This window comes from Mauremys mutica, chromosome 1 (assembly GCF_020497125.1).
Source record: "Mauremys mutica isolate MM-2020 ecotype Southern chromosome 1, ASM2049712v1, whole genome shotgun sequence".
Lineage (NCBI taxonomy): Eukaryota > Metazoa > Chordata > Testudines > Geoemydidae > Mauremys > Mauremys mutica.
The window spans coordinates 38,429,910-38,501,998 of NC_059072.1; the positions used below are offsets into that span (position 1 = coordinate 38,429,910).

General features: G+C 42.1%; 1 long non-coding RNA gene across 1 annotated transcript; it reads right to left on the reverse strand.

Moving 5' to 3' along the window:
* Positions 1–12,019: 12,019 nt before the first annotated feature.
* LOC123362287 lies at positions 12,020–46,206 on the reverse strand. The gene is made up of 4 exons (XR_006576399.1): positions 46,132–46,206; positions 24,819–24,891; positions 13,041–13,080; positions 12,020–12,199 (listed from the first exon to the last, which is right to left on the reverse strand). It is a non-coding gene; the product is annotated as an uncharacterized LOC123362287 (long non-coding RNA).
* Between the last annotated feature and the right edge of the window lie 25,883 nt (positions 46,207–72,089).

Here is a 72,089-nt window from a genome sequence, read left to right on the forward strand (position 1 = left end):
TTCACTTCATCTCCAAAGCCAGAGTAATTGTGAGTGAAGTGCAGAGTGAAAATCCAGCACCAGAGTTTTAGATTGCAGCATAACCTTCCCCACTCTGCTGCTGCTGCTCTAGACAAAATGCTGGAATAGCAGCGGCAACCCAGCTGCACCACTTGCATGTGGTGTTACAACTACAAGATGCAGGTACACGTTTCCTGTGGCCCTCTCCTTTGAACCACGGTACACTGAGAGTGTAGAAATGGCATTGTCTGGCAGCTCCATATCAGGCTTTTTGCAGGGTGAGTCGGAGTGTGAAACTGGTTGTGCAAGGAGACTGGAACTATGAATGACGGTGGGGAGTCGGGAGGGCTGGGAGTGGCTGAGTAAGGAGACTAGGAACCGGGGGTGGGGGAGGCTGGGTCTAGTAGCAGATTGGTAAAGAGGGAAACACAGATTATATGAGGAGCTGAAATCTAGTCCTTTGGATCTTATCAGAAAAATGTGTCTTCCATGCTCATTTCCAATGTGGGCTTGATAAATGAGTGTGTATCATTTGATCTCAGTGAATAATTACTCCTGTTCTCAACTAGCTGACTTGTTGAGCAGTAATTGAGTGAATTTCTTTTCATGCATTTAAATAGATCTTGATGCTGATGCAATTTATGTTTATTCTCAATGTTTAATCATCCAGAACTCTCATACATAACACAGTGATGCATTCCAGAGTGGCACTGCAATGTAAACGAATGTGATCTATCATAGAGAACTTTCAATCCCCTGCAGCTGTGATTTCATTTCATTTTGATAAATGACATCCCCATAATCTAATATTGGCACTGTAGTTATAGTTGTGACACTAGCTGTTCTCTGGCAGGCAGGGTAAGATATGCCATGTTTGAACACAGTCAACCAGGTTTTATATGTACTTAGATTGTGTTTTGAGGCATTGATGTGTTTAGCATTTTTATGGACAATTCATTGACACTGTACTTCAATCACAATATATGGCCTACATTTTCAAGCGTAAAGCCAAAGAAATAAATGATCATCATCCTCCCTACTCTTGGTAACAATCTCTCCTCCATTTCCACACACAAAAAACTCTGTAACTGAGTAAGAGAAAAGTTAGACCCCAATCCAGCAAAACACATGGATAACGTTGAGCACTTCAGTGGCACTTCTTATGTGCTTAATTACTCATCTGTTTAAATGTATTTCTGAATCAGGGTCTTAGTATGCTGAAACTGTCTGGTTTTCATGCCCTCCCTGGTGTATAAAAAGATATGGTCCTAAAATATTTGTCACTTCAGTTAGCATGTTATTATCGTTAGTGAAACACCAAAGCTTACTGGCAACATCTGTAAAAAAAAAAAAACAAAAACAAAAACCAAAAAACAGCAAGAACCCGGTAATGGCTATTAAGCAAGTTGACCGAATACAGTATTTAGGTGTCTACTCTCCCATTAATGTGGGAAGGATTTAGGTACTACTCTGAATGATGGGGGAAACACACAGCACAGGCTGTAGAAGCCTACCCAGAACCCTGGGTATCTAGTTATCCCACACCAGGGTCCATGCCACTGTGTTCTCACTGCTATTTTTTAGCTGGGCTAGCTAGATTAACGCTAGCTCTGGTATGCCTGCATGTGCTGCAATCACAGCTCTGACTGCAGTCTAGACATACACTTAGTGTTCTTTATAGCCTAATGGATAGAATAGACATTTCAGGTCAGACATTAGGATACTATATACATTGAAATAGACTATAGCACGTCACATCTCTGACAATCCATGGGGAAAGTGGAAAGGAATGGGATTAAAATACAAGACCAAAATTATATTGTTCTTTGTACACTATTAGTGAAAATTATCTGGCAGATTTAAAGTATTAAAGAAGAAAGCACTATATGTCTCAAACTGTTTGCCAAATTCTGTTGAGGAGGGAATATTTACTATGATAAAATTAACACTGATTATCTCACCTTATAATGGGACCTTTGTGTGTCAATACTACAATGTCCATTTTAGCAGATCCTCAAGAAACAGGTACCAACTGTCAGAGGTGACTGACTAGGCTGAGGAGAGGTAGGGTGTGTATGGACCAGGGAAGGGCAGGGTAAGGAAGGGAAGGAAAAAGAAGGGTTCAATAAGTGGGTAAGCCTGGGTAGGATTGAGGTGGAGCCAGATGCAGGACAGCTTCTGAACGGGAACATAAAAGGCCACGATCCACAAAGAAATTTAGGCATTGGGACACTGACTTTTAGGCACCTAGAAAAATCACAGGAATATTGAGATCCACAAAGCCTGAGTTAGGGGCCTGGGCCCCATATAAAATGCATGGAGATAGGCCCCTTACAGTGGGATCCACAAAAGCCAGCATGCTAGCTGAGGATGATCCTAATCTTGCCAATGGGAGATGCTAATGAGAAGGATGTATCTGAAACCCCCCCACACCCATACACAGTTAGGTGAGTGCTCTAACTACTGTGCTAAAAATTAGGAGACCACCTCCTCTGACCAGGTTTTGAACAGAACCCAATGCAGTAGGCAGTCTCTGAGCATGCCTACCAGATCAGGCCCTGCAGGTGGAACAGGTACTTTTCCACCTATCTTCTTCCAGTTTGTAGATTGCTCTGGGGTTTAAGCAGGAGATAGGCATCCAGATACCTAGAGTGAGACAGCACTGGACATGCCCAGTTGCAGAAACTTAGGTGTCTAGGGAACTTTTATAGCAAAAATGTAGTTGCTAAATGAGTTTAGGCAACTTCAGAGTTAGGGTGGCAGCTGTGAACAGGTTTTGGGGATCATAGTGGTGCCTAAGTACAGTTGTAGATCTGGGCCAAAGCTTCACTCATGGATTTTAGATTTAGGTTGAGTCCAAAACCTAGAAGAATCAACTAAAATTCAGGGGTGTTTTGATTTGGAGTCTGGATTTGGGATAATCTCTAATATAAAGCTTTAATTCCCTAAAATCCATTATACTGAAGGCAAATTAGTAAAATTCATACATTTAAGGAAGTACAAATGCTTGAGACTGACATTGGCTCCAAGCGGTCAAAGGATTCCCCAAGGCTTCTAAACTCAAACATGCAGAACTCCTACTTTTGCAGTGCCAGAACTAAGCTTCATTCATTAGTTGCACTAAACTTTCAGTTTATTAAGTAAATCATTTTCATAATAGAGGTGGAGGAACCTCATTCACTTGCTTTTGAACCCCTGTTCAAACTCATATTTACAGAGGTAAACAGCCAGTACTGTCCCCATTCTAAATGCATGGCAAGAGTTGGCTTAAATCAGCTTAAATCAGTGTTGTTCACGGAAGTCAAAGGAGCTACACCAATTTACACCAGCTCACGATTTGGTCTAGTATATAAATACAAATATTTTCACACTTGAGTCTATTGCTATTGAAGGTTTATTACTGTTTGAGTAAAGAACAAATCCAACCAAAGAAAACTACTATATATACTCGTTCATTATCCCATTTGTTTATAAGTCGACCACCCCAGGATGGTTAGGTAAAAATATCAAAAACTGCATGACCCTTTCATAAGCCAACTCTATATTTCAGGGGTTGGCAAACTTTGGCTCCTGGCCCATTAGGGTAAGCTGCAAGTGGGCCTGGATGTTTTGTTTACCTGGAGCGTTCAAAGGCACGAAGCCCCTCAGCTCCCACTGTCCGCGGTTTGCCGTTCCCAGACAATGGGAGCTCCATTAATACTAGCCTGATTTACTTTTCCTATTGTCTGGGAACGGCAAACCATGGACACAGGGAGCTGAGGGGCTCTATGCCTGCAAACACTCAAGGTAAACAAAATGACAATGTATTAGATATTCAATTTAATGATTCCATAGAGTTTAAAATAATCAAATTTTGGTGTAGACCCGTTTATAAGCCGACCCCCGCTCTTTGATGCGTCACTTTTTTATCAAAAATATTCAGCTTATGAATGAGTATATACGGTAAATTGATTTGGGATTAACTGAGTACATAGAAATCTAAAACAAACAAGCTCTGATGAATTTCATACTGTCCTCCTCATCGTTTAAAGCTCTCTCACTAAAGATGGTTTTACTTTAATAGTCTAAAAACATGGCTTTTAAAATATTGGTGATTTTTGCAATCTGACACAGAAATTTCCTTGAATCCTTCTGAGAATTTCTAAGTGTATCTAAAGGTAAAAGTGTGGTGTTTTGTCATTTAACACTAATATTGCCATTTCTTTAGTATCTGTCATCCAAGGATCTGAAACCACTTTACAAAAATTACTCAGTAAGCCTCAAAATATTGCATGCAAGATACCAAGTATAATCTTTTTACATGCATTTTACAAAGGGTAGGTACCTGTTTTTGTTTACAGTGAAAATACTAGCCTCAGGTGGAAAACACACTTTTATTAAAAGATACTTGTGTAAATCCCATAAGTGATTTTGATATTTTTCAGAAAATATTCACTACTTAGTGACAAAGAATGTCAGCTTCTTATCTACAAACACTGTCAGTAATTTTTGTTGCGAAGAACAAAATGTTTGAGACAAAACAAGGGGAAAATATGATTTCACAAAAGTACACTCTGGTAGTCCAATATTATTAGGCAATTTCTTTTGCAGGTCTTGGTTGTATTATAATTTTGAAACACACTTTCCTGTAAATTAGACCATCAGAAGAGACCATTGTCACTTCATAAACGATTGTATTACGAATCATGGTGTATAGAGTAGGACCGGACAAGCAGTTCACTTACAGTCTGCAATACATGTGATATTTGCTTTTTAGAGTGCATTAATAATTTATCATGCTGCTTCCCAAAGAGATCTTAGAATTTGTCTGCTTCCAGAAGCACATTCCCTAGCTTCTTATACTCAATGGGCCAGATCCTCAGCAGATGGAAACGGGTGCAGCTTATATATTTATACCACAAGGGACTCTGGCCCTATGTCTCTCAAGTGTCTCTATTACTCATTGTTTTTTGTGCTATTGTACACTAATTTAATATTTTGATTTTTAAATATAGTATTTAAAATCTTTTTTTTTAATTGTGAACAAATTTTATGTTCCTTAGTGATATTCTGTTAAGACTGGCTTGTACCAGATTTAGGTTTGGCTGATAAAGTGCATGTGTTCCCATGGAGGTCTGTCCATGCATTTGATTACTGAATTGCATGACTCCTGCTATTTCCATCTGTCAAAGAAGGCAAGCCTTCTGGATTTGACTCATCATTTTGTGCTTTGCATTAATGGAGGGAGACCTGAGAGCATCAAAACAATCTAGGATTTGATCTCTGCTTTTTAGAAGTGCAACACCAGAAAATTGCCTATAACGATACCTACACTCTTGTTCTTTCATTTGGAAATATATGTAATATATTAAATACTAGCCTGATTTACTTTTCCTTTTCAGACTGAAGCTCTCTATAATGAATGGTTCCCTAAGCAATGAAAGAAAATATACTGCTTCTGCAGCACTTACTGAAGGAATTAACTCAATTTGTCTGCTCATCCCAAATTAACTAATGTGCTGAAATACTACATTGCTATCAAAGAAAATTTATTATACTGTACTTTTGGCAATGGCACTTTCTACTTAATGACTGCACACTTATTGCCTGGATGAAGATCACTAGATTTGAACCCAAAAGAGGTGGCATGGCATTCATTTATGCACTTCATTCAACAGGAGGGAAAAGTAATTATTAAACTAACAACAGTGTTTGTTGGTGAAAAATTTCCTCCACTATTAAGCCCGAGGCAGGAAATGGTTCTATTTGTCATATGGGACAATAATGGGAGTTCTAGGCTGCAACTGTGGACTAAGCTGTGATGTGACATGTTTAGAGATTACTTCTCTCAAAAGCCAAGCACATCCTAAGTGACCATGAGTGAAACATTTTGGATAAAATGAAATAAAGTCTCAGCATGAATCTTTGTACAAACTTGAACCAGATAATTCCTGAGGGTTAAAAAAAAAAAGTTTTGATAACTTTTGAAAAGTTAATTCTCTTTGTTTTTCTTTCCCCTTCTTCTCCTCCCTCTCCACTAACCCCCACCACAAAACGTACCCTCCTCTGCATTTCCTCATTCTGACTCTAGCCAAAAATAGCACAAGAACCATGGCCCAGATCTACAAAGGGGCTTAGGTGTTACAACACCTAACTTTTAGGCTCCTAGCCACCCAGTAGAAAACTCCCATTCATCTAGTTCGAGGATTGTTCTGGGGCTCAGCCATTTACATGCCTGTGTGAAGCAGCAGTGTGTGCACAGAGAGGCAGAAACTTAGGCAGCTAGGGGACTTTTACCTCAAAAATGTAAGCATCAAGGGATTTTAGGCAGCTACAGGACTCGGTGGCAGCTGAGCAGGGGTTTTGAGGATCTCAGTGGCACCTAAACTTTGGACTTCAGGACCTAACATAGGAGTTATGTGCCCAAGTCCTTTTGTGTATCTGGGCTTATGACAATAACTTTATTTCAGTCTGGGACCTGGATGCTGTGGTGCTTTACCAAAGTAAATCCTGAAATCTTTTAAGGTTCACCCTCACTGATAATAATGAATATTATTTTAAACATACTCCCATTCTTAAAATTGTATGGGTGTGTCTCTAGACTTGTACAAAGATTTACACATGTGCTTAGCATTACTCTCTGTGAGTGGTATGTTGGAGGTACTCACAGTGCATAAAGTTTAGAATGTGTCAACCTTCACAGGCTGCATAAGTATGTAGCAATGCAGCTCCTATTGCAGAATGTGTGACTAAAATGTAGTAATGGAAAAAGTACAATAAATAGAAACAGACTGAAATTGGTGTCTAGAATCTTTAGGATCTGTACATGCTTATTACATGCTCAAAGATAAGTAAGCTTAGCTATATTTTGTTTTATTTCTCTGAACTATTCAATGGATATGAACAGTTACAACATCAGTCTGAATATTATGGTGGGTCCTATGCATGGAACAACCTAAATTCCAGTTCACCAGGCCACTGTCCTCTCCTCATTCACATCCCTCATAAAATCATACTTCTTCTGCAATGCCCATAAGCAGAATCTCTAACTCATGATTATTTTAGAATTTTGACAACAGGGAAGCATATTGAAAAACATCACAGAGCGATTTGAAAAATCAGCTTGCATTTCTTCTCACTGCTTTCCATTCCTTTAGCTTGTGAGTGAAGGATTAGAAGATTCACTAAATGCTGGCAAAAGTATCTGGTCCCTTTTATGATTCTAGTGGTAACAATTTATTGTTGGACAAAAACCAGGAGGAAAAACGTTGCAAAAGTTTGGACATTTTTTCCCATCAAAATTATAAAATTCAGAAAACTTTGACCAGCTCTACACCAATGAGTTTCAGGCCCCTTCAGCTTCTTCTTTGCTACATTATTTTACCTGCCCCATTTTTTTCAGGCTGCAATTTACTCATTGAAGTTATCTGAAGAGGCATAGGTGGCACATAATGGAGGCTGGGGGAGGCTAAGCCTCCCCAGACCTTGCACCACTGGATGGGGGGGCTGTGGCAGATTTGGGACTCCGGGAAAAAATCTCCTGCTGTCACAGCCCCGGGGCTGCAGGAGCTCTTGCTTGGGAGCACAGAGCTTTTCTAGTGTGGGGCTGCAGTGGGGGGGGAGGGGGAGGAGTGAACGGGGGGGTCGGGGCCTCAGGGAGGAAGAGGCAGAGTGGGAGCAGGGCTGCGGGGGAAAGGGCAGAATGGGGTGGGGCCATGGGCAGGGCCTTAGGCTCTCAGTCCCTGACTGAGCTCTTAGCTCAGGGGCCATGAGGGGGCTGAGAGCAGCGAGAGAGGGCATGGCCTTGGCCAGAAGAGGTGGGGTAGGGAGCTAGCCTCCCCAAGGGGAAGCTTCACCCACCACCCATGTTAAGAGGTTTGTTTTGTTTTTAGATTAAAACTAATTCCATAATGTATGTTTCTCACCAATCAGTGACTTTTCCAAATCCAATACAGTTCTGGCAGTTTTTCAAGCAATTTTCTTATTTATAACCAAACATGAAAAAAAAATCAAGTGAGAATTTTTTAGATGTGCCTATATCCCTGTTCTTGGTACTAAAGTAATTCTTGTAATTTGTAAGTTTAGGCAATGAACATTTTGGTTGAGTAGCCATCTCCTGAAGCCATCTAGGAGACATCTTTCATTCATTTTAATAGAAGATGTTACAGAATTCCCTGCATGGTTTTTAAAATTCAAACCTTTATAACTTTTTTATTCCTGAAGTATATTTGTCCAAATATTGACATTTTAATACATGAAAAGGCAGTCGAGAAGTACCAAAATACATACACCATTAAGCCTTTCCAGAGATGAGGCTTGCAGGATGTAAGTAGGTTTCAAGAGCCCTTATGATTATTTGGAGATGAGTTCACTGCATTTGAAGTGACGGATAACTCCTGTTCCACACTTGATAAACTAACATCAATGAGTAAATATAAATCCAGTGTACTCTGCCTTTAGAAATTAAAGAAAAGGATGAAGAAAAATGAGAAAGGTATCAATTTTTTTTACTGCATAGAATTATATGTTTAATGTGCAATGTTAAATACAATTCTGTTAGCAACTATGGGTTTCATCCTGCACCATGAGAACTGGTAGGAATGATGGCATTGACTTGGATGGAAGTAGGATCAGATCCCAAAATTCAGGGATTCAATTTAAGCATATTTCTAGAGATGCTCAAAATGTGTTTATTTTTCAAACGGTGGGGACTTATAATTGCATATTTCACCTTGATCAATCGGTCCTTCAGCCCTCATATAGATTGTGCCGATCACAACACGCATATTTGCCAATGGGAATATGCAGAGGCACATTGGATAAATGGGCTTCTACTCTCCCCATAGCCACTCCAAAAAGTCACCTGTACAGTCCTTTTTTTCTTGTGTCATATGCAGGATTCTATAACAGCACCAGGCTGTAATCCTAATAACTATTATTATTTCCAAATGATCCCCTTTGCTCGTGGTTCCAAGGCTCTGATAATATATTCAATATACACAAAGTTGGTCTGCCACAGAAATACATGCTTTCTGCCAGCGTAGTAATGCCTGAGACTTCACTTCTACAAACACTTTACATATGAGGTCTCCCACTTAACCCATGTATGTAAATGTTTGCAGGATGGGGTCCTAAACATGTAATCAAAAGCTACTATGACTTCCTAGAGCAGTAGTCTAAAGTACTACAGCTTCCAAAGTTGTTACTAATGTTTTTAAAATGTTATGATTATTCAATACTCTAATATTTGTGTTTAAAAGCCAGTTGCTTCACTGGCAGAAAATGGATATTTCACTGGCAGAGCATCTTTACTTGTGTAGCGGGGGAAACAGTCTGATAGACTATATATATATATTTTCAATAGTATCAGAATTTTAGGACCAAAACTGAGAGGTCTCATCAGGGAATAATAATACTAAATACTTTTCAGTATATATTAAACTGCAGCATTCTTGCTATTTTCTAACTTGAAATCCAACAAAAATGTTTCATTCCTATGATTTTGTTGAAATGAAGCAGCTCCTGAAAAAGGAATAAAACATCTTATTTTATGCTAATTTTACCCTTAAAAAAATTCTGTTTAACAATATTTGTCAAGCTAGCTTCTCTCCCTTCCATTGGCAGGGACAAGTAGAACCTCAGAGTTATGGACACTCATTAATGGAGGTTGTCTGTAACTCTGAAATGTTCCGTAACTCTGAAGAAGGGGTTATGGACTTCAGCCACATGGGGGTTTGGGCTGCAGCCATAGGGGTCATTCAGGGCTCTGGGTGGGGAAGGGAGTTGGAGCATCTAACCCTTGGGGCATGGGGCTCAGGGCTTCCGTCCCACAGCAGCACCAGGGCTCAGAGCTTTAGACCTGGGGAACTGCTGGGGCTCGTGACTTGAGCCCCATGGCTCTGCTCCTGGTATCAGCCTTGCAGGAGGTGCCGGGGCTTGGGGCTTCAGCCCCACAGCTGTTTACAGCTTCAACCCAACAGGCGGTCAGGGCCGGTGCAAGGAAGTTTCGCGCCCTAGGCAAAACTTCCACCTTGCGCCCCCCCAGCCCTGCAGCAGCTCCCCGCCCCCCCTCCCCGCCCTGAGGTGCCTCCCCCCTACGGCAGCTCCCTCCTTGCCGGTGAGGCGCACTCCCACCCCCTGGCCCGGGGAGCCGTGAGGTACCTCCCAACCCCAGCTCACCTCTGCTCCGCGTCCTCCCCGAGCACGCTGTTCCCGCTCTAATTCTCCTCCCAGGCTTGCGGCGCCAAACAGCTGATTGGCCCCGCAAGCCTGAGAGGCAGGAGAAGCGAAGCAGTGACTGCGCGGTGGAACCCTCGGGCTGCCGGTGGCGGCTCAGATTCCCTCTCCCTCCCAGCGCAGCGGCCACTGAAATGCTTTAAAAATTTTTTTGGGGGGTGCCACTTTTTGGCGCTCCCAAATCTTGGCGCCTTAGGCAACCACCTAGTTGGCCTAAATGTAGCACCGGTCCTGCAGGCTCGGGGCTCCCCACAGCTCCACTACTGGCTTTAGCTGTGTGTGTGTGTGGCAGGGGGGAGAGGGGCGGGGGGTAGAGCTCAAGGCTTTAGCTACTGGGGGAGGGGCTGAAATCAGAGCTCCCCTCATAGCTAAAGCCCCGAGCCCCAGCACCCCCTGTGGGGCTGAAGCCAAGCACAGAGCCATGGGGCTGAAGCCCTGAGTCCCAGTGCCCCCTGCAAGGCTGACCCTGGGAGCTAAATCTCTGAGTCTGGTGCTCCTGAGAGTCAGAAGCCATGACCACCCCTCCCATGCCTGCAGCCCTGACTCCCCCTCCCCCGCAGCTGCAGCCCCAACCTCCCTGAAGCCCTCAGCCTGGGGGCTAAAGGCAGTAGAGTATTTGCGTTTATATTTTTTTGTCTGCACTGCTGCCTGATTAAGGACTTCTCATTCCACAGGGTGTCTGGTTGACCAGCAAGTCCGTAACTCTGGTGTTCGGATCTTTGAAGTTCTATTGTATTGAAAATGCCTGTGCACACTAATGTGTTATATAGAATGTTTTTTAAAATGATTCAGCCTGCTTATTTTATAAAGATTTTCTAGATTCATTCAGCACTGTCCATCCTAGAAGCTAGACAGCCTTCAAGACTATCCCTTACAGCTATCCAAATTTCATCCAAGCTGTCAAGTATGCATTATCTGAAGAAAAAAAAATACGATTGAATGCTGTAAATTTTAAGTGGGTAGGATTTTCTAAAGAGTGCAATAGCACCACAGACAGGGACTGTTTTAAGTGTGTGTGTGTGGGGGGGCAATCAGGGCAGTTTCCTTGGGCACCAACTTCCAGGGGTACCAAATCAACATCTGGAGGTGCCACATTGCTCAACAAAAAATAGAAAATGTACATAAAATAACAACACAAGACAAGCACAATTGAATCAAAGACTGTCTACAGGCCTATGTCACCAGAATTAAGGAAGCAAAGAGATCTCTCTCTTCCATCATCACAGCTGCAGATTCACAGCTAACAAAGCTATTCTGAATAGGGAAGTAGATAGTCAACTCAGGCTGCTTTGGCCAAATATGGAGCCCAAGGATCATCAACAGCTAAGAACCCGCCTTCTGATTCACAGCTATCACACAAAACATGAAGTGGCAAAAGGCAGAAATCTCTAACCCAGACCAGATGGCATTTAGTAACGACTCTATCAAACATGACAGAATTGGCTCTTGCATATGTTGGCAGTGGCAGAGAAATTGACCACTACTGTGTGTGATGGCCTTTCAGAAAACTTGCCAGAAACAGACAGGAGTGGAGGAGCTTCATCCCTGCCCAAAATGTCAGAGGCGTAATGGGAACATGAATGGATGGATAAATTGAAGCTCATGAAGCCCTGAGAAACAGTTCAAGCCACCATCTATGGAATAACTATGCCCAATGCAAACGATGATTATACTTCCTTCAGAGAAATGAACCTACCATCCTCACCTCAAATTGGTAAATTTGTGTGTGTGTGGGGGGGGGTTATATAATCTGACTGACATCTGTCACACAGGCTAATGTCTTTGAGTTGGACAGTACCTTTGAAAGTATTCCCAGTCTAATAGACAAAAAGGACACAGACACATCCACGATAAATCCTCAATGGATGCACCCTCTCTGCATCCCATGACATGATTTCCTTGAGCTTGACTACCTTGCAGGGCAATAGGGTTGAACAGGTGTCAGTAGAAGAAAGCTGTCTTATGCAGTCATGCAGATTGGCTCCTGCAAGGAGGAAGTATCCCTTTGAGAAAGGGAATGATCACAGGTTCTGATCCAGAAAACATGCATCTGTACACACATGCATAACATTTCATACATGATTAATCCTGTGTAATTAACTGAACTACTTCAAGTTAAATACATGCAGAAGTATCCATATGACTTAAGCAATGCCATGGACTTTGGGTAGAGTAATAGCCCAATCCAACACCAATTGAAGTGAATGAAAAGATTCCCATTGACTTCAGTGGTGCTGAATTAATCTCCAAGAGTGAGATTGAGATTTTAAAAGTATTTAGGCACATAAAGGGCAGATAGGCAGCTGGTGAAATTTTCAAAAGTGCCCAGGTCCCATTCAAGCATGTAATGACCCCTTTTTTTGTGTTTTTTTTTAAGAGTTATCAGTTCCATGTAAGTACTTACAATATATATTTTCAGTATAAATTTCAGTAAGGAGAAGTATTCACAAACTAGAGTATCTGCAGTATGACTTATCTGGCCACAACAGAAAAAAGCATAGGAGAAAAAAAATCATGAAAATATTACATTTTTAATCTATTTTCAAATTAATATTTTCAACTTGATATTTTGTACTCGCACCTTTGTCTGTCTTTTCTTGCACAAAGGAATTTGCCGTATTGTAAATCATCTGTTACTGCTGCTGTTTCTATGTGTAATATTTCTTATCTCCATTATTTTTTTTAATGAACAATTGAACAGAGGAACAAATTATCAGTTTTCCACCAAAACCAGTGCTGTTTGACAGTTGCTAATTGAACATAATGATTTTATTAGTGTATTTGACTAGAATTTAATCAGGGCATGTTATTGTTAGAATAATTACCTTTCTTTGATGGTTCTGCCTTTTCTTTCAGCTGTATAGTCTTGAAGGAAGAAAAACAAAGAGAAAAAAGCAGATTTACTTTGTATTTGTTGTTCAGTAGCTTAATTCCTCTACTTATTAATTCAGGATCAATTCAATTTGACAGAGGGTCACACACAAAACCAGACTTGTAGTACTAAGTAAAAGATGTGAAGAGCTATTAAATATGCATTGACTGATACTCTATCTGGAAGAGGACCTTTTCAAAACAGCATACTAAAAATTTTCAAAGTAATTTGATTCAGAGTTGTTGTTTTTTAAAAAATGAATGTAATAACCCCCCCAACTTTTGGTAGATATTAACACTAACAGGCAGAGACACAAAACATAAGACCGTGGGCTATTTTATGAAAACCCTTTTCTAAAGATTCAATAGTTTACTAAAAGGCTATTTAAATGGTCTTGCCCATAAGAAAAAAGAATATATGCAAAGGGTGCAGAGGGAATCCCTATCTCTCTCCCTTGCAAGACCACATATGATCTAAAAAAGGCAGTGGCACTTCATCTGCCCTCTCATTTCACTGAGCGGGGAGAAGCAGTCATGGACATATATTAAGTGAGACTCCATGCCCTCTGCTTGCTGTTCTCCTTAGCATCTATCTCAGGGCTTGTCTACACTGCACATGGTTTGCTGGCATAGCCATAGCAGTACACCCCATGCTGGCAAAGTCCCTTGGTGGAGACACAGGTTATACCAACAGGAGATATTTTACTAGCACCACTACCCGAACAACCTAAGCTATGCCAACAAAAGGACTGTTTTGCCGGTATAACTGCATTGACACTAGGGCTTTTGCCAACAAAGCTGTCAGTCGGGAGTGTCATTTTTCACACTCCTAGCCAGCATAGCTATGCCAACAAACCATAGTAGCATAGACTAAGCCTCAATAAGAACCTCACAGCAATGAACCACCTGTTCTATTTTGCCTTGTACTATTCTCAGATACAGTAACATGAGGACGAGAGCATCGTAAATATAAAGTAGGTGGCAGCAGCACAAAGGTGGGTCTCTAGGAGCTTTGGGTGAAGAAAAAGAGTGAAGCAGGCCACCATAGTTGCACCCCAGATGCTGAAGTAGTGGTACTGAGAAGACTGCATGGGTGTTCCAAAGACTGCAGAAGGATCTATTCCCCCAGAGTATGTCACTATCACAGAGCCTATTTACTGAAAGTTTCACCAGAAGATGACAATTTACCCATTAATCCTTACAGAATTTCTATTAACAGTTTTTATTTCCATTTTATGGCTAATTTTACTATTTATGTGCCTTTAAAATCTATTTAAATTACTATTTAAATATCAACTTTTTCTTTACAGACCCAAAAGTGAGAGCTAATTGATATTGGTAAGTTGCTTGTTTTAACAGAGCACACATTCTATTTTCATAATACTTGGAAACTTACTTTTGAAAATTATATTTATAAAATTAAATCCAGTATGTATCTCAGTTCCTAAGTCCCTTTTTGTTTGATTATTTTTACTTATACACCATACAACTATATAATGGTCACATGTAGCAAGTGCTGTTCATCTGGAATAAATTGCCTAGGGAGGTTGTGGAATCCCCATCATTGGGAATTTTTAAGTGCAGGTTGGACAAACACCTGTCAGGAATGGTTTAGATAATACTTAGTCCTGTCTTGAGTGCAGGGGACTAGACTAGATGACCTCTCGAGGTCCCTTCCAATTCTATGATTCTATGATATCACTTGATACACATGCAGGAGGTGCTCAGAGTCTGTGTTGATGAGGGTGGTATAAGAACCCTGAATAGTTTGAATTTTTGTATGGGGTGTGGATTAAAAAAAATATCCTGGGATAGACTCTAATATATTAAGTTATGGCCCAAAACACAATTTTATGACAAAATTATTTAATACCTAAAAAAAGCAGTTTAAAACTGAAAATTGAACAGACCCTTAATTACCCTTAATTCATGCATCTGCAGGTACATTTTATTAGTTATCGGACATAGCAAACACATGTAACAAAGCTAGTTGTGAATGCTGAAGATGCCGCACTTTTCTTGATTATTCTACCGTTGTCTAATAATAGCTCCACATAACAGAATTTGTTTTATAATTTTTCTTAAAAAAAAATGCCCCTAGGAAATTCCATTGACAAAATATTATATAAGAATGTTAAGATTGCAACACGAAGACAGGAAACGCCAGTTAAAGTTGTCCTGCAACCTTAATTCTGACCCAATATTTAGTTATAACATAACATACTATTTTTCCAGAGGACTTCAGTCTCATTCAGTGTACACAATGGATGGAGAATGCAGGAAGAGTGTCCAACTTACCAAAAGGAAGCTGTGGTCTTGTGAGGAAAACAGTATGTAATTATGTAGTTAAAGACTGTATTGTAATGCATATACAAAAAAGGATAGAGTTAAGGGTGTTTGGGAAATTTAACGTTGGCATTCCCTTTGCTTTATGTTGCAGTCTTAACGCTCTTAACTTAGATTTGTGAATGGAATATAAATGATTGTTAAACAAGGTTGCCTTCAGGAGGGAAACTTGAGAGCATGAATAGAAAAGCAGAGTTTTTACCATCCATTTCTTCAAGGTTCGACATCAAAACAACACAACAGATATTTTCTGTGTTCTTAAAAATTATACACACTGTGTTAAGAAAAGAACTGAGCACAGTGTTAAAATTGTTTGAAAGAAACATCTGGTTTCAGTCCAATTCCAGCCTTTATAAAAGACAGTTGCTCAGCATTAATAACGATGCCCATTACTGGCCTGCCATCTGTTGGTTGTCTCTTTGTTTTTAAAGGAGACAGACTATTTTTTCTGTTCTCTGATAATGTGATCCCATCAAAGGAAAAGCCACAATACATAGCTAGATCCATGTATAGAAATTTCCCACTATGATCATTGTTTTTAAAAAGATGATCCAGATCAGTGGAGACAAACAAAACAAAAACACCAACCTTTCCTTTAATGGTGATAATCTCTTATATATGGAAACATGCAGCAGATGTATAGTTATAAAATAACCATTTTCTGCTTCTGCCTTTGGTTAGCAGAAATACCCATTTCATAGCTGTAATATGACCCAATAATTACCCCCCAAAAGTTTCCAGTTATGGTCTAAAACATTTGTGGGTAGCAAGATTTTAAAAAATAAACTTACTGAAAACCACACATTGAAAAAACAAAAGCAACTAAATGTAAACCACCTTTATTAATTTTTTTCTGTTGATGTGTTGTATGTAATATATCCCATCAATTTATGCTGATCATGTTGTATTTTAGGATACTGTACATGAGACACATTGGAAAATTATGCCATATTATGGAATATCAGCAAAAATAATTAGAATAATCAAGGATCTATATGATAATGCTGAACATGCACCAGGGATGGTAACTGTGACCCTTGCACCCTACTGTAGTAATCTTTGGCCAAAGTATGCCTTGTGGGGGTATCATTTGAAAACTCATAATTTGCTGATCATTATTGTCCTGGTAAAATATGTGTAGCAACATTGTGTATAAAGTCATAAGATTCCACCACTATATAGTGTTACTAGAACATGTTTCAAGTCTAGAGAGTGACCAAACCAGTTCCTCGGAGACAAAGAGCAAGCTGATGCCTCAGCCAAGTGTAAACAAGGTCAAATGGGCCATCATCTGCTAAGTGGCTACTCACTGGCAGGAAAAGGGACATGGGTGAAAAATCTACATTTTAGCAAAGAAGCAGCATAGAATTTCTTTCCATGCAGACTACCTGTCACCCTGCTTCCAGCTGGAGAAGCTTTTCAAAGGAGGGAAAGGACTATAAAAAGAAAGTGGAGCCACCCCAAAGATCCCTCCATTTCTCTCTGACCAGAGCATTCAAGACACCTGAAGAACAAAAGAAGCAATGTTGAACTGAGGAGTGGGGTGGGGATTGCTTTGAATGTACCCAACTTGTTTAAGTTAGGCATGAGTTGTGTTTTACTTTTCTTTTTCTTGTAACCAATTTTGACTTTTGTCTCATTACTTCTGTTCACTTAAAATCTCTCTCTTTGTAGTTAATAAACATATTTTATGTTTTATCTAATCCAGGGTGTTTGAATTGAAGTGTTTGGGAAACTCCATTTGGGAGAACAAGAGTGTGCATATCATTTTTTTATTAATTAAATGATGTACTTTAGATAAGCCTGTATTATCCTGGCAAGGACTGGGCAGTACATTTCTGGGGGGGAAACTGGGACTATGAGAATGTTGGGCTCACCCCGCAGGGTAATTCAAGAGTGGCTGACTGCAGTTCTCACACAATATAGCCGGGATCGATTACTTCCTGGAGGCTGTGTGTGAGCAGACCAGAAATGGTGGCTGCAGCAGCGAATCAATGAAAAAGCATCCCAAGTTAGAGGGGAGAGGGACACAACTACTCAGTCTGGATTGTACCCTGGGTATCTCACAGTGACAACAGTGGCCAATGGTTTGCAGGGACAAGTGGAGTAAGGTAGGTGTGTATTATATCCCTGTAGCAGGGTGCTGGTGCAAAGGCACCTAATTAGCCCCTGCTCAGCCAGCCCCAATCAGGGGAAATAGATTGTGGCTGGGGAGAAGCCTGGTGCCTGGCCTTTAGAATTGGCTGCACCTGCGGGCCTGAGGATTCAAGGGCTATAAAGGCTGGCTGGTAGCCAGAAGAAGAGGGAATGCTCAGGGGGAAGCTCAGTCTCCAGGCTGAGGGAAGACTCTGTTTAGGAGAGGAGATTATCAGGCCTGCAAGCTATGTACATAGCATAACACTGGTGGTAGGAGAACGTTGTGCAAATAAAGCCACGGGTGCTGCATAACTAGAAGCCTCTCTGAGCTTTTTTGGGGCAGCCAGTGGGCCCCGGGAAGAGGGGCGGGCAGAGGACTGGTCACAATCCCCCACTATTGTTTGCACTGATCATGAGAAAAGTAAGCACAGAAGGCAGCCAAGGAATGTTATGGACCAAAGGACAAAGCACAATTGGATGACTTTGTATTTCCTAATGACCTAGTCCTGCTTATTTCAAAACAACACTTAATGGAAAGGAAGACCCAGATTTGGCAGACACAGCAAAACAAATTGGTTTGTTTATCAACAAGGGGAAGACAAAATATCTGGCTAGCAATGTCCCTAATGGTATTTTCATGGTAGATAGAGAAACACTAGAAGAAGTAAGTCATTTTACATATCTATGGAATGAGATATGCAATGATGGTGACACCATGGTGCATGTCAAACAACAAATTTCAAAGGCAGCAAACATTTTCATAACCTTGAAAAGATCTGAGAAATGTAGAATAATTGACACTGATATAAAAGTACAACTTTTTAACACCAGCATCATGTCTGTCCTCCTTTGTGGAGTAGAGACAAGGAAATCTACAACAGAAATTGATAAGAAGATAACTTCATTCCAAAGAAATACTTGCAGACAATCTTTAGAATAAATTAGAAAGAGTTTCTTGCAATATCAGAAATTCTAAGTAGAGCAAATCAACCCAAAGCATCAAACATGGTAAGACAACGACGATGGACACATTTACCACACGTTTTAAGGATGCCACCGACATGACTTCTACATCAAGTGATAATATGGACTCCACCTAGTAAGAGGAAAAAAGGGTGACCTAAAGAAACATTGTGCAGAACAACAGAGAAAAAAGCCAAATCTATCAACATGACAGACAAGCACAAGGTGAAAATAATTGGCAGACACTGGGGGATGCCTTATGCATGAGAGGCAGCAGCAGCAGCAGCAAGACGCATTGCTAGCCAATGTCCTTATTTATAATCTTAGTAGGATAATAGTAAATTGCTTTTCTAAAGCTATTCTTTTCCCCCCAATAGGAAGCAATCCTGATGCTCTTACTCAAGTATATCTGCCATTCAGCCATTCATGTCAGTGAATTTTTCTTATGTCAGGACTGCAGGATAGTGCACTAGGTCTCATGAGACCTGAGTTCAATTCCTGTTCCTCTACAGACTTCCAGTCATTTAGTCTATCTGTAGCTATTATCCCCATTTTACAGAAGGGGGATAGTGCCTCAGTTCCCCATCTATAAATAAGAATAATAGTGCTCCCCTACCTCCTTACCTATTGTGAGGATTAAGGATTGTGAGGCCCTCAAACATTACAATAATGGTGGCCACATCAGTATCAAAGGATCTATCAAAGAGAGATATCCTGACTCTGCAAAGCACTCAAGCAAGTTCTTAATTTTAAGCACATATTTACATGCTATCAACCACAATACAATTTAAGCACATGCTTAAAATAAGGCGCACACACAAACATTTTCAGGATCTTAAATAGCCCCTATGGCAACAGTATTTGGGGCCAAAATGTACACAAATGTGTATGCATGCAGAGACACACATACACACTCTCTAAATGCAAATTTATGTTCACAGTCCAGGTCTACACTAAATGTTAAGATGACCTAGCTATGTACCTCAGGGGTGTGAAAAATCCACCCTAAAAAGCCAATCCTATCCTTGGTGTAGACAGTGCAAGGTCAGTGGGAGAATTCTTCCATCAATCTAGTTTACTGCCTCTTGGGGAGGTGGATTAACCCCAGCTATGAGTGAACTCCTCCTGTTGCTGTTGTGAGTGGCTACACTTCAACACTACAATGGCACAGCTGCAGCGGTTTAAGTGTAGACATAGCCTGAGTGACTATTGAAGTAAATCAAAGATTCCCATTGACTTCACTGGGAGCTGGTTCAGGCCCATAGTATCTTAGGTTTCCTCACAAAGACCCCAGTTCAGCAATACACTTGAGCACATGCACAAATCCTACTGAAGTGAGCAAGCTGTAAGTACCCAGGTACGATTAGATCAGAGGCACTATCTGCTTTTTTCATTATATGCCAGATTTACAAACTGGGTGACAGAGATCTGAGGAGGTCATCTGGATTGCCAAAGGGCTCCTATCCCTTTGTTCTAATAATTAGGCTACATGATCTCCATACAGATCTCAGCTCTTTTTGAAACTTCATCTGAGAGTACATTTCATAAAACAGCACCTGTACCATTTTACTGATGTTTCCAGTGCTTCATAGATAACTTAGGACTTTTCCGCTCTGCTAAGATGTGCATAATAGAAAAGTTGGAAAACATGTAAAAGCATTTACTGGAAGATGTATAGTATAAGCATGTCAGTGTATTAATAGACATGGTTAAATGATGCTATGTGTGTAGTATTACTTGAGGTGTGTCAGTAAAATACCTCCAAAGTAACAGCTCTGCCTTGAGCAGTGGTAAGTACCAGTGATGCATACATATAACAATTTAGCAGATGCCATTTTAAGATGCAACACCTTTGGATTATCAGCTAAACAGCATTCCTAATGCTACACATTTATTCCTTGGCTTGTTTTGAAGATATTTTTCTATAGAAATCCTGTAGGGGTACAAATTACCTGTGGACATCCACACACTGATAATAGCTGACGTATGCAACATTTGTTCACCTCAAACTACTATAACATTCACTAATTTACCAAAAATAAGACCGCTGTCTATATACAATAAGGCTACGCTGATTTACACCAGCAGAGGATTTGGTCCGTGGTGCCTATTTGCTCCTCCTGGACAAGGTCTATATGGTGACCTTTACAGCCAGTTATAATACTGATACATAAATGGCTGGATTCCCCATTGGTGTTAATGGGCACAACTCCATTGAAGTCACTTGAATTGCATCCATTTATGATGAGGTTAGGTTTGCCTATATAGTATATGTACATTATAGGCAGCAGCATAGTACATGAGTGAGGGAAAGGAGAGGGGAAGGGTTTTTAGAGAAAAGGGATGATGTGAAAATTACCTGAAAACAAGACTTTTATGGAGATAATGGTGAGATACACAAGAAATAGTTTTAAATTTAGTTCCACATTATATTGCAGGTCAGCTCACTTGCACCTTCAGCAAATAAAACAAAGATAGAACCACATCCATTTATTATTTGCTACTATAGAAGGGGGATGCAGTCATTCAGATTTGGAATTTGCATATGGATTCCAGATTATCTGCTTAACAGGAAACTACTGAATTAACCAGGGAAAATGCCAATGTACATATTTAGCCACTTGTCTGTGCGCTGATTAACAAGAGACAATTTGTAACCATTTTCACACACTATTTTTAGAAACATTCTTCCACTAATTTGCCATCTGTGATGATTTTTAATTTTTTCCCTTGGTAAACATTTCTGAGAAATAATTAGAGCAGTAAGAGCTTGAGAAAATTTGCCTGGCAAGCAAACTCACCCCTACCCCTTGTAAGGCAGACAAGTTTTTCAAGCCCAAACAGATTTCATTAAAATGAATGCAGAATTTAATTGTAAGAAGGGGAAAGAAAAGCAGTTGAGTTAATTGAAACAAACACTAGATCTTTTTTATATCAGTCTAGGCAAAGTCTGAATCAGTGGATTCAGTTCATAGGGTTTGGGATTTTTTTGGCAGGGAAAATGGGAAACTGAGAGGAAGGATGATCTGGGGTTGGCACTAGACTGGGACTTGGAAGATTTTGGTTCAATTCCTGCTCTGACACAGATTTCCTGTAAATTACTTTGGCCCTCAAATTGCTCTGAGGGACAGACCCTTGAAGTCTGTGGATGAAGGGATTTACATGTGCATAGGATTTGCAGGAGTAGAGGCTTAATCTTTGTGCCTCATTTCCCCATCTGTAAAATGGTCATAATACTTCCTTTGTCATAGAATCTTAGAACATCAGGGTTGGAAGGGACCTCAGGAGGTCATCTAGTCCAATCCCCTGCTCAAAGCAGGACCAACACCAACTATTGTCTATTTATATGTCATGTCATGTCTATTTATATTGTATATTTCTCAGGGCAGGGACTTCTTTCTATGGATATATCTACACAGCAAAGAAAAACACGTGGCTGGCCCCTACCGGCTGACTCAGGTTCCTGGGGCTTGGGCTGTGAGGCTGTTTCATTGTTCTGTAGACTTCCGGGCTTGGGCTGGAGCCTGAACCCTGGGACCCTTCAACCCTGCAGGATCGTACAACCCAGGCTCCAGCCTGAAGCTAGAAATCTATGAAGCAATGGAACAGCCCCACAGACCAAGCCCCGCAAGTGTGAGTCGGCTAGCACAGGCCAGCCACGGGTGTCTAGTTGCTGTGTAGACATACCTTGTGTGTCTATTCAGTGCCTTAAATCTTGGCCAACACTTCTAGACACTACTGGAATATAATTACATTGTAATGTCGAAAGGACATTCCTCAGAACAAGCTCATTTTTATTGTACTAACTTGTGATTGAAAAAAAAAGGTTAATTTCTTGTTTTTACTTTAAAAAAAAGGAGGTAACTAGAATCTGGAGGACCTTTTCCAACAAATAATAGTAACTTTAAGGCTTGTCAAAATAAGCCCTAAATGACGATATTTGATAGCACTTTTTAAAGTTTGCATTGACATTATTATGGGGCTAATTGTAACTCAGCCACAAAACTTTGATGAAACAAAAAATGTCTCAGACCATGTTATCACTAATTTTATTCTGTAAAATTGCATTTGAGAATTTATAAAAGAATGAAATTTAGAAAAAAACAAGAGGCTCTAAGCTCCCCTCTGCTGTGAGGCACGGAAGAGAACTAAGAAAAATAATAAAATAACTAACAAAAATAATCATAGTATGATTGGAAAGGGGGGTGAACAGTGAGATGGCAAAATTTGCAGATGATACAAAATTACTCAAGATAGTTAAATCCAAAGCAGACTGTGAAGTTACAAAGAGATCTCACTACACTGGGTGACTAGGCAACAAAAAGGCTAATGAAATTCAATGTTGCTAAATGCAAAATAACGCATGATGGACAACATAATCCCAACAATACATACAAAATGATGGTATCAGAGTTAGCTGTTACCAGAGGTGATGCATATGGAAGGTATGTGGGGTTCAGTGGCCCCCAGATTGCAGCTAGTGCCGAGCTGCCCTTACAGGGCTTGCTCTACTTGGCCTGCCAGCAGGGGAGAAAGGCTCTGTCCTTCTCTTGAGTGCCTCCTCCCAGCATTTCCGGCTGGCTTGTCCCCCCTTCCCCCGCAGCAGCAGGGCCTGGGCAGGGAGTTGAGGGCGTGGGATGGAGAAGCTTCTCAGAGGGTGGCCGCTCCTCTGTGCAGTGTGGCAGCTGCCTGAGAGACAGCCCGGCTGGGGAGGTGGCAGCAGCCTGCCCCCTCTGCTCCCCGCCCAGGCCCGGCTGCCAGGGACAGGGGCTGAGACAACCAGAAATGTGCTAACGATCAGGAAGCTCTGGCTCGCTCAGCCGCTATCCCGAGCCACCAGGCCCAAGTGGGGAGCAGAAGGGGTGGGCTGCTGCCACCTCCCCAGCCAGGCTTTCTCTCAGGCAGCCGCCGTGCACCACAGAGGAACAGCCACCCTCACGCATGAGAAGCAGCTCCATCCCACACCCTCCATTCATCACCCAGGTCCAGCTGCCAGGGACAGCAGCCGAGCACCCCGGAAATGTGTTGGCGGGGGGAGGTGCAGCAGGAGAAGGGCAGAGTCCCCCCCCCCAGGTAACTCTGGCTGGGTAAGTGTGGCCAGGTGCAGGGGGGCTGCAGGGTAAGGCACCGAGAGCAGCCAGAGGTAGGGGCATTGCCTGTGCCCCTCCTCCTGCTGAGGTGTCTGCGAGGGCACAGGAGCTCCGGGGAGACACCGGTGCTGTGAGTCTCCATGGCCCAGGACCAGCCCCTGCAGGGCCCATAGGCACATGCTCCCCATCCTTTGGCCCAAACCCCCAGGAACCAACAGGATTGTTTGCCCTGGCTCAGGGAGGTGGGATTGGAAGGTTCCTCCCAGAGGCAACGTGTGGGGTGGTCACATACACCCCCTTTACATTTTGTCCCCATCCCCCAGTATCAATAGGCATGAGTCATCTCTGGCTGTTACCACTAGAGAAAGATCTTGGAGTCATTGTGGATAATTCTCTGAAAACATCCATTCAGTATGCAGCAGCAATCAAAAAAGGGAACAGAACATTAGGAATCATTAGGAAAGGGATAGATAATAAAACAGAAAGTTTCATAATGCCACTATATAAATCCATGGTACGCCTATACCTTGAATACTGATGTGGGGGTAGAACTGATCTCTACCCCTATTGGATATTCTCATTAATACATACAAGAATTGCATTAGCCCTTTTGGATACAATGTTGCACTAGGAGCTCATTTTCATCAGATTATCCACCATAAGCCCCAAGTCTTTTTCAGAGTCACTGCTTCAATGACTGGTCCCCCAACTTGTATGTATGGCCTATATTCTTTATTCCTAGAGGCATAACTTTACATTTGGCCATATTAAAACCCACATTGTTGCTGGCACAATTTGTTTATATGGTATCCTTCAAACTGTGGAGGTTAGAGCCCTGCAGAAGAGTAAAGCTCTCTCCTCCTGCTAGCTTTTAAGGTGCTGATCCACAGTGCTGATGCAGAAAGAGTCCCACTGACTTCAATAGGGCTTCATGTTGATGCATGGATCTGTGCATACAGGGCTCATTGAAGGATCAGGGGCTGAAATGCTGCAGAAGGAATGGGTCTCCATCCTACATGGGTCTCCATCCTACATGGCTCCTAAATGCTGCAAGAGCTAAAGATTTCATTGCAGAATCCATATGGCAGTGAAGTATGTTTACATAGACATTTTCTACACTAAAAATGCTACATATAGACTGCAACTCTGATGTTCACTAGAAGCAATAGTAGGCCAAATTCTACTCAGCTTACTCACATGGATTGTTCTGTCATAATTCCTCAATAGCCTCAGTCCTGCAGGAGGATCTGGTAGTATACTCGACTAGCACCTGTACAGAGGATAAGCATATCAAATGGTTACGGTTAGCTATTGCCTTAGATGCTAGAACCAGCGGTGCTGCTGCACCCTCTGGTTTGAAGTGTTTTCCATTATATACAGGGTTTACAGTTTGGTTCAATGGTTCTCAGCACCCCCTCTATACAAATTGTTCCAGCACCCCCTGGTTATTGCTGAGTTATTTTATGACTAGGGCCCTACCAAATTCACCGTCCATTTTGGTCAATTTCATGATCATAGGATTTTAAAAATTGTAAATTTCATGATTTCAGCTATTTAAATCTGAAATTTCACGGTGTTGTAATTGTAGGGGTCCTGACCCAAAAAGGAGTTGGGGGGGAGATTGTGGTACTGTTACCCTTACTTCTGTGCTGCTGCTGGCGGTTGTGCTGCCTTCAGCTGGAGAGTGGTGGCAGCTAGCTGGGAGTCCAGCTCTGAAGGCGGAGCTGCCGCCAGCAGCAGCACAGAAGGAAGAATGGCATGGCATGGTATGGCATTGAAACCCTTACTTCTATGCTGCTGCCTGCAGAGCTGGGCCCTCAGTCAGCAATTGCCACTCTCCGGCCACCCAGTTCTGAAGGCAGCGCAGAAGTAAGGGTGGCAATACCATAACCCCCTTGCAATTCCCTTTTGGGTCAGGACCCCCAATTTGAGAAATGCTGTTTTCCCCAAATCTGTATAGTATAGGGTAAAAGCATACAAACGACCAGATTTCATGGGAGGAGACCAGATTTCACGGTCCATGATGTGATTTTCATGGCCGTGAATTTGGTAAGGCCCTAGTTATGACCTAAAAAAGCACCTTAAAATATTTACTTAGATCCTCATCCTGAAAATACTTATGCATATGCTTAACTTTGCAGATGTGAATAGTCCCAGTGAGTTCAAAGCAACAACTCATGTGCATAAATATAAAGGCATGTCTAAGTGTTTGCAGGAGAGTGGCCTTAAATCGGGGACAGTATTTATATATTATTTTCCCCAACAGAACTCAGAAATAGCATAAGGGATTCTCTTCAGACTTTCAAAAAGAGGCCTTTGGGCTGAAACTAAACATGAACATTTTCAGCCCAAGCAGTGAAATTCCAAGAAGTTAAGAGCAACTAAAAAAGGGGCTATTGAGAGCCTTGCTGAGTGCTACTTGGTGCCTTCTGTAATTATAATGGCTCCTCTGCCTGTCTCTTTCTTGAATTATAAAGTTCTCTCATGAGCAGTTTGACTGATATTGAAACCACAAACAAGCAGTTCTTGGAACTGCTCTAAACATAAGCAGTATGGTTTAGTTTCTAGAAATGTTGTAAATATTTTTCCTATGTATAGAGAACATCTTAATTACATAGCTACACGAAAGACCAGAACTGCTCAGAAGAACCATTAAGGCTCATAATAAGGTGTTTAAACATGCACACACACATATGCATTATATAATTACTACGTTAACTCTAATGGTTCTAAAAGAAGTCTCTGAGGTACTTCAGGCGCTTCATACTTGCTTTTTGTGTGGGAGGAGAAGGGAGAAGATTCAGGTACCATAAAATGCTTATTAACTACTGTGACCCAAATACCGCAATGGACTCTGCCAATGCAGTGCAGCACTGGAGCTGACAAAGTTTACAAAAAGCAACTGAACGTGCACACTTTGGTAGGATAACATTGGTCCATCAATATATGACTGGTTTAAGTTTCCCTAGATTGAGTTTTATCTGAGCATCCCCTGAAGCAGTGATTCTCAACCAGGGGTCTGAGGCCCCCTGGGGGGGGGCCAGGAGCAGTTTTCAGGGGGCCACAAAGCAGGGCCAGCATTAGACTCGCTGGGGCCCAGGCTAGAAAGCCGAAGCCCTGCTGCACGAGGCTGAAGCCCGGGCCCTGAGCTCTGTCACCCAAGGCTGAAGCCGAAGCCTGAGCAGTGTAGCTTTGTGGGGGAACGGGGGGGCTGTGGCATGAGGGCCCAGGCAATTTCCCTGCTTGCTACCCCCTAACATTGGCCCTGGCTTTTATATGCAGCAAACCAGTTATTTTGACACAGGTGGGCTATGGACTTTTTATAGCATATTTGTTTTGGGTTTTTGGGGGTTTTTTTGGGGGGGGGGGAGGCTCAGAAAGTAAAACGTTGAGAACCCCTGCTCTGAAGGACACAACTGGGGCTGTTTCCAGAAGAGCGGGATTCTCTCCTCTTATATGGCATGCACCTACACAAAGCCCAGAATGCATGATGATAACAGTGAGGTGAAGAGAAGATGGGAGTTGCCATGGAAGTGCTATTATTAAAAAGCTCAATCATTCTCAGTTTATGCACAGAGACAGATCCTTACCTAAGGAACTAGCCCAGAATTTGCTCTTGTTTGAGGCTGGCAAAATGTATTATTTTGTTTATTTATTTATGGACCGTCCATCTAAATATGCTTATAATATCATTTGTGTGACTCTGGGAAATGTATATCTTTAACTTCCTCCCCTTTCTAGCAAGAAACTATTAAAAGCATCTTGCATTTAAACAGCCTATGAAACTTTCCCAGGCAACACCTTCCTCACTTGACTGCTGAAACACTCTTTTAAAAAACAATCCAATGTGAAGAATGTATGTTTCTGTTACAAACTGATGGCAACATGCAGTTTTTATCTCATGCCATTCTGCATGTCCTCTAATTCCCTGCTGGGCCAGATGGCCAAAAGCAAGAGGCCTAGACAACATCTTTTGAATATCCCACAAAAAATATGAAATAATTTGCTGAGGCCAGAATTTTCAGACTTCAGTGCCTAAAGCTATTGGAATAAGCAAGCCAAAATGTCTCAGTTATCAGTAAAACCCAGCAGATGTGAAAGAATGTTAAACAGAGTCTATTACAATGTTTCAGGTGCAGCACAATCATTCCCTATTCCTGCTTGAAAGCAAATTATAGTGCACTTTTTAAAATAAGATTTTTCTGAAGGGTTGTTCCAAAATCTACAAGAAAGAGAAAAAAAACTGTAATGAATGAAGAATATATTTGCTTATTCAGTGCACAGGTTTCTGCTGTGACCGCATCTCATTTTCAGAGGTGAGGACTATTATTTAGGTGCCTGATGTTAGGCATTCAAGCTTGACATTTTTTGTCTTTGGAAGTATAAAATCAGGGTTTGGTCCCTAGTGACTTCTATTACTTTAACCACATTACCCCTGAGTGTGACTCTGTAGGGCTTTATTTCTCTCGGATTTTTTCTTTGTTGCAAAATACACACAACAAAAGCAGCAAAGGAAATATAATCACCCTACGTAGAATGCATAGCTCATATAGTTCTGCAGTAATATTTTTGCCTGTTTGGTTTTTCGCGTGTTTAAAAAGCAATTCGCCAAAATAAAATCCTACAGAAAGTCTCTGGAGGACTTTGGTTAAAGTGAAAGCACAAAACATTTTTCTGTGTGCGTTTAGAGCAAAGGTAGCTTTGCAAGCCCCCAGGAGACAAGTTGTTAGATCAGTGAATCTATTACTGCAGTTGGATGTACTTTCAGACAATGTAGTATATGATATCTTTTGAGCTCTTTGGATTTCCTGCCCCAGTGACACAGTATGTCTTTGCCATTACTTCTATACAAGCAATCATATTGCAGTGAGTTAAAAGAAAAAAGGGAAAAAAAAAAGACAGGTAACTTATATGGAGCTGTATAACAACAGAGTGCCTCTGTTATTTCAGTCGTACTTCACAAAAATAATTTTTGGGGGGTAAATTTTCAGAAAGCTTGAGGTCTGGCCTCCATTTTGCATTCAGATTTTGGTTCCCACAAAATGAATGGCAGATGCAAGTCTGGGTACTTGTATCTCTAATCACCTGTAATTCAGCTGCACACATAAAAACATAGGGGCAAGTTCTGAGGCTGCTAACAGAGCCTGCAAAAGGGAGACTGGGTCATGTGTGATATCATTGGAAAGGTTATGATTTACTGAATATGTTTATCCTGTTTGCATGCATGTATCATTTCTGTATCTGAAGTTAGGAATATAGACTATGTATCAATTACTAAAGTGTTTGCACCTGGGGAACGCCCACCAGACAGGAGTCTATCAGCCTGGATGGGCCATTAGGAAGGACAGTAGGTCTTTGAAGATGCTAACCTGCCTCCTTCCTGAGAAGATTCCTGGGATGCTGCTTTGACACTGCAGGGTCAGATGATCATGTCACCTGGTACTGGACACCATCTTGGACTTCTAGTGTTTTTCCACTAAGAGGCGGTGCGGGTCAAACTGTGAAACAAAGGATTCCCACCATATGCAAATCCTATTTAAGGCTGGGGAGTGAGTTAATCTTGGTTCATTCTTCACTGAATCCCTACCCAGGATGACTGCTGGAAATATCTAAGAAACAAAGACAAAGTGGAAGGAGTGGGGAGGGAGTACTGAACCTGGGCTAGGAATGGTGTCTGGCTCATGAAGAATATACTTGGACTTTTAAACTGCAAGCAAGTGCAGTTTGTCCTCAAGAAATTCTGCAATCTGCCTAAAAAAAACATTTAGGATGACAAATTACTATTTGTAGCCAATTTCTTTAGTGGATTAAACCCAGTTTGCGTGGGTTTTTTTTATTTGTTCAGTAATCTGCTTTAATCTGTTTGCTATCCCTTGTAATCACTTAAACTCTGCCTTTTGTAGTTAATAAACTTGTTTTTTGTTTATTCTAAAAACAGTTAGTGTAATTCATAATGGGGGGTGGGGGGGGCAAAAAGCTGTACATTTCTTCCTCCACATTGAGGGAGGGGGCAGATTTCATGAACTTATGCTGTACAGTTCTCAGTGCAGCGCAAGACAATACAATTTTGGATTTACACTCGAGAGGGGGTGTGCACTTGAGTGCCAGGCAATTCCCAAGATGAGTCTTCCCCCACAGAGCTGATCTCAGTGTCTGTGTCCTTTTGCACCTGGGTGTAGCCCTACCTGTGTGTGTGCTGGAGGAGGCTAGAGGGCCTGACAGAGCAGGTCAGGGAGAGGGAGCCCAGGCTGGTGGAATGGGTGGGCTCAGTGGGACCCCAGTACATCAGGTGGCACCCCAGAGTGGTGTGTGGAGTCACACCTGGACTTTTTACAACATTACTGAAGATAATGTTCAGTGTTACATTTGATTTGGTTTATGCAAATGAAAATCTTGTATCTATTTTAGCTTGGTAATATATTTGTGCCATAATTATTGTTTGGTTCACAGCTTGTTTTTGGCTATTTTGTAACCCTGAATGTTTGCTTTTCTTGAGGTTTTTATTGACATAGCTAGTTTTGCATGAAACATGAAAATTTAAATTTTGGCAAATTTCTCTGAGAAAATTTATGTTAGACCAAGCTATAATGTGAATGAAATTTCACTAAAAATGGTCCAGTTAAACTACCACATTTTCATGTTTTTCACAAATAGACCCATTTTCACAAAACAAAATGAGAAAACCTACAATTTCAATTTTTCATTTTATTTTGAATATTTCTCACAGATGTCCTGGTTAGCAGTTTGGTAAAAATATCTTTATGGCATGAAGATTCCTGGGGTCTGATTCTTCTCTGTGATGCTCTGATGTTTGTCAGTGTGTTCAGTAGCTGCTTTTACAAGATATGCTGTAATGCATAGTATGTGTGTCTGAGGCATTTGAAATGAGCAGGTAATCACGGGTGCACCATATCTAAATTTACATCACTACTGGTTAAAACAGGAATAGGAGACCCTTCCATGAAAAGGGAGCAGTATAGAAAAAGGCACAAGACAAGTATGGAAGAATGAAGCATTTAGTTGGGAGACATGAGCTGAAGAAAGAGAACAAAGGAGTATGAAGCTGAGAACAGAGATGCACACAGGGGCAGAGCAGGATTTAACCTTGAAGGTGAGGATGAGAAATTTGATTCCAATTAGAGGACGTAAAGGAGCAAAGTTGTTTGGAGAAGGAAAAATGTTAATATGTTTCTCCCCTCTTGTGTATCAAAATGAAAAATACCTATAAGGGCAGAAAATGCTGTCTGAGGTCCTCTATCATTTGAGGGTTTAAATGCAATTTATTCATGGATATGCTGGGAATGTCGCATGGAAAAGAACGAACCATCTTTGTGGCTTTTACTAAATGTTTATTACAAGGGTTCTAGTGTTTACTAATGAAAAGTGGTTTGGTTTTTTTTGTGTGGTTTTTTTTTTCCCCATGAAGCTAAAAAGTTCTCAGACCATCATACACTCCGTGTTATTGGCAGGACTGTGGCTGTGATAATGTACTACCCCAGAGCAAGCACCACAGGCACAGAAGTAACGCACTGGTCAGTGCGCCCTTCTGACTGGATGTGAGGTTGCTGGGCCTTTCCCTTAGTTGCCTCCTCCTGTTGGTCACCATGGCCTACCTCTGTGGCCAGGTCATTTAAATGTTCAGTCTCTTTCTGGGGTACTCAAAGACCCAAAGTAAATGCCACCTTCAACAATAGTCCCAAGTTAACATAAACAAAAGGTCTTTAACCCCGTCTGGGCTCAACTCACAGTTTTTCTCAGTCTCATCAGATCACTGACTCCCCAGACTTTTCCCCCAGTGGAAGTCCAAGTACAACAAACCACAATGGCCTTTCATCCCTCCTGGGCTTCTGGTCAGTTCCCTGTTCCTCTTGCGGAACAGAAACCCCAGCACTGCCTCAGCGGAGACTAGCCCTTTATTCCAGGGGCCCCACAGATACTAGCGCCATTCCTGTAGCTCAGCTCTGTAGCCACAGCCAGCTCAACTGCCCTCCTCCACAACTGCTGGGCTACTGGGCTTCCTGCACAGGTATGGGAGGGCAGGGTTAGGCTAATTAATCAGGGTTAGCCAGCCCCAGGCCTCCTGGTCCTTAAAGGAGCAGGACATCCTGTTACAGTGGGGAAGACCTATCATTGCATCCATGTCCTTTTAGTCAAAAAGCTCTATAACCCCATTTCTCTCTGTTTTTTAATTATTTATGTAAGTAATCCCCAGTACTGGCATGTGATCTGTGTTAGTCAAAGGTAAAATTTCTAAAGATTTATAAATCAAGAGACAGGCACTAGATACTCCATATATCAAAGTGTTATAACAGTTAGGTCCCGATCACACAGCTTGTTCCACACTGGTAGATCTCGACAACTCTATGGAGTGCCATTGATTTCAATAGGATTCTACACAGGCTGAAAGGTTCACCGATGCAGAAGAAGCTGAAGGAGTAGGGCCTTGAATATTAATGAGTCCTCTGTAAATAATTTGCACTCTATTTCTGTGCCAGATGAAAATGCACCTTGTAAACAGTTCTAGGAGTAAAACACGACTGTGTTCATCCGCTGTATTTTTTGTGTGGAATGTCCTGCAGACTTTTTCCTAGATAAATAAGAGGTACACTTTCAACATGGTCCATGGGGAAATTATCTGTGAATTCCCTTTGAATGTACTTGTGGGAGTTCTGTGATTAATTATTCCTTGTACACCCACTCCATAATGCCCAAGAAAATTAACCAATGGAGTTAGAGCCATATGCAGAAGATGCAGCCATGAATAGACGTAACAAAAAAAGCTAGAGGAGAACTCCAGGAATACTTTTATATACAAAAAAATCATAAATTAATGCGCCACTAAGCAAAGTTATTGAGGCAAGTGTGCTGGTGTCATTCAGGAAACAATTAGATGGTATCCAGGGGAATGGACTATTAGTTACTTCATATTATGTAAGAATTAGATTAGATAATCTTAAAAGCATGGATATCAATATTCTGTAACTAGAACTAATCAATCAGTGACGTCATATGCAGTATCAATACAGATGGCTGATGACATTATAGATTTTTTTTTATGGTTGGGATAATCTATTTCAAAGCATTGCACAGTACCAATTTGTTCAACCCCTCAGTACTAACATTGATCATCACCACAATATAAATTGTTTTAATGGGTCAGCTACAAAAAGCAACAAGATACTTTCTAGGTGATTAATACTATATTAATTTTCAAGAAAAGAAACAATAAAATTACAAAAGGTAAATGTCTTACAGCTTGTACTTGTCACCAAATACCTCACCTTTCATGGGATATACAATAAAGTTATGCAGTTATGCAACTTTACAACTTGTCAAAGCTGCAAAAGCAGACAATACAAAATCAAACAATATTACACAGACATAACACGTTAGGGTGGGGGAAAGAATTAAAAAAAGACACATGCAAATAGGTAAAAAGGGGAAGACAGGACCAGGGGACGGGGTGGCGTGTCAGGTGGAATGGAAGCATGGCATTATGGGGCTGTCTCAGAATTTTTTATCCAAATGTATCAAGAAATGGAATCGAGATATCTTTGAGTTCATATAATTGCTCTCTACATTGATAAGCTATTCTTCCTTTTGCTGCTAACTCAGTCAGGTCTGAATACCGCTGCTCTATTTCTCTATTCTAGGCATACTTTGTAAAATCATGTGCTTAGTAATCATTGCAGCTCTGAAGAACCCAAATCTTTGTGGTGGAATTAAACACAGCATAGTAGGTACATAACCCAGGATATGATTTTTAGCTGAAATATAAGGATTACAGTGGTCCTATCAAGGATATGAAGGGAAGTTTAATAACCATTTCTTTCAGTAAGTCTTCATCTCGTTGTATCAAAACTGTGGAACTGAAATGAATCAGGTATCTACTCCATGTCAGAGTTTATAGAGCAGAGGTGTCAAACTCATTCAATATACAAAAACCTGTAGGAAAACACTTCAGTCTCCCTGGACACACCTTAAATAGCAGATTTAAAGGTAGCCATCCTGCAGCAAAAAAACTTCAGGACCAGACTTCAAAGAGAAACTGCTGAGCTTCAGTTCATCTTCAAATTTGACACCATCAACTCAGGATTAAACAAAGACTGTGAATGGCTTGCCAACTACAAAAGCAGTTTCTCCTCCCTTGGTTTTCACACCTCAACTGCTAGAAGAGGGCCTCATCCTCCCTGATTGAACTAACCTCGTTATTTCTAGCCTGCTTCTTGCTTGCATATATATACCTACCCCTGGAAATTTCCACTACATGCATCCAATGAAGTGGGTATTCACCCACGAAAGCTCCAATACGTCTGTTAGTCTATAAGGTGCCAAAGGACTCTTTGCTGCTTTTACAAACTCATTCCAGTTCCCTCCTAAATCTTATATTATTTACATACTTCCAAAGTATGCAGAGGCTTTGTTAATTATTATTTGTATTGTGGTTGTGCTCAGACTTTTCTAGGCATTTGCCAAACACTGTTTATGGCATGTTCCCAGCCCCAGAGGTCTGATAGACTAAAAACATACCAAACAGATGAAGGGGTGGGGAAAAGGAATGCAACATACAAGCAAATGATCAGAGTAATAGCAGGCACACACCTCGTTAATTCCATTTCCCCTCACCTCCCTGCAATTGGGTTTATGAATGCACATGGACATTTTCTGTAAACAGACAGATAACAAAACAAGGTCCCTACTCTAAAAAGCTCCCAATCTAAGTAGCTAATACAGAGGATGATGGATGGAATGAAACAAGGACCAAGTGAATAAGCTGTGAAATTCAGCACATAGCTTTGTAAGTTCCACAGAGGTTTTTTTTTTTCCTCTGTTGTATACATTCCTTTTTTTGAGGGTAAAAATACAGTATCTAGGGCCTGGTCTACATTACAAAGTTAGGTCGACATTTGCCACATTAGGTCAAGTTAAAAATGTATGTGTCTACACTACCGAGTCCCTTCCGCCAACCTGAAGGGCTTGCAAAGTCGACTTCTGTACTCCACCTCCGTGAGAAGCGTAGCGCTTGAGTCGACATCCACGCATCGACATGGGGATAGTGTAAACAATGTGCTGTATAATTCAAATGAATTAGCCTCCAGGAAGTGTCCCCCAGTGCTCCACTGTGATCGCTCTGGAGAGCACTTTCAACTCCACTACACTTCATCCAGGTACATGGGAAACAGCCACTCTCATGTTAAAGCCCCGGGAACTTTTGAATTTTAATTTCCTGTTTGATTGGCGTGGAGAGCTCGTCAGCACAGTTCAATGGTTGAGCACACTGGGAATGGGGATTGCAGAAGTACAATGCCACGTGGAAGAAGATGTGGAGACAAGTGGGAAATTGATACAAAAGAAGCAGTAAGCCATGATCTTTGGGCAAAGTGAAGGAGGTAAGGTAGTTTTAGGGAAATAATCTCTCGCTTGCTTGCCTAGTCCCCTTCAGTGACCTGGGAGGAGTTCTCTGCTCCATACTTGGAATTTCTAAAGGAGGAGTGAGCAAAGGAGTAACTTGACCAAGTCAGCTGCCTGTGGGTCTCCTCCAAAAACAACAAAAAGTCTCTATCAGAGAATAATCAAATTTAACATCACTCCCAGAAGTGCTGCTTACAGAAGAATACCTGAAAATGAGATGTTATTTCTAGGCTGGCCACTTGGGAAGGAAGGAAATTCTAGTAGGTGTGACATTGCTCAATATTCTGGCATCCAGTGGTACCAAGCAAGGCAGGACAAGCAAATTATAGGCTCCTTGCTGTTTTCCAATTAGCGTATCACACAGGCTTTTACCCAACTCCAGAGGGGATCTACAGCAGTACCGTATCTCCTGCCTGATTAGAATCCATGAGTATTTTACAATTCTTTGATGACCTTTGCTCTTACAGGATTGGTTCTCCTTCTAGTATCATTTTTGAAAACTTGCTTTTGCTCAGGAACTGAGAAGTGCTGAATCACCTCACCTGAGAAAGGCCACTTGGCAGGGATGGTAGGAGAACCTGGTAATGGCTTGGCAGGAAAGATTAAAGTATACCATTGGTCAAATTTGGCTGCAGGTTGTATGTCTGAAACTGGTGATACAAGTCTAGACAAACTTATTATTATGAGTTCATGTTCCAAATCTTAAGTCATAATGTCTGTGCTCCTCACAGTGGACACATTATTTAATAAGAGTAGTCTAAAAACCTAATTCTTAAATAAACCTCTATGTTTATGCAAGGAAATTATGGTTTTAGAATTAGTGAGACACATCTCTTTGAAAATAATTGTACGATGGAAAACTGACTTTCAAAATATTATTTGTAAATTTAAGAAGCAGACTGACTCATTTTTAATTTTTTGTTAATACTTACATGAGTTCCAAATCAAATTTTAGGACTATGGGCCAAAGCATGGATTTTGCAAAGTGGTACAACAGGAGACCTACTCACACACAAGCACTGCAAAAGCATCTATAATCAAACTAACGTTCCTTGCACAGTCCACAGCTAAAATTTTTGCTAGTAGGAGTAATCAGGATGGGAGGTGATGCACACAGGCCATTGCTTTGTCAGAGAATAAACGGCTTCAGGAACTAACCACAAACCCCATCACATTCTGCTCCAATGGCAAGATGCATTTCTTTGACCTTGTCTTTTCTAACATAAATATATAGCAACATAATACTTAAAAACAAACAAAACCCTACCAAAACAAAACCCTCCAATGCACACACTTTTCCCCCTGGGGAGAAGATGAGAGACCAAACAACATCTGACAGATATGTAGTCTCATTGTTTAGAGCACTACTGGAAGGCACTCTGAGACTATGGTGATGATATTGGTAGAAGAACCTACAGAGAATACACATGAACAAACATAGACTAAACTCTCTGGTACTTTGCTCCACCTTGGATGGCCATCTCAGGTTCCTGTCACGGAGGAGTGCTCTCTCTACAAGAAAGATCAGTTTGCAAATCCAGAACAATACCACTGATATCAATGATGTTACTCTTGATTTACACCATCATATCTGAGATTAGAATCTGCCACCATAGGTTTTACTGAGAATATAAGTGACCATCCTTCAACTGCTCCCATTGCTAAGAATGGTTTTTATGATGGATGCCTATGTGCAGCATTTGCCAGAGTATGGTCTTACAAGAAGATATATGCTCTCCTCGCTATACCCTTGCATATCATGTATCTTAAGAGCATTTATTTATTCTGGTCATACATATTAAAAGTTATAAACGAGTGTCTATGCTGTATCTAGGCAGCCATTGCACACATTCAAAATACAACTGATAAATCCAAATCAAGATTCCTCTTTCAGTAATTTTCCATTCATTTAATTCTCTCTTTTAAGATATCACAACACTCGGACTACCATATTTTCAAAGAATTATTTGAGGATTTAGATGTGTTACTCCCACTGCGTTAAAATAGAGATCAAGTAGCTAAAACAATACATAGCACTTTTAAAATGTCCTCCTATTAATGTGAGGATATAACTGTATAACTGATATAACAGTATTAGGTACTAGAAGTAATAAACATTATTAAAAGCCCATAAAGGTTTCCAGAGCACATCTTAGTACTGTTAATATTATATTATAGTTTTCTGGGATTTTTTTTATAATACCTGAAGATATTGTAAGAAAATAAAATACAGAAATGACATTTTCAATGAAAAACAGTAAGTAATGCTTACTGATATGCATCTGACGAAGTGGGTATTCACCCACGAAAGCTCATGCTCCAAAACGTCTGTTAGTCTATAAGGTGCCACAAGACTCTTTGCTGCTTTTACAGATCCAGACTAACACGGCTACCCCTCTGATACTTAAGTAATGCTTATAGTTGTGTTTTGAATCACAACCCACTCATTACTATCTATGAAATGGTGCTTTTGGCAAGATTTGAGGGACCGAAATATTCTAAAAGCACTTTAGCATGCAAAAAGGAATTCCACTAATGGTAGTAGTGATTAATTACCAAGATACAGTAGACTACCAAGATACAGCAAAACTTCTGCACAAATCTTCATAAAGACTTTATAAAGTAGCATTCTTAAATTTTATAACATTGGTGTGAATACATTGTAAGCAATTAAAGCAAATACAGTAGCATTTGGTTTTATTACTAACCACTTGTAGTGATCACTGAACTATGTAGATGAAAATTATGATTTTAAATATGTATTTACTTCTCATTTAGACTCATTTAGACATTCTAAATGACTTCTCATTTGACTTCAAAAGGGCTTTGGACTAGGCACAGGCACCAACTTTCCAATGTGATGAGGGGTGCTCAACCCCCAGCTCTGCCCCAATCCCCACCCCATTCCACTCCTTCCCTGAAATACCCCACCCCACCTCTTCCCTGCCTCTTCCTGTCCCATTCAGCACTGCTTCCCCTGAGTGTGCCGCATCCTCGCTCCTCCCCACTCAGAGCCTCCTGCACACTGTGAAAAAGCTGATCATGGCAGGCGGGAGGCATGGAGAGGCACCTCCCCATGCAAGTGCCTCCTGCCCGCCAGTGGGCCCAGCCGATCAGTGCCTCCCCTACAAGTGGACAGTATAGCTGCACTGGTGCAAACTTCCAGTGTAGATAAGGAACACAGAACTGAGCAGCGTATGGTTTTCTCATCTCAAACATATTTTTGATAGTTTGAAAAATTTTACCCTCCTGAATTGTGACAAAAAACTGAAATCTTGAAGAAAAAAACTGGTTTGGGTCAAATTATATGTTTTGTTTCACTTTTGACCTTTTTCTCCTTTTTAAAAAAACTGTTTTCAGTCTAATTATCTTAAATTTTAAAACAAAAAGTTGTTTTGAATTGGAAAACCAGAATTCTCATTGTGACAATTTCATCACTCTTTAAAATGTTTTTTCAAGTCAGCTGATTCATCAACATGCTAACTGTGTCTGTTTCAACATTTTTTAATAAAATAACAATTTGTTGAAAAATTCCAGACTAGCTCTAAAGGAAATCTGCCTTGTGAAACCAAGGAAAGCCTCTCAAATTCAAAGTTTGCCTTCTTTGTCTTTGGGGTTTGCACCAGTGCAGTTACACTGGTTACTGAAATCAGGACAAATCCACAGAATAGACAAGGCCTGCTTCTTGACAGATTCTCTGTTATAGTTTGTCTCTAACTGGCATATCCATAATCATAACCTCATTGACCTGCCTAGGCATTAAAATACCTGTCACTACTTCTATTTGGGAATTTTCACTGTGTTCTGGCTCTGGACGCAGTTATCACTTGACTATACAATTCAATTTGGGATTGCCAGCAGGATTCTATGTAATCCACAAATTGTGTTCCATAAAACTAATAAATAATAATACTGTTTTGAATAACAATGCCAACACAGCACGTGTGTTTAAAAAAAAACCACCTAAATTAAGGCTGCAAAAAAGATACTAGCCCATTACAAATGGTAGTAGTTTTCAATAATAATAAAGAGAGCAGTGGCCAAAAAGTGATTAGAAAACAGGAGAGAGATCATCCATGGTACTAGCATATTTTATATTAACATCCCTCTCTCCCCATAAATAAATTCTCACCAAAAAATACACTAAGAATGGGTCCGATTCTCCACTGCCTTGTGCAGTCACTTACCCTTGTTCAAACAGCATGCAAACTGGGTATAAAAACACTATCACTTTGAAAGTGAAGTGTATTAACTCCACTTTGCACAAGTCTACGTGGCAACAGAAGCTATAAGACAGAGGAGAATCAGGACCATCTTACCCTGAATATTTTATCTGGACAGATTCGAGGTATAGAAGAAAGAGCGTATCAAACTATAAAGTAGCTCATTGCTCACACCAGGAGCAACTTAAGTAGAATAATGTTAAGGTGAGAGAGAATATGAAGTTATGACAGGGGAATATCCTTCTGCCTGCAATGATGCTGAGCATCCTTTGTGCCTGTTCTGTGTCAAAATTCTTTTTTTTTAAAACTGAAAAGTAGACAGGATGCAGGTGGGAGATTCAAGGGTGTGTAATTATGTTGATGCACTGGGAATTCCAGGTGGACAGTAATCTGTACTGACCAAGATTGAACATACCTTTTACATTTGGTCACAGAACATTCTGGCATTACTATGCACAAAGAATCATGGCCTGGGAGGGTTGTATCTGAAGGCCTGAAGAATACCAGTCAGAAGCTGGCTCAGTGATTGAGAGACTCCCATTGACTTTATTGGAAGTTGGATCAGGCCTCTTTATTACAGTCTGGTTTCCCTAGATGAATGACCAAGGTTGGTAGTTTTACCTAATCTATCAATATCTGGCAACCAAATACTTAAGTAGGATAAAGAGGGTAAATTCTCCTCTAAGTTATACTGAAGTCAATAGGGCAGTTTAAATAAAAAACTTCTGTTAGCAACAATAGATAAGACTGTGTAGTATGATGCATACCAAAAAACAACATTATTTCTCTGATATCTGTTTGGATGTCTAGGCACCTCCCAAACTTAAAAACACATATTTCCAGTCAGAGGCAGCAGATTTGTAGAAATTCTGGTGGTGCCCAGAACGCCCAGACCCCCCCCAACTCTGCCCCCCAAACTCCACCCCCCAACTGCCTAAGGCTCTGGGAGGGAGTTTGGGTGCTGGATGCAGGCTCTGGGCTGGGACAGGGGCTGGGGGTTTGGGGACAGGAGGGGTTGCAGAGGGAGGGGTGCAGGCTCTGGGAGGGAGTTTGGGGGTGTGGAAAAGGGGTGGGGGTGCAGGCTCTGGGGAGAGGGTGGGGTGGTGCGGTGCGTACCTGGGGCTCCTAGGCAGGGCGGAACGGGGATCTCCACAGGCTGCTCCCCCAGGCACTGCCCCTGCACCTTCCCATTGGCTGTAGGGGCGCTTGGGGCAGGACACAGACCCACCACGTCCAGGGGCCGCAGGGAGGGGCTGGCAGCCACATGGAGCGAGCAGACAGGAAGCCGCTCAGCTCTGCTGTGCTGCCGCTGGTGGGTAGGGGGTCCTGATCCATTTTAAATGGCCCGCGGATGCCTGGAAGCAGAAGGCAGAGCCAAGGGAGAGAGCCAGCCTCAAACAGTGCTGGAGCCAGGCCCCGGGGCAGGAATATTCCTAGTGCCCAGGCACCACGAGCACATAGAACTTGCCACCCATGTTTCCAGTACTTCCCTACTGACCTTGACCACTCAAGAATGTCATAGATGCAACTCAGAGGTTATGGTATGGAGCAGCCCTACTACCTTCAGAATCTCAATGACTTAGGTTCAAACATAAACAGAAGAGCCTCCATTTGTCGCCTTAGTTCATCACTTAGTCTCCACAAAAAAGACAGATCTGTCTGAGTGATCTGATCCTCAGAGTAACTAAAATTATTCACAGTAAGAAAACAGAAATCTGGTCACAACACATTACTGCTGAATACGTTTTGCATACAGCGGGTTCCTGCAGTGTAGCTTGACTAAATCTTGTTTAACTGTTTCCCAGATTATTCAACAAGCTCAAACTTCGCAGTTAAAACATGATTCAATCCAGTCTATGCTAAAGGAAGGAACCACGATTTAACCATGTTGGCCGACACTGTGTTGTAACACATTATGGTCTCACAATATAGTAGTTTTCATAGTGTGGAAGGGACCTCCTCAGCTTCTATATTTCTTTCATTTCCATGGACCTCTGCTATCTCTCGCTCCTCTTGGCTTCTTTCTTTTTTCTTTTGGCCTTTCAATTTCTGTTCCAATATTTTTTATATCCAGAAGAGATTGGCATTGGCCTCCTGAAGTATATTAAATCTCAGTGTGAGTATTATTTAGATGATTTGGAAGCTTCAGACATCATCATTTCTGAATACTTGGTGACCTTTCAAGGTTAATAAATTCCATGCTATTAAGAAAGGGAGAACTAAATTAGACTTTTGAGCAAGCTTGCTAGCCCTTAATGTTCCTATGAACACAGTGCAAATGTAAAAGCTTTTTTCTAGTGTTCAGCTTAGGGTGACCAGATAGCAAGTGTGAAAAAATCAGGACACTGGATGGGGGGAGGGGGGTGTAATAGAAGCCTATATAGGAAAAAGGCCCAAATAACGGGACTGTCCCTATAAAATCGGGACATCTGGTCACCCTAGTTCAGCTTGTGGTTGAACTGAACAACAAAGCCCCACTATCTTGTATATTTAGTGTAATTTGATCTTGAAAATCTTTCGATACTGATGCTGTAGGTGAATATATCCTGCATTTACTTATAATACATGATACATAATATTATCTCATGATAAAAAATATCCACAATATAGCTGAAAAGAGAAAAACTTTAAAAACTCACTAACTTCCAAAAAGTAAGTAATCAAGTTTCAATTACAATGAATTCAAGTGCTTTTTTTTTTGTCCTCCTGTAATTAGTGGTACATAAATTCATGCTTTTGGTGGTTTTTATTAATGTTATTTGCTCATTCCAAGAAAATTAAGAGTTTGTCAGCATTTCCACTGCAAACCTCTATTTTCACTATTCTATAATAGCCACAAAAATGTGTTATGGGATGAAACTTGGCACCCAAGGTCTCTGTCTACAGTAGGAACAATTTTTTTAACCACATTTGCTTTAAGTTGGTTTGGATATTTTTAAGTTATAGGCGAGAGATAAAAGAGTTGTGTGTGGCTGAAGATGCTCTTTTGCATTTTCATAATTCAAAACAACTTCATTTATTTAAAAAGAAAATATTGCAGGTTATTTCATAATAGAAAGTCATATTTTTTGCCAGTAAAAATAAATTTAAACTCTAAGTTACTTCAATAAATAAAGCAACTACTTTGTATGCAAGGTAACTAATTTCCCATTCAAATTTTCATTATGGGGGTATTTATGCTACACAGAGTATGCTCTGCTACAACAAATGTGAAATGTAAGACACCATGACAGAACAGAGGGCAGTATTGATCCATGGAAATAAAGATCTGAGCAAATGAGCATAGGACTGGGAGCCAGATAGTCCTGAATTTTAATCCTGACTCTGAGTCAGATTTAATCTCTGACTGTGTGAGTTAATTTACCTTTCTGCTGTTATTCTGCAGATAACAGCATTTAACTACCTCAGAGGCTTCGAACATGACAAGTGTTAATTATCTGTATTGGCAAATCGGTAGTCAATGATCTATAAAATATAGGCCAACTGAATATGGCACTGGGAAAGAATATATTACAAAAGGCTGGCCCTTTGGCCCAAGCAGGAATTCCATGAAAGAGAGCAGAAGGTGTTAGATTATGGGAACAGAGGAATGGTCAATTGGATCAGACCCACGTAGTTTAGTATCCAGTCTCCAGCAGCTACCAGCACCAGATACTTCAGAAGGTGGCACAGGAAATACTGCATTAGGATAATATGGGATAAACTACCCTCCTGGAAGGTCTCATCCTAAATCCCTAAATAGTTAGAGATTGATATAAGGCCTGAAATATAAGGTTTTAAATCCCTTCCAAATTTTTTAGCATTAACTTTGGATATTCTTGTTGTGCATAGAAATGTCCAATCCCTCTTTTAATCTTGCCAGATTCCTGGCCTCCATTGGAATGGAGGCCAGGAATGGCCTCAATAGCAATGAGTTCTATGGTCTAATTATCCATTGTGTGTGATAAAAGTATTTCCTTTTAATAGTTTTGATTTGCCCTTCAATTTCATTGACTCTCCCTTTGTTCTTGGTTCCCCTCCTCACCTGGTGGACTCAAACGCCCGTCTGCATTTAGTCTGAATGCCAAAATAGGGTTGTTGTTTTTTGTTTGTAAACAAGAATAAACTAAATTTCTTAATACAATGATATTGTATTGACTTATCATTGACTTATTTCTGCCTGGCATTAGTAGTAAAATCCAAATCATGTGCACACTCATGTCTTGAGAAAGCACATACAAGGGCAGAGTTTTAAGGCTTGATTTCACTTAGACCAGTGTAAATCATGAACAATTGCACTAAAGTCAATAGAGCTACACTGGTGTAAAACCAGCCCAAGACCTGGTCTACACTTAAAGTTTGGGTCAACATAGCTACAGCACTGAAGAGTGTGAAGAATCAATACACCTGAGCACCATAGCCATGCTAACCTAATTGCCAGCGTAGTCTCACATTGACCAAAGAATGTTCCTACCAACCTAGCTACCATCGCTCAGGGAGGTGGAGTTCCTACGATGACAGTCAAACCTCTTCCATCACTATAGGCTGAATCTATACTATGGGGGTATGCTGGCATAGCAATGGCATTGTCACTATGCCTCTATAGTCTCCATATTGTAGATATGGCCTAAGTGAAATGGAATTTAACTCTTAGGGCTTGTTTTCACCATGGGGGTAAGTTGACCTAAGTTACGCTACTCCAGCTATGTGAATAACATAGCTGGAGTTGATGTGGCTAAGGTTGACTTACTCCGCTGTCTTTACTGCGTTGCATTGATGGGAGACGTTCTCCAGTCCACTTCCCTTACTCTTCTCAGAGAGCTGGAGTACCAGGGTTGACCAGAGAGCGCTCAGCTGTCGATTTAGCGGGTCTTCACTAGACCCAATCAATCCCTGCTGCATTGCTTGCACAGAGTTGATCACTCCGTAGTGAAGACCAGCCCTTAGTGACCTTGCTACTGGAATTTTTCTTGACCCAGTGACTGTTCACTATCATTGCCATTCATAGTGGCAATTCAGTCATTCGTAATGGGCCATTGGGCCAGGGAAAGACCGTGAGAATGACGATATAGCCTGGCAGTTAGGTTAGTAGCCTGGAGGTGGGAGACCAAAGTTCAAGTCCCTACTCTATTTAATTTATAAGATGTAGTATAGCTTCAAGAAGAGATTTTGACAAAACTCCCTACCAGAATATCCACAGCCCAAGGGCAAAGGCTCTCTCCTGCAGTGGGGGAGACTCAAGTTCCAATCTCTTGTACACAGAGAGGTGAATTGAACCTCATGTCGCAGGTGAGTGCCCTAACCATTGAGCTAAATAAAGTGCATAAGGGAATTGTCATTGCCACCATCTCTTCCTCCAGCTGTTTTCTGAAGACTTTGCTTTTGTCAAAATGCCAGAAAGTCAAAACAAAATGTTTAGATTCAAACACTTTTGTTTTGATAATGTAGAAATGTTTCCATTAGTTTCAACTATTTTTTTTTAACTTTCTGATTCACCGAAAATGTTTTCAGTTCAACCCAAAACAATTTCCCCCCGATTTTTCAAAATTGGCAAGGAACCAAAAACTCTCCTATTCACCCAGTTCTAATTGTGAGTGCCTAAAAATGTGCTAAACACTTTATAAAGAAAATTGTGGAGCTTCTAAAAAAGCCAAACCCCAATAACAACAAAAAACAAAACACACACACCCTCCCCCCAGTCTAAACTCAGATATAGCAACAGAACACAGGCCTTAAAAATAGCTAAAATGTTCATAAGCATGTGTTCATGCAGGGTTTAAGTATAATGCTTCTTGTCGTACAGTCCAAGAAATATACTTTATTATATGCCAATAACAATTTCATTGCTTAATTAACTTTGTTGTATTCTTCACTGCAGGTTACGTAAGCATTTGTTTAATAGTCCTTGCTCCAGACACAGCTATTGTGTCTTCCTTCTGTTACACAACAGTACTGCCAACTCCATCTTCAAGATTGTCACAAGTCATAAATTACTGGTGAGCAATAGACTACATAGCATTAAAGCTCTTAAGTACTTTGAAAGGGAGTTCTTCCATCATAGGCTTATTGAACTGTTTCTTTGACAGCATGGCTGTTAGCAGCTGGAGAATAGAAAGTGTGGATTATTGCTGGCAAGCCTCCGATCAGGCATGCCTGACTGCAGCACTGATACATGACAGAAGAGGAATGGCTGTGACACTGCTGCAGATTAACAGATAGTAGTGGTGGTGTATTGAGAGGGAGGCAGGGGGTGGGAAAGCTCACGAACTGCCAAGAGTGATTCATTCATGGAACCTGAAGAACTGTGAATCACACTTTGCTCTTGCCCTGTGAGCAAGCCAAAGGCTCCCTGTAAGGAGACCAGCAGCATCCAAACCTTGTTTTCAGAAACCTGCAACTGGCATCACCAATCTGCTACCATTCTTAAAACGCTTGTTTAAACTCTTCACTCTGAGTGAAGCTATTAAAGATGCAGCTCAAATAATTTTTAGATTCCATGAGGGAAGGGAATATATATATTATACATACACAGTGATAGAGTCCCTACAACTATATTGTACTGCAGTTCCTCACCGTTTAGAACCTCAGAAAGAATGTTTTATTTGAAGTTCAAATAGTTCTTTTTGATGGAAATCAGATCATCCATCCTTAACTGATACATATGTACACTATTACAGTATTTTTTACAAAGATATTCTTTATACCATAAGGAGGCTCTCAGACATCCAAACTACAGAGTTAATGTTTTTCTTTATGAAATTACTGCTTTGCTTAATAAAGATTTTCCCTCTTCTCAATCACTAAATCTTCAAGTATAAACCCTTAATTATTTATCTGAAGTACTAAAAAGATTTGTCCCTTTCAAGCAACCCTAGTACCCTTTTGTGGGCCTTCACCTCAGCTTGCAGCTCTGCTAGGCTGGAGCTCCCCAGCTTGCTCTGCTCTGCTTCCCAGGTCCTCCTCTCTCCAAGTAACTAGAGTATGTCCTGGCTTCTAGCCCCAGCCCTCTTATAAGGGCCAGCTGGGCCCTCATTAAGCCAGCCACAGCTGTGGCTGCTTTCCAGTCAGCCTAGCCTTTCTCCTTCCAGAGCCTGCTCCCAGGGCTGTTTTAAGCCCTTCAAGGCAGGAGCGGGGTACCAACCCTGCTACAGTACCACTCAGGGAACAATCTAAAGATAGTGGGGTTGCACAGGTGTCCCAACTTTCTGAGGGCCTAATTAGCCCCACAGATTCTCTGTTTCCAGTTATGATGGCATTAAAAACAAATCTTTTTTTGAAAACTGAGCAAAGTTGATATGAAAATCAGTGACAATGACGACAGAGCCACATCATAGTTTTTACAGTAACTTTTTAGGGTAGAAATGCACATGACATTTGCTAATGTTCAAACCTCTTCAATGTAATATACATTATAAACCAACATATTGGTGCTAAGTAATGCTTTTCAGAAAGCCTAGTATTTTCAGCAGTATCTCTGCCAAAGTTGTTAGGCCGAAGTCTTTCGGTATGTCTGACCCTTAAGCAAACATACAACTGCACTTATGCATGATACAATTCTTAATATAGTGTTCCTTTATTTCCTCCAATGACAATAATTTATATTATGGAGCACTTTAAAGCACCTTTCTGCTCAGTCTTTTAGAAATGAACTCTTAGTATTCAAAATGGTAGAGTAGTGCAAGTGTGAGGTCATATGTACAGCCTAGAAGGCCATTCATTTACACATGATTTAAAAGCTAAGTGTAACTACCTTGCCAGTTTTGGGAATTCAGAGAAGCAGCACAAAGGCAGGCATTGGATCTGAGATGGCGTCTTCCTTGCCCGAGCTTGAAGTACACTCAGACTGGGAGGGCTGGACCAAGCCTGCACATGGCTAGAACCGTTCCTCCCTCCTGACTTCCAACTCCCAGGCATGTGAGCTGTGCCTGAATATACCCCATATTTGGGAAGAGAGGAAGGAGTTACTGAGACCACAACCTGATTGACATGCCTAGCTGACAAAGTGCAGGCCCTGAAGAGCCTACTACATGGCTGGGACATTTGAGCTGAACCTGAGAGGGACAAAGTGACCACAAAGAGGTGGGCTGGCTGCAGATGGTTGGGCTGGAGCAGCTAGAGAGCTCATGAGTTGCCCTCTTCCACACAGGATAGGAAACACTACTTTACTTCTCTCAGCTAGAGAGGACTAACTGCTAGCAACACCTGGTAAGTCTCCTCTGTAACTGGAGCCAGGGCTCGCATCCATCAGGGACTCCCTCCAGCTGAAAAGGAGAGCTGTTGGCTTTCCAGCAAGGGATCCTAGCCCTTCACATCAACTTTCAGGTTTAGATAAGTCTTAAGGGGAAACTTCAGGCTTTCCCATTAGATTAATCTAGTTCAGTTTTGTTAGTGTTTGTGGCTGCTGGTTGGTTAATTGCTCGTTTGTTTGACATTCTTGTTTGACGCCCCTTTACCTGTTCCCTTCCCCTTCTTGTAATTAACGTCTATGCTTAATGGGAATATTTATTGGTCCTTTATTTCCTGTAATTATAAACTGTAATTTACAAAAGGTTGTAGGGGCTGTTAATAGTTTACACACCTGGCCACTTGGTGGAGGCACCATGCACAAAGAATCCTTAAGAGACCCTTAGCCCCTGCGGAGGGACGAAGAGGGGCTCTTAGGGATCAGGGGTGCCCCAGAAGGGGGGATATATAAAATAGCATGGCCATTAACTTACAGTATTTCCATATTGTTTGGCTCCCCTCACACTTGTCACATTAGATAACCATTAGAAATAAAATTCTAATAGCCTTGCTATGATGCAAATTAAATAATCCATAGCCCTTTGGCTAAACATGCAACTATTCAATATTTAAGGCTGTTTACTATTCTGTCTGTGCACATTTCTAAACTGTACTGTTCTTGGAAGACTCAAGGGAAAATCTTTCTTTTAATAATATATTCACCTACTGAAAAAGTATTAAATGAATGAGATCAAATACAAAACGCCTAAATGACATAGTCCACAAATTCTTAAATTAAAGGCTCAACTTTCAAATGTGTGTGGTAAACATCACCTTGTGTTCAGCAGACATTGGTTGTAGGAAGATTCCAGAAGAAGTTTCCAGCTGCAAAAGCTGTCTGCAGTGAACACAGGCTACTGGAAACAATTACCCATCCATTACGAGTAATAGTCACTAAGAAACCACAAACAATGTTGCTTTACATTTAAAATAACAACACATTATTTTTAACAAAGAGATTTTTTGTTCATGCTTTGAAAAAGAAAACTCTCTAATGTTCTTATGAAACTCTAAGTGAACAAAATGGCCTATTAAAAAAACAAAAGACAGTTATTAAATAATTAAAAACCCAAAGACAAAGACCAAAATGAAACTGTCACTTTAGTTATTCAGCTAATTTACGGATCCTTGTAAAAGCTAATGAAATATGTGAAGATAAAAAGTGACCAGGAAGGAGGTTTTAGCCTGAGCCTTTGAGCACCATAACTCTCCATAATACATGTTATAAATTGAGGACAGAAAAGAAGCCTCCTCTTCTGGCTGAGAGACCTGAACTTAGTTCCATTGATTTCAATGGTAGCAGGATGGGGTCCTACATATAACATTTTTGATCCAGTGATGCTAATCTTTCCAAGTGTGAGATCGTGACCCCACTCTGTGGAGAGGTTCTTAAGGTTTGGCTGGCTGGTCCTCCATGTGGAAGGGGCTTTCAGGTGCCTCTGTGGCACCATTACTTCCAGGGGCGGCTCTAGCGATTTCGCCGCCCCAAGCACGGCGGCATGCCACGGGGGGCGCTCTGCTGGTCAGTGGTCCCGCGGCTCCGGTGGACCTCCCACAGACGTGCCTGCGGAGGATCCGCTGGTCCCGTGGCTCCGGTGAACCTCCCGCAGGCACGCCTGCGGATGCTCCACCGAAGCCGCGGGACCAGCGGACCCTCCACAGGCACGTCTGCGGGAGGTCCACCGGAGCCGCCTGCCGCCCTCCCGGAGACTGGCAGAGCCCCCCCCATGGCATGCTGCCCCAAGCATGTGCTTGGCGTGCTGAGGCCTGGAGCCGCCCCTGATTACTTCACTGTCACAGATTCTAGTGAGCACTCCCTGCTGGCCACACTGTAGGACTGTTCTGAGAGGAATCCAAGCCTCTACGCTGTAGATCCCCAGGGGTGTATTAAGCTTCTAGAGCAGCAGTTCTCAAACTGTGGGTCGGGACTCCAAAGTGGGTCATGGCCCCATTTTAATGGGGTCACCAGGGCTGGCATAGACTTGCTGGGTCCCAGGGCCTAAGCCTGAGCCCTACTACTCTGGGCCAAAGCCAAAGCCTGAGGGCTTCTGCCTTGGGTGGCAGAGCTCAAGTTACAGGCCCCTTGCCTGGGGCTGAAGCCCTTGGGCTTTGGCCCACCTGCCCAGGCCATTGAGGCTCGCGCTTTGGCTTTGACACTCCTCCCACCCCCACTGGGGAAGCAGAGCTTGAGTGGGCTCAGGCTTCAATCCCCCCTCCTGAGGTCATGTCATAATTTTCATTGTCAGAAGTGCAATGAAGTTTGAGAACCCCTGAAGCCTCAGCAGGGTGCAGCACTGGTTCCTCCCTTGGCATCTCTGGCACATTTCCTGTGCACTGACTATCAGTCTTTTACCACTGCTCAGACAAACTTTCTGATGCCTCCTTCAAATTATTCCTTCCTTCAACTTGTGTTCCTTCCTCCAAATTCCATGCAGGTTACTACAGGGCCCACTGACACAATTTAGATCAAAGGAAGCGTACTTTTTCACTCCGGCTGAAACTGAAACTGACTAAACAAATTAAACTTCCCTCCTTCCTTTTGAAACATTTTGTTTCCCCATTGGTTCCTCTGGTCAGGTGTCAGCTAGGCTAGGTGAACTTCTTAACCCTTTACAGGTAAAAGAGGCATTAACCCTTAACTATCTGTTTATGACACCCTGTTTAAACCCCTTAGTGCAGTGAATTTTGTTACTGACAACATAACAAACAAATGAAGAAAACCCATACTTTCCCTATAGTAGCTTTCTATGGTATATTAGCTGATGTGGTACCTGTGGGAGAAAATTTTATATAGTGAATATCTGTACTTACAATATCCTGAGAAGGATAATTGTTTGTAAATGAACACGATAAGAAGCATTTGCCAGCCATATAAACTGTGAAACACATTTGAAACTAAAGTGCCTAATTAAAATTCGGAGTCTTTTGCTGGAAGCAGCCATCTTGCTAAACATGCTGTGACATGAACCATTATGGGAGACCTTTGTAGGACTTTAAGCAGCTTTCATCTTGGCTTATCATCAGATAAAGAAAAAAATGTTACTATGCAAAAATTTAAAGGGCAAGACTGTTGCCAACGCCACCCAATCCCGAACACAACCCCCCAGTTGTGAATGTGTAGGGACCAGTCATTTCTGCAGCTGTGGTGGTCCCCGTTGAGATAATTCAATGCCAGCACTGCTGCTTGCAAGGATCCTGCCTTTCTCAGCCTCTACACTAAGCAGAGCAGGAAGGCACAAAGGGAACACGCACCGCAAAACATGCTAAATCACACAAATTCAACATGTGCACAATATATTGGACACTGCATCCAAGTCAGGTGCATGGACTTTTGAAAGTTTGATCCAAAGTGCTAATGGATGGTAAAAACTTCTAAAGAGGTGAAGTCTTATACAAAATCAGTTTCTATTTTAAAAAAAATATGCATTCATTTTACTATGCCATTTTTGTTGCATGACATCACTGAATATTACAAAAGCTGATCGAGAAACTTTGCATTATTTAATACACAGGAACAAAAGATCACCCCAAATCACTCAAAGTAAAGTTTCAGAGGCATATGTTGCTGGCTTTAAATGGTTGAAAATAATGTGGCCTAGCTATAGAAACCTTTATTTTACTTGAGGTTATGGGTAAAACACCATACATTTATGATTCTATAATGCATGGTGGGCTCCATTGATGCTTCTATATTTTATGCATATGCTCTGTTAAGCCCATCTGTCCTACAGTAGTTGTAGTCTGGCACCAGCAGAATTATCTCTGAAAAGAATATAAATTCCACAACACAGCTTCAAACTCAAAGGCACACAACTACTGTCAGACATAGTGACAAATGTTCATATTTTACATTTCTAATTTCTGCTTTAGTAGTTCTTATCTTTCATTTTTGTGGCCTGAAGAATGGGATCATGTCTCTGTTATCACAAATCTTTATGGTTTAGGGGTTTGGGGAGGAGAGAAGTTTGTTGACAAGAGTCTTCAAACTTTTCTTCCAGTGCACCACACTCCTGGCTTGTAACAATGCCCCTGCTTCTCTGGGGCCCAATCCAATGCCATCAAAGCCAATGGGAGCTTTTCCCATGACTGGATCAGACCCTTCAGAGTTACCAAATTGCATGATAACTTTGTGGCCCATACACAGGTCCACCAGGAGCGCTGTAGAATGAGACCAAACTGCTTTTGCTTGTGACCTTAAGTTGGATTTTGAACCCAAGTCTCCAAACATTAAAGACTAGTTGCATGAACCTGCTACCCCACTACATCTCTTCCGTTTATCCTCACATCTCTTCTGTTTTAGAATCTAATAAGCAGATGATTCTGTCACCTATTTTCACTATGAAAGAAGCTGGTGCTTCAGATAGCATGGCCCCACAGTATGCCAACATTTTTATGGCTGACTTAGAACAACGCTTCCTCAGCTCTCGTCCCCTAACATCCCCACTCCACTTGCACTACATTGATGACATCTTCATCATCTGGACCCATGGAAAAGAAGCCCTTGAGGAATTGCACCATGATTTCAACAGTTTCCATCCCACCATCAACCTCAATCTGGACCAGTCCACACAAGAGATCCACTTCCTGTACACTACAGTGCTAATAAGCAATGGTCACATAAACACCTCCCTATACCAGAAACCTACTGACCTCTATACTTACCTACATGCCTCCAGCCTTCATTCAGACCACATCACACAATCCATTGTCTACAGCCAAACTCTAGATACAACCGCATTTGCTCCAACCCCTCAGACAGAGACAAACACCTACAAGATCTCTATCAAGCATTCTTAAAACTACAATACCCACCTGTTGAAGTGAAGAAACAGTTTGACAGAGCCAGAAGAATACCCAGAAGTCACCTATTCCAGGACAGACCCAACAAAGAAAGTAACAGAATGCCACTAGCTGTCACCTTCAGCCCCCAACTAAAACCTCTCCAGTGAATCATCAAGGATCTACAACCTATCCTGAAGGACGATCCCTCACTCTCCAGATCTTGGGAAACAGGCCAGTCCTCCAGACCTTCAACCTGAAGGAAATACTCACCAGCAACCAGACGCCACACAACAAAAACACTAACCCAGGAACCTATCCTTGCAACAAATCCTGTTGCCAACTGTCCACATATCTATTCAAGGGATACCATCATAGGACCTAATCACATCAGCCACATCATCAGAGACTCATTCACGTGCACATCTACCAATGTGATATATGCCATCATGTGCCAGCAATGTCCCTCTGCCATGAACATTGGCCAAACCGGACGGTCTCTATGCAAAAGAATAAATGGACACAAATCAAACGTCAAGAATTATAACATTCAAAAACCAGTCGGAGAATACTTGAACCTCCCTGGTCACTCAATTACAGACCTAAAAGTCACAATACTCCAACAAAAAAACCTTCAAAAACAGACTCCAATGAGAAACTGCTGAATTGGAATTAATTTGCAAACTGGACACCATTAAATTAGGCTTGAATAAAGATTGGGAGTGGATGGGTCATTACACAAAGTAAAACTATTTCCCTATGCTAATTTCCCCCCTATTGTTACTCACACCTTCTTGTCAACTATTGGAAATGGGCCATCCTGATTATTACTACAAAAGTTTTTTTTCTCCTGCTGATAATAGCCCACCTTAATTGATTAGTCTCATTATAGTTGGTAAGGCAACACTCATCTTTTCATGTTCTCTGTGTATATATATCTTCCTACTGTATTTTCCACTGCATGCATCCGATGAAGTGGGTTTTAGTGATTTGACAGTCCACAAGAATATTTTCTCAAATTCTGGGGGCATGATTTACTAAAAAATGTACATGAATGTACTGTCATGCCAATAGCACCTACAATGTCTGAGTAGTTTGCTCTTTTATGTTTCAGAGCTTTGGGTTTCACAGTTCATATTATATGCTATTTTTGAATACACAGTTTCATGTTTTGGTCCTGATGATCTAAAGGGAAAATATTTAATTTTCCTACACTGATGATAACCTGCATTTTTATCCAAGGATCTCCAAAGGGCTTTTTAACTATTCATCAATTTAAAAAAAATAATCTAAGGATAGACAAATAAGGTCAGAAAACAAATAAGAACCAATCCAAATCTTCACCAATCTCTAGAACTGAAATTAATGTTTCTTTCCAAAGTTTTAAAACATTTGGTTGAACTCTGGCACTCACTCCTACCTGCTGTGGAAGGTCTTTTCTGGAGGAAGTTCCAGAAGCTTGATACCATCACAGATAAGCATGTAAGGTGCTCAGACAGTGAAAAGGGAACAGAAACTTTTTCTGAATACCTTACTGGGATACATCCAGTGTGAGGGAGACCACAGCAGGTATAAAGCCAGGAAATCTGGTTCCTTTCACCTCTCTCCAATAAGCCCAATAAGGGGCCTTTTAGAGGCAGGGAGTGAGAGTGACTGGAGCAGGATGGGCTCTTCATACCCTCATCTAGATTATGATCTGTAGGGGACCATACCTAAGTGGCACAAGCTGCTCTAAACTGTGCTGTGATTGGATCAGATAATCCCTGACAGTTCCAACCCTATTTTGCTCTGCTGTGTGAGACAAAAGCTGGATGCAGCAGAGAATCTGCTTTATTTACCTATCTTCTCCCTTGAATCATGAGGATTCAAGTTAAAAGCCCAGATCCTGTAAACTGATCCATGCCAACATTTCCAAAACTATTCAACTGCTGAGCTAAAAACAAAACAAAACACCTGCCTAATAATTCTAGTTATTATGACTCAGTCTCAACATAAATAATGCTAGCAAATTTCAATATGCATATACATGTATATAAACATTTGTGATTATCAATAGAAGTGCCTGTTTAGTTTGGAATTTTAAGTAACTGGAAATAATAGATAAACATTTGGAAAAAAAGAAATAAATATGAATCCTTCCGTATGATGATTTCAGTAGGCTAATAATACACACTGCATATGCACATCTTAAAAGTTACCTACAAGTAATTACATTTCTCTGTGATAGGTTGAATTAAAACTTTAGATTCAAACAACCTCAAAGCGTTCAGAATCTAGATTTGAATGTTTGGTTCAGGCCCATCTCTAATGTCAGCAAAGAGGAAGTTATGCAGGCAGATTTATATAAAGAAAATGCCACTCCTCCCTTCTAGTACAACTATGACATTTTATTAACATTCCTCTAAAGGCAGATAATGTATTATCCCTGCAAAATGATAGTGCACTATTAAAAATATATATATATACGTAGGTTAAAACTGCCATATAAAGAGAAAAGAACTTCTGCTATCCTCAGCTGAACCCAGGAGATTGTTCAGAGAATGAAAGAGGACATAAATATGCTTAATAAAGGAAAACCAACTGCAAACAGTGACTCATTTTTCTCCCAAGCAGTTGACTATAAAAGCAGATACATTTTACAATACACTCGAGATTTTTTTTTAAACAAAAGACATTTGTTTCTATATGTGAATACAATGCTGGACCATGGTACAGTGAGCAAACTGAAATTGCTAGGCCTAAAGAGTGCATATCCCACAATTGATTAGTGTCTGGAAACAGCCTCATAAATTGCTGATACAGACAAGTAAGCAAATTGCACTTTAGTTTGCACAAGCACAGCTCAGTGATTCTAAATCAGTGTTTAAACAGTTTTCATTGCTCACTAGCTATATGATCTGTATACGTATCACAGTCTGACTAGCTGGCAAGACAACAAATCAAAATACAATATGTCTATTATCAATAGGTCATGTCTAACAAACAAAGAAATGAAAAACACCCTCTGTTTATTGAATATATTTTAAAGTTATTTCTTGTAGTAAATCATGTAGTAAAACTCCCATATATTTTAGTTATCAGTTTTGTAATGTATTGAGTATGTTATTATATGGTACTGGTACCAGATTCCTGGTAAAACGCACAGTGTAGCTAGCTGACAGATTTACGGGAGGGATACGCTGTATTATTTCTCTTCTGTGCATCAGAGCAGCATTTCCTGTCAGGTTATTCCTGTAAGCTTCCTTGATTAAATGATTATTGCGAGAATGTCATAAGTGAGATCTCCTTACTTTTAAATGCTTTGACATAGATTCTCTGCTCTGCTCAACTATCTTTACACTGCTCAGATGGCAAACAAGGATTACAAGCTTGCTAGAAGACCCTTCTGGAGATTCCCCAGATGTGGGGGAGTTTCTCAGGGAGTACAGAGTCAGCAGAATCAGCTCCTACAACATCAAACCAATAGCCCTGGCATTTTAGGTATGGGGGAGCATGTTGGGGACAGGAACAGGGAGTGGCTGGATTACAACGCCCTTTGGCAATACCCAGCTTCTGGGTGGTAGCCTGGGGACCATAACTGCCACTGCATGCTAGAGCAGCCTGTGAGGGTTGGCTGGGTAGAGAGTTCAAATTCAAATGGCTATTTTTTCCAGGTATTTGTGGAAATTGATACTGGGCCTATCACAAATATGTGTTGAGAAGTAGCACAAAGGGGTAATATCTTCTTCCAGTTACACCTCACTGCTGTCAAGGAACATATTATGCACTGTTTACAAGGCATGAAGAGAAATTCACATCTCTGACACCATGCCCTGATTAAGGGGACATATTCCTTTTTGACTGATAAGAATGGAATGGTACAGAACATAAGAATGTCCATACTGGGTCAGACCAATGGTCCATCTAAGCCCAGTATCCTGTCAGATACTTCAGAAGGAATGAACAGAACAGGGCAATTTCAAGTGATCCATCCCCTGTTGTCCAGTCCCAGCTTCCAGCAGTTGGCATTTTAAAGGTAAAGGTAATAATTGGAGATATACCAATCTCCTAGAACTGGAAGGGACCTTGAAAGGTCATCAAGTCCAGCCCCCTGCCTTCACTAGCAGGACCAATTTTTGCCCCAGATCCCTAAGTGACCATCTTGGCTAATAGTAATTGATGGACCTATCATCCGTGAATTTACCTAATTTTTTCAACCAGTTATAATTTTGGTCTTAACAACATCCCATGGCCACAAGTGCCACAAGCTGACTGTGCGTTGTATGAAGAAGTGCTTCTTTATGTTTGTTTTAAACCTGCTGCCTATTAATTTCAACAGGTGACCCCTAGTTCTTGTGTTATGTGAAAGAGTAAATAACACTTCCCTATTCACTTTCTCCACATCATTCATGATTTTATAGACCTCTATCATATTCCGCCTCAGACATCTATTTTCTAAGCTGAGCTGTCCCAGTCTTTTTAATATCTCCTAGTATGGAAACTAATCATTGTTGTTGCCATTTTCTATACCTTTTCCAGTTCTAATATATTTTTTTTGAGATGGGGCAACCAGAACTGTACACTGTACTCAAAGTTTGAGTGTACAAGGGATTTATTTAGTGCCATTATAATATTTTCTGTCTTATTATCTATCCCTGTCCTAATGGTTCTTAACATTCTGTTAATATTATTTGGCTGCTGCCGCACTTTGAACAGATTTTTTCAGAGAACTGTCTAAAATGACTCCAAGGTTTCTTTCTTCTATGTATAGCTGGCATTGTTTTTTCTAATGTACATTACTTCACACTTATCGCCACTGAATTTCATCTGCCATGTTGTTGCGCAATTATTCAGTTTAGTGAGAACCGTTAGTAACTTTTGCAGTTTGCTTTGGACTTAATTATCTTGAGTAATTTTGTATCATCTGCAAATTTTCCCATTTCACTGTTTATTGCCTTTTCCTGATCATTTATGAATATGTTGAACATCAATGGTCCCAGTACAGATCCTTGGGGGACTCCACTATTTACCTCTTCTCATTCTTACCCTTCATTTCGTATCTTTTAATCAGTTATTGATCCATGAGAAGACTTTTCCTCTTATACTATAACTGCTTACTTTGATTAAGAGCCTTTGATGTGGGTGTGATGTTCCCCTGGTGTTATCTGGACTGGTAATCTTCTAGGTCACTCCAATCCTTGACTCTGGGAGCCAGCCTTACCCTGCTCTGTTGTGAGAACCCCTACTCCTGGGCTGTTCATGCAAAGCTTCTGGCATGTAAGCTGCTTGGACTGTGCAGCCAAATGACACTAGCCAATATCTCCTGTCCCAGACACAACCCTAGGAACCTCCGTCTTGCAGTGTCCGGTTATGCCCACTGGATGCTGCAAGCTTATATGAGTTTGTCAATTTAACAAAGAAATTGATATGTACCAGGCTTGTTATCCCAAGGGGAGTCTCTGACATGCTTCAAACCAAACACACTGCTACAGGTAGAATAAACAAATTTATTAACTACAAAAGATAGATTTAAAGTGATTATAAGTCAAAGCACAAGTAGTCAGATTTAGTCAAATGAAATAAAATCAAAACACATTCTAAGCTGATCTTAACACTTTCAGTGCCCTTACAAACTTAGATGCTTCTCACCACAGGCTGGCTGGTTGCCCTTCAGCAAGGCTCTCTCTTTTGATCAGTGCTTCAGTCGCTTGGTGGTGATGTCTGTAGATGGAGGTGGAAGAAAGAGCCAGCATGACAAACAACTCACCCTTTTATCACGTCCTTTCTTCCCTCTTGGCTTTGTCTCATCCCCTGCTGCTGCTTCAGGGTCAGGTGAACATTATCTCATCGTAATCCCTGACTGACCAAGGGAAGGAGGGTGACTTACTCGAGAGTCCAACAGATCTTTTGTTGTTGCCTAGGCCAGTGTCCTTTGTTCCTGTAAGGCTGGTCTGGGTTTGTCCCATACATGCCCTGATGAGGTGTGAACTGCCCCAGTGTTCCTGGAGAGTTTTGCCTGGACTTGTTTTAAGCCACGAGGACACATTTTCAGCCTCATAACTATATACATGAAATTACAATCTATAACATTACTATCAACAATGCTCAGTGCATCATAAACCTTCTGAAGACACCTGACATGAGGATAACATAAGGATGAACATGGGGGTGCAGGGCATTCCCTTACAGAGTGTCACAGTGGGATCTCGTCAAAGACTTTCTGAAAGTCCAAGTACACTGTATCAATGGATCACCCATGCCTACATGCCTGTTGACCCCCTCAACAAATTACAATAGATTTTTTTAGGCATGATTTCCCTTTAGAAAAGCCATGTTGACTCTTCCCCAACATATTGTGTTTATGTATGTGTCTAATAATTCTGTTTTTACTATAGTTTCAACTAAGTTTCCTGGTACTGAAAATAGGTTTACTTGCCTGTAATTGTAATTAAAAAAATAGGCATTACATTAGCTGTCCTCCAGTCACCTGGTGCAGAAGTTGATTTAAGTGATGGGTTACATACCACAGTTATTATTTCTGCAATTTCTTATTTGAGTTACTTCAGAATTCTTGGGTGAATACCATCTTGTCTTTGTGACTTATTACTGTTTCATTTATCTATTTGTTCCAAAATTTCCTCTATTTGACACCTCAGTCTGGGACAGTTCCTAAATTTGTCACCTAAAAAGAATAGCTCCAGTGTGGAGATCGCCCCCACATTCTCTACAGTGAAGACCAATGCAAAGAATTAATTTAGCTTCTCCTCAGCTGTCTTCTCTCCCTTGAGTGCTCCTTTACCACCTCGAGAGTCCAGTGGCCACACTGACTGTTTGGCAGGCTTCCTGCTTCTGATGTACTTTAAAAAATTCTGTTAGCTTTGTGTCTTTAGCAAGTTGCTCTTCAAATTCTTTCTTGTCCTGACTTATCCTTTTACACTTGATTTGCCAGATTTTATGCTCCTTTCTATTTCTTCAGTAGGATTTGACTTCCAATTTCTAAAGGATGCCTTTCTGCCTCTAACTACCTCTCTTACTCTGCTGTTTAGCCATGGTGGCATTTTTGAGGGTTCTCTTACTGTTTTTTTTTATTTGGGGTATACATTTAATTTTGAGCCTCTATTATGATGTTATTAAATAGTCTCCATGCAGTTTGCAGGCATTTCACCCTTGTGACTGTTCCTTTGACTTTATATTTAACTAGCTTTCTCGTTCTTGGGTAGTTCCCCTTCTTTGAAGTTAAATCCTACTGTAATGGGTTTCTTTGACATTTTTCCCTGTACAAGAATGTTAAATTTAATTATATTACAGTTGCTATTACCGAACAGTTAAGCAATAGTCACCTCATGGACCAAATCCTGTACTCCACTGAGGACTATATTAAGACTTACCTCTCCCCTTATGGATTCCAGGACTGGCTGCTCCAAGAAGTCATCATTTATGGTGTCCATAAATTTTATCTCTGCATCCCTTCTTGAGTGACATATACCCAGTTAATATAAGGACAGTTAAAATCCCCCATTATTATTGCAATTTCTGCTTTTGTAGTATCTCTAATCTCCCTGAACATTTCACAGTCACAGTCACCATCCTGCTCAGGTGGTCAGTAGCATACTCCTAGTGCTATAGTTCCAGGCAGGCAGGTAATTCTACACGGCTTGTCTTCCCTTCCTTCAACTGAACTACTTCACTCACAGGAAAAAAAGAAAGATTTATGTACAAGTTTACACAATTTTTTCTACAGTGGCACCTAATATAGGACTTTTAATAATATTTAATAATGTTATTATTTAGATTTAAATAAAAATGAACTTGGAAGTGCATACAAAGTTAGGGAAAAACCCACAAAAATTACACAGCAAAATTACTCATCGTTAGTTAAAGGACATATTAACATTCACTTTATCATCAATCAACCCCAGCCTCACCCTCCAACAAAGAGTCAAGAAATTCCCTAGACACTTCCTGTGTAAATAACTAAGGGCTTTACATAATAATCTAATGCTCAAATTTTCAAACTGGTGTGTCTAAATGCCAGCAAGTCCCATATGAAGCCATGGGTTTCTATCACTATTACCACTGTCCTTCCTTGCCCATTCCTCTTTCTTTCATCTGTTATACCAACATAATCTGTTTTAAATTAGGTGTAATCCTGCAAACACTTATGCGGGTGAGTCTCTTTCTGCACATGAACTATATGCCAATAGAACTTCACATTCCATCATTGTCCTGTGGTGTTGTAGAGGAAGCAAATTCCAGTATGGAGCTAAGTACGTTAAAATGCCATGGAATCTATTAGCCCATGTGCCAAAATGGCATCCAGATGCCATGATTTCCAAAAGTCTTAGAGACAACCAAAACACACACAAAAATAGCCGACCAATAGACCAATTTATTTATCTAATTGGATCAGGAAGTCAGCATTACAGTAAATCAGTGTTGAAAATCCCTGTTTTTTATTAGGATCAGCAATCTATCTGGCATAGGAATTTATCTTAGGTTGGATCTTTTACCCAGTGTTTGGCTGTAATCTCTGTGCATCTGTCAGAAAGTCAGTGCTGCACCTTCCACACAGACTGAGTAGTACTGCTCATTTTCCTGCATCCTGAAGTATATTACCTGACCAGATTTCCCCTCACCCGCTTCGGTTGTTACTGTAAATGTGAGTAGATCAATCCATTTTCCTGTGTTGTCTGCCAGTAGATAAATTTTCTGTTACTTGTTTATAGAGCAGAATTTCCCAAACGTGTGAAAGCTGAGCCCTGCTTCAGTTAAATGAAACCAATCATTTCCCTTTCAATTCAGAGTGCATGTTGTTGAAGGCCTACCCAAAATGAGCAGTGACTCAGAAAATATTCTGTAGATCATCATAATATGACACCTCCTCTTTTCTTTTATGCTATGGTTGGCAGTGAAGAAATTAACAATACTGACATTTAAAGCACCACCATAATCATCTAAGTACCCATTCAGATGAATGGGGTAGTTCATAACTCATAGCTATTGTTTCAGGCTCTCTGCAAATCCAGACAGACATTGCATCAGTTAGACTTGGGTCACAGTTTAAAAGTTTTCTTTACAGCTGTAACACATAGCAACTTCCTTTTTGGTTTAAAATGAAAGACAAAACTCTGGGGAACAAATAAAATCTGTTTGCATCTCACCCCACTCCATCACCCTTACAGTTAGTCTTTCATGCCTCCCTGGTGTACGGGGTGTCCCACTCTTCTACAGTATAGTAGGCAGAGGTGTCTGGCACCAGCCAGCTGTTCACACTGTGATGGCTCTCCAACAATGCAAGATTTGCATATGGGGCCTGATTCAAATCCCAATGGAGTCAATGGAACCTTTCAATAGGCTTTGGATGTGGTCCATGATGATTACCCACCAACGGCCCCTCCTCCTGCCCATGCTCCCTAAATCATAAAATACAAAAGAAACAATTCATAAGATCCAAAAACCTAGAGGTTTTATGCAAATATCTGTATTCCCTAATTTACATATTTGATGAAGATGCATTGCCTGGCTGGGTGGCTACCTTTGGCTGGGTGCCTAGCTCTAGCTGCTGTTTGCTCTTTGGCTGAAATGAAGTTGCTGGGTTGTCCCTGCCTATTCTACAACATTTGGTTTTGCCCACTGATCACAGGCCCCAGTGAACGGGAAGAGATGGCTACAGCATGGCCCAGAGTTGCTACAGCTCCAAGTTTGTGGCTATGGGCAGTTTATGGGACTATATTTCAGGCTACAGCGCTGTGGATAGACTCCAGAGATTCCATCCAAATCAGCTCTAGCTGTAGAAAGGCAGCCTAGAGCATCACCAGGAGCCTCCTGGCCACATGAGGAGCCGTAACAGGAATACATTTTTTTTATTTACCGTGGCACTGGAAACAGGCTCATAGAGTGGCTAACAGCTGCTTCATTTCATCTCAGGTTTGCTCCAGTGAGCAGGGCTCATGTGGGATAACATTTTAAAATGTATTACAGTCTCATGCACCAGTGAGCTGCCCCAGTCTCTCCACAGTTGTCTTATGGAGAAAGCTGCCATTTAGACTGTGTATTTCTGAATCTTGTAACCAGGTGAGCTAAGTGTGAAACAGTCTTGTTATAAAAACACATGTGGAATAGATGGGGGCTTTAGACTCAGAATTTCTAAAGCAAATGTGTTCAGAATACCGTAATGTTTCTGTCAAAACCTGAGGCGGCGCTGATATAACTGACCCAGTGGGAGAACACCACCACAAAGAGTGGTTGAGATAGAAAAAATATTATTTATATTGATACAAATTACAAATATACTAATTATCTCAATTTCTTTTTGCAGAAATAGAGAAATATTTAGTGGGGCGAAATAGAAACTTAATAAGTCCCAAAAAGCTGCATTTACTTGGATGTTAATATTTCACCAAAAATCTGAAGCAGAATATGAACTGTATTGTACAGTCCCAATAGTCAGTACTTCAACTAGTTTGATTAATTTAACTGAAAGTTATGATTTGAGCTCTGGCCATTACACATCTTTTTTTATGTCTGGAAACTTGTGCTTGATAGCTCCCAACATCAGACTTGTCTCAACCAGGCAAAGAGAAGACCAAGAATGTGGAGTGTAGCTCCCTAGTGATGGAATGATTTAACATTATTTAACTGAATACCTGGGTCATCCTGATCTAAAATTACATGGATATTTCAAGAGTACAAGCTGTTTTAAGGGAAGTCTGTTCTGTTTATTTACTGATGCATGTCCAAATAGTCTTTTCAACCCCTAAAGAAGTGAATCAAAAGCAATTCAATGGAATCCAGCGTGAATAATTTATCTCATTCTCATACTTTTAAAAGAGGAGAAAGGACCTTCTACCTTAGCACTTTGCCAGTGCAATGAAAAACACTGCTAAGTGGGATTTGTGTCTTTGGAGGGCTGGTTTCCCCCCCACCCCCCCGCATCATACATACCTCCATTATTGTATTATTCAGAGGTGTGCCATGTAGCCGGACATGGCCCCCACGCGCCCTGCTGCACGTGTCCCTCTTCCCCCCCCCACCATCTACTCCCCCACTTTTCTCTTTTGAAAGCAGTCTGTGTAGGCTTCTTGTCCTATCATTACCTTGCTCTTGAAGTGCAGTTTGCAGTTTCCTGTCAAAACCACAAGCAGCGGGAAATAATCTTCAGTAATGTTACCTGCTTGCTTAAAGTTATATTACCAATTGGATTCATACTTATGAATATGTAACCAAACCAATTAATGGAAGGAATGAGTGAGTTGGTTTCTTACACTCAAACTATCACAAGGCTTGAACCGAAATATTAGCGTGTAAGGATAATCAAGGTTATATGGGGCTGTATTTACACCTATGGCAGTAGCGGCCAGGGAGAGATGTAACCCACGACAGTAAGAACTCGGGACTCGATCAGAAGCGGTAGAGCCCTCCCACAGATCCGAAGGGACTTGGGGAACTCTCGTCGTCTAGCAGTTCAATCTCTGGGCAGCTGGAGCCTGATCACCCCCAGTCACCTAAGATTGAAAGCAACATCCGTGCCTGCAGTCTGCCAGTAGAATGAATGTGATGTGTGTGTGAGTACAATTGTGCAGATAAGGAAAGCAAGTAATAAATCAACTCTCAGTTTTACTTGATTTCAGCCTTTGTTTGTGGTTATTTCCTGGCTGGTTCCGGGAACGGGTAACATGCCAGACTGTCAAAACTCATTCAGTAGGTCAGAAAACATGGGTGCCTGCTGATTTGTGAGTGCCATAGGTAATTTCTTACCTCAACTGCTTTGGAGATGGATCTAATATCTTCAATATAGGTGAAAATGCTCCAAATACCAAGCATGTTCATGTTCTGATATGAAGCATTTGGGGTCTCATTAATGTCTTTTGCTGGGTAAATATACTTAACTTGCAAATGTTGGTGGCTAGAACTTATGATGTGTGATATTGTCTAGAGACTCCCTATATTTTCCAGTAATCTCAGAGAGACATCTCCTTGCTTATGCTGCACACAGGTGTACAGGGCTGAGTAATGAGGAAGGGTTGGGGACTGAAGGCCTATTTAAATTGAGTATACAGTAAACTCTATGGCAACCAGACAGACCTTCAGTGTGGGGGAGGGGCAGAGACTTTAGGGACGGCAGAGTGCCACACCAAGCTTTTACACAGTTGGGCTGCAAACCAGGCTAGGACTAGTTTCTCTGCTTTCTTGTTATGTAAAATTGTTTGTTATTTCCCGTGTAGCAACCAATCTACTTTAATCCCTTAGAATTAAGACCTGGAGGAGGAAGAGCTGCTGACTGAAAGAATATTGCTGAAAGAGCTCATCCATTCCCCCAATTTATAGATTCATAAACTATAAAGCCAAAATGGACCACTATGGTCCTCTACTCTGACCTCTTCTTTAAATAAGGTGGTTGTGATGGATCTAATTGTGGGATTGGGTACAATTATCTATTGCACTGAAGCCTCATGACAAAACTTCAGTGACATAAAGAGGGCTAAAATGGAGCCAGGAAATAACCCCTGCACAAGATAGAACTTCTATCTTCGGCACATTCACCCTCAGTCCACACCATGGGGGACAGGCCAAGGGCAGACAGGAGGAGAGTCAGAGCACTTTGCATTTTAGCAATTCTCTGTGTACCATGGCTCCTGGAAGCTGTTTTCACTGATGCTAGGGATTGTGTCAGTTCCTGCATAGTCCCTGAATAGTCCCAGAATACAGTGAGCACAAAGATGGCCTAAAACACCCTTTGCCCTGGCCTGGCTAACTAAAAATTGTGGCCATGGTTTCCATATTTGCACTTCCGTCACATGCGTTCACAACCGGGCCATGTTCGTGCTTTTTCAACTGGGAGTGTATTTGGGAAATTTCTTACAAAGGAAAATCTGGTAATCCCTCTCTATCAGTGGAGCCCCACAAGAGCCATACGAGGTAATTGCTTTCCCTGTGTGTAAAGTAGGGATGCCAAGTTTATAATCACACAAAACTGAACACCCGTGCCCTGCCCCTGCCCTGCCCCTTCCATAGGCCTGTCCCTGCCCTACCCATTCTCCAAGGCCCTGCCCACTATCCCCTTCCTTCTGTCACTCACTCTCCCTACCCAGGAGTTGGGGTGTGGGAGGGGGTGAGGGATCCAGCTGGGGGTGGGTGGGCTCTGGGGTGAGTCCAGAAATGAAGGGTTCAGGGAGCAGAAGGGGCTCCGTGCTGGGGCACGGGGTTGGGGTACAGACTCCAGGAGGAAGTTTGGGTGCAGGACAGGGCTCAAAGTTAGGGCAGGGATTTGAGGTGCAGGAGGGTGTGGGGGGTGCGGACTCTGGGAGGGAGTTTGGGTGCAGGAGGGCACTCAGAGCTAGAGTAGGGTGTTGGGGTGTGGGAGGGGTGCGGGCTTACCTCAGGAGGCTCCCCAGAAGTGGCAACATGTCCCTCAGCTCCTAGGTGGAGGCGTGACCTAGTGCTCCTGCATGCTGCCTCCACCGACAGGCACCACACCCACAGCTCCCATTGGTCATGGTTCTCGGCCAATGGGAGCTGCAGAGTCAGCAGTCGAAGAGGGGCAGTGTGTGTGGAGCCCCTCTGGCCGCGCCTCTGCCTAGGAGCCAAGGAACATGCTGCTTCCGGGGAGCTGTGCGGAGCCAGGTAGGGAGCCTGCCAGCCTCGCCAACTAGACTTTTAATCGCCTGGTCAGTGGTGCTGATGGGAGCCACCGGGGTCTCTTTTCAACCAGGTGTTCCAGTCGAAAACCGAACACCTGGCAACCCTAGTGTAAATCTCAGTGTTTAATGGAGAAACATATATTGCTGATATTTAATACACCCTGAACTCCTCGCTGCTATGGCCTGCCATGAGCACTGGAGACCTCTTGACTGTGTGGAGCGCAACTCTTTGTCACCAATGACCCATTGGGATAGGCACATAATAATGGATCTTGTAATTTGAAAGTTTGAAGGAGCAAGTAGTTCCTTCACCCCATCACCCTTTTTGGCATCCCAGAATAAGAGGACCCTGACTGACAATTTCTCTGAAGATGAAAATGGTGCATGGATACAAAGGCCCTCTCCACAGGTCCTTCCAGCCATAATCCTGTGCTAAAACATTCTGCTCCCTGGTTCGCAGTTTTGTTAGGTCTAGAGCAGTGTGAATCTCCCAGGATTCGATTTCCAAAAATATTGTGACATTTGGAGAATACAATACTGAAGGAATATTATTGTCAATCTCAAGATAAATTGAAGTTCTGTGTTAAATAATATTAAGTCCCAAATGTAAATGCAAAATGATTAAAATTATTGATATATTTCCAACCTCGTAAATCCGATTTTTCTTTGGTTATCAAAACACCGGGCAGATTTTGCATTCAGTAGAGCAATACCTATGTACAACAGAAGAGTTGAAGGGCTGAATTTCCATGTGTTTATATGTTAAGTCAGCAATCCCCTCAGGCTTTTTGTAAGAACAAGGAGAAAAATCTCTACACTAGCTGGCCCTATTCAGAGGACAGTGTGTGGGAGATTTTCAGAGATGTGCATAGAGAATGAGAAGCACAAGGGATGGAGTGTATCTAATTCCTCATGCAGCCTGGTGAAAGCATTCCCTTCTCACTATACTGCAAATTAAACACTGTAATATTTATAACCATAATTTTATATTGCTAGCTATAGTCTTTCAACAAAGAATATTAAGCCTTTAATTATTGTTATTATTTAGTGACAACAACATTATTCCCACAGAAGGAATTCTTTCTTTCGTCTCTGATAGACTGTGGCTAATCATTAGCTCCTTTTCTTTTTCATAGTTTGAGACTCATTGCAAAAATGTGAGACTCTTCACTGAGAACTATTTAAAGCCATAGATCTATGAACCCCTGACTACTGCACACTCTTAGCATAAGTAAGGTATAGACAAACTGTCTCCTAATGTTGATTAGTAGATCCACAAACCTGAATATTGCTACCTAAACAACCATTCTGTGTCCAATTACCTATTATGATACAAACACACATACAAAATGAAATGGTCAAGGAGAATGTATTGTGTGTAATATTTATGTTTTTTAAAAATCAAGCATATAAAAATATATCCAGCAGCGCTGAATGGCAAAAATGCCAATAATCATAACTGTTTCTTAGTGTAATAATTTGACAATGGGACCGGATAGAAAGAGTGAATAAAATTGATGCCAATTTAAAAGCAGCAAAATTGTCAGCATAAATGTGACACTGGTGCAATTGACAATAAATTTGTTGGAAAATCAGCACAATACTACATATCTGCTAATTTCATAACTCAAAAAATTATAAAACAAAAAATGTCTCCTTCCACAGTAGTGGGGCTCTGATTAGTGCCACAGAAGTGATCATAGTCATTCACAGTTGAGATCATTAAGGATAGAATATCATGAACCTTTTTGGCCATTAAAAGTTCTTTTATTGTTTGTAGTTTAAAAGGCAAACAGTCAAAAACTTTTTCTCATTAAAGTATAATAGAAATGACATCTGTTGGAAATACTTCATTTCTTTCAAATGTGTAGTCATGATCTGTTTATTATTTCATATATGACATAGAACTGCCAATAGCCTCTAATAATACAGAATTCCTCTAGTTATTGTTTGAGAGTATAGATGGGCCAAACATCTGTGCTTCTGATTCTGAAAAAACAAAACTAGAGATTGTTTAGTTTTATAGTTTATATAAATCCCTAAAGTTCAGAAGAGGAGATTATGATAAAAAGTACTGATTTAAAGTGATCTCTGTGGCCCTTCTCCTGCAAAGGCCTGTGCAGACTCTTAGTTCCACCTGGATTATGATTGCCTTCAGCTGGATTCCAGGGGGATTTAAGGGTCTATGCAGCCAGATCCCTTTGCAGGATCAGGGTTAGACTGTAACAGAGTACTCACTAAAAACATGGCTTCTGAAGTTCATAAATCTAAAGTAAGCAGCTGGTTCAGTTTCAGAATCCCATTGAGAGGAAGAATGAAAAGACGCCTACACGTCCTCTTAGGAGGAGTGCCATGATAAATAGTCTGAACCTTGGTTTTACATTTAATCTAAGACATAGGCGCCGACTTATATGGGGCTCTGGGGCTTTAGCCCCATGAATAAATCCCAAGCAGGGGCTCTGCCCCACCAATGTTTTTTCTCCCCTGCTTGGAGCGCCCCCCGCCGCTGCCGCCGCCGCCAGGGCTGCCCAGAGCCCTTTAAATCCCAGCCGCGGCTGGGAATCAGAGGGCTCTGGGCTGCCTGCTGCAGCGGGAAGCCCAGAGCCCTCTGATTCCCGGCTGCGGCTGGGATTTAAAAGGCTCTGGGCTCCCCGCGGTTGCAGGCAGCCCAGAGCCCTTTAAATCCCAGCAGCGGCTGAGATTTAAAAGGCTCTGGGCTGCCTGCTGCAGCGGGAAGCCCAGAGCCCTCTGATTCCCGGCTGCGGCTGGGATTTAAAAGGCTCTGGGCTCCCCGCGGTTGCAGGCAGCCCAGAGCCCTTTAAATCCCAGCAGCGGCTGAGATTTAAAAGGCTCTGGGCTCCCCGCGGTTGCAGGCAGCCCAGAGCCCTCTGATTCCTGGCGGCGGCTGGGATTTAAAAGGCTCTGGGCTGCCCGCCGCAGCAGACAGCCCAGAGCCCTCTGATTCCCGGCCGCGGCTGGGATTTAAAGGGCTCTGGGCTGCCTGCAACCGCGGGGAGCGCAGAGCCTTTTAAATCCCAGCCGCGGCTGGGATTTAAAGGGCTCTGGGCTGCCTGCAAACGCGGGGAGCGCAGAGCCTTTTAAATCCCAGCCGCGGCTGGGATTTAAAGGGCTCTGCGCTCCCCGCTGCGGCGGGGAGCCCAGAGCCCTTTAAATCCCAGCCGCGGCCGGGAATCAGAGGGCTCTGGGCTGTCTGCTGCGGCGGGCAGCCCAGAGCCTTTTAAATCCCAGCCGCGGCCGGGAATCAGAGGGCTCTGGGCTGTCTGCTGCGGCGGGCAGCCCAGAGCCTTTTAAATCCCAGCCGCGGCCGGGAATCAGAGGGCTCTGGGCTGTCTGCTGCGGCGGGCAGCCCAGAGCCTTTTAAATCCCAGCCGCGGCCGGGAATCAGAGGGCTCTGGGCTTCCCGCTGCAGCAGGCAGCCCAGAGCCCTCTGATTCCCGGCCGCGGCTGGGATTTAAAGGGCTCTGAGCTGCCTGCAACCGCGGGGAGCCCAGAGCCTTTTAAATCCGAGCCGCGGCCGGGAATCAGAGGGCTCTGGGCTCCCCGCCGCGGCGGGCAGCCCAGAGCCTTTTAAATCCCAGCCGCGGCCGGGAATCAGAGGGCTCTGGGCTGCCTGCTGCGGCGGGGAGCCCAGAGCCCTCTGATTCCCGGCCGCGGCTGGGATTTTAAAAGCTCTGTGCTCCCCGCGGGTGCAGGCAGCCCAGAGCCCTTTAAATCCCAGCCGCGGCTGAGATTTAAAGGGCTCTGGGCTCCCCGCCGCAGCGGGCAGCGCAGAGCCCTCTGATTCCCGGCTGCGGCTGGGATTTAAAAGGGTCTCAGCTCCCCCCGGTTGCAGGCAGTCCAGAGCCCTTTAAATCCCTGCCGCGGCTGAGTTTTTAAGGGCTGCGGGCTCCCCGCGGTTGCAGGCAGCCCAGAGCCCTTTAAATCCCAGCAGCGGCTGAGATTTAAAGGGTTCTGGGCTCCCCGCCGCAGCGGGCAGCCCAGAGCCCTCTGATTCCCGCCCCGGCTGGGATTTAAAAGGCTCTGGGCTCCCTGCGGTTGCAGGCAGCCCAGAGTCCTCTGACTCCCAGCCGGGGCTGGGATTCAAAGGGCTCTGGGATCCCCGCGGCTGCCAGCAGCCCAGAGCCCTTTGAATCCCAGCCTCTGTCCGCTGATTGCCCCCTCCCCAGACCCCTGCCCCAACTGCCCCCCAGAACCTCCACCCCTATCTAAGCCCCACTGGTCCTTGTTCCCCAATTACCCCCTCCCGAGACCCCTGCCCCTAACTGCCCCTTGGGACCTCAGCCCCTATCTAAGCCTCCCTTCTCCTTGTCCCCAACTGCCCCCTCCTGAGACCCCACCCAACTTCCCCCCCGCAGGACCGCACCCCTACCTGTCCCCTGATAAACCTCTTAGACTCCCATGCCTATCCAATTGCTGCCTGTCCCCTGACTGCCCCTTCGAACCTCTGCCCCATCCAACTCCCCCTGCTCCTTGTCCCTTGACTGCCCCCCGGAACTCCCTACCTCTTCTCCAACCCCCAAACCGCTTACTGTGCCACTCAGACCAGCGTATCTGGCTCCATGCAGCTCCAGACAGTTGCTGCCATGCTCCCCCATGGAGCCCACAGCCCTCTCCCACCCCCAGCACCTGCCTTCCAGATTTGAACACCTCAAAATTCAGGAGTGCTCAAGCTCGGTTTGGGCAGTTTTTACTTCATTTCTCCCAAATCAGTTTCCCCTGCAAGGTGCCAACTGAAGGTGTTGGAGAACAGAGAGATCAGGTGGCCTCCTAATGCCTGGAAAAGAGACAAAGGCCGGAGGAGGGAGTGTCAGTGCCTGTGCGGACTTCTGGGAAGTGCACGGTGTGGAAGGGGATGCTGTGATGCTTTGGAACATCTCCATACAAAGCCAGTCAGGACTCTGGGGGAGCCTCCTCTCTCGGAGCATACTGTCTCCAGGGCAAGAAGCTTACACCTTCCTGGTCTGACCTCGGAGCATTCAGCATGCCCTTCCACGTCATGCACTTTCCAAAGTGAGTCTGCCCAGGCTGGTCCTGGGGCAACCAGAGGTCGCTGCACCCCAACTCTGCAGTCAGATGTGACTCTCAGCCAGACAGTAAAACAGAAGGTTTATTAGATGACGGGAACACAGTTTAAACAGAGCTTGTTGGTACAGAAAACAGAACCCCTGTCAGGTCCATCTTGGGGGGTGGGGAGCCCAGAACCAAGTTCTGGGTCTCTCCCAATTTCCCCAGCCAGCTCCAAACTGACACTCCCTCCTCTGGCCTCTCTGTCTCTTCTGGACAAGGAGGCCACCTGATCTCTTTGTCCCCAACACCTTCAGTTGGCATCTTGCAGGGGAAACTGAGGCACCCACACAGTATTCAGAGAAAATATTAAGAACATTCCCACTTCATCACAACAGATGCAACAAAATATAATACCGTATATTGAAGTAGGCAAGTGCTGCTTCTGACTTTCCACTTTTAATTGACCCTTGTAATCTTGTGGCGCTGACGCGGTGTAGCTTCATTTTATATCGGCTTACAGGGCGGGAGCGGGGGGGCACCACCATTTTGGGCCCCACCAAAAATTATACAAACCTGCCGCCTATGATCTAAGATATGGTACTTCTTGCACCACAATGTTCCTTCATGTCATATGCTTATAATAATGTCAGTGTGCACTGATTACAATTCAACTCAGATAGCTGAGCCATCTACTTTATCACCACCACCTCAACAGTATCACTTAGCTGTTTCTTAGAGGTTTGCCTTCAAAGTATTGACACAGACATATCCTCTTTATTTTTTGAGAGCTGACAGGGTATGGCTCAAAGCTATATGATTCCAGGCTTAAGAAAATGTATTGATAGGGAAGAACAACAGAGTGCTCAAATAAGCCATTACATCCTAGGGGGATTCCAAGGCCAGAGGGATTCTCTGTTAACTTAACTCTGTTGGGGTTGTCTGCTTGGGGGGTGGGCGGAGCCTGGAAGCAAGAACTGTAGGGGAGCTAACAGGGTCCAGTGCAATGGACCTTGCTCCCTGTAAATCCCCTGGCATCAACATAAATTCCTCATGGCTCTGCAGAGTTTCTGGGCAAGCCTATTCCATTATGAGAGAGAACAAAGTTCATGTCTTCTGTCCAGGAGCCTCCTCCCTCCGATCTTGCC